Source organism: Cricetulus griseus, chromosome 5, assembly GCF_003668045.3.
Source record: "Cricetulus griseus strain 17A/GY chromosome 5, alternate assembly CriGri-PICRH-1.0, whole genome shotgun sequence".
In the NCBI taxonomy this organism is placed as follows: domain Eukaryota; kingdom Metazoa; phylum Chordata; class Mammalia; order Rodentia; family Cricetidae; genus Cricetulus; species Cricetulus griseus.
Window position 1 is genome coordinate 44,732,570 of NC_048598.1, and position 72,089 is coordinate 44,804,658.

Here is a 72,089-nt window from a genome sequence, read left to right on the forward strand (position 1 = left end):
TTGAAAAATACAACAATGCAGAATACGTGATAAATACTACACTGTTAACACCACATGTGCTGAATTGGTGTAAAAAATGTTATCTGGAACTCATTAAGATAAAATGTTCACATTGTAAAAATAATTATGGCTAAAATGAAATCTTTTTATACTAAATGTAGAACATGTATTAGTACAGTTGCTATTGATGCATGTATGAAAGGTTCTGAAATGCTTGAAAATAGGTTTACCATATAATCATACAATCCTCCTGGGCTTCACCAAAGGATTTGAAGTCAATTCAGCAGAGAAGTGCCCCCACTGCCATATTGACTATAGTGCTACTGACAAGAGTCCAGTTGTGAAATTAATCCAGATGCATAGCAATGGATGAATGGATAAGAAAATGTGGTACAAGTACTCAGTGGATTACTAGTGGGCTGGTATAGAAACACCTATTTTTATTTTCAATAAAATGTATCAAATTGCAGAACACTACCCTACATGAAATAACTGGGCACAGGGAGTCGCCCAGTACTTTTATTTGTAAGCATAACTCAAAATCCATACTAGCAGACCTGTAAGAACTGTGAAAAATGGGATGAGTATGCATGTCAGTTACAAAAGTGTCACACAGGATAGTTCTGTTTGGGATGCATATCCATTGAATAGCACAGTGAATATATTGAAGCTAGTAAAGGGTTTGATCCTAAGCATTTTCAGGCATTGAAATATTGACTAATTCAAGATAATTGAGCCCATTGTATTTATAAACCACAATATGAATCTTTGTTTCAAAAGGAATACATAAAAATACATTATTAACATGGAGTAAATATTTTAAAATACTGAATAAAGATGCTGAGATGCCATGTTTAGAAAAAGACTTCCAGAATTTTTTTCTTCATTTTTCTTTTTTTGTTTTACATCCTTGCCACAGTATCCCCTACCTCCACTCCTCTTATTCCTTTCCTAGACCTGGCCTCTGCCTTCTTCCACCCTCAATTCAGTCCCCCTCTGTTTCTGTTCAGGAAGGGCAGGCCTTTCATGGGTATCAAAAAAGCATTGGCATATCAAGTTGCGCCTCTCCTTGTATTAAGACTGGGCAAGCAATCCAGTATGAGGGATAGGTTCTCAAAGGCAGCAAAAGCATTAGGGACAGCCCTTGCTCCCACAGGTAGACTAAATTGCTCAACTGTGATATATATGAACAGGGCATGGGTTGGTCCCAGGCCAGGCTCCCTGGTTGTTTCTTGTGATGTCCTTGTCCCCTCTCATTCCTGAAGTCATTCCTCCTCTTCAGCAGGATTCCCCAAGCTTGAAGTAAAGTTTGGTTGTGATTCTCTGCATCTGTTTTCATCAGTATTTTAAGAAAATGTAAATGTCAGTGTCCATGAGGTAAAATATCAACAGAAATCAGTAGGTAGATTTATTATTTATCTTTGATATTAGTTATGACTCTCAGAGATACTGTTAGAACTTTTCATTCTATTTTTTATTAACTATCAATAGGCTTTTTGTTTAATACTTTAAGACTCATAAGAGACACATACATTGAAGTTCATGTAAAATACTATGAAATTCATGCTGAAATCACAATCTCTTGTTTGATTGGATGGTAATCTATTCTTAACAAAAGGGTTGATTTTTCTAAGCAACTAAAAGCAATTATTTTTTATGTGGCTAAGAATTTAAGGTCCCAGCATGTCTCAAAAAGGACTGGAGCTGCAGAGGTGATGGAAGCTCCAGATGTGGGAGCAGAAACATCAAGGATATCTGATCATGATCAGTGTTCACTCAGTAAGCAGCAAGGAGTGTGTAACTGGAGTTTCTGTTCTGCCTGGTCCCACAACAATTTAGGCCAAATAAACAGGCAGAAATTTATAATTATTAAACTGTTTGACCATTGGCTTGGTCTTCTTATTGGCTATCTCTCTCTTAATAATTAACCCATTTCTATTTATCAAATTACTTCCACATGGTGTTTTTTTAATTTAAATTCTTTAATTACTATTAATATTTACATATCCATCCCCCATTCCCTCACCCTCCCATCTTCCATGGTCCCCATCAACCGCCCCTAGCCATCCCCCATATCCTCCCCAAGGATAGTGAGGCTTTCCAACAGGGACCTTCAAAGCCTGTCATATCGTTTGGGGGAGGGTCTAGGCCCTCCTTGCTGTATCTGTATAGTGGGAAATTACCAATACCAAGCCAAGTGGAAATATAAGGGTATTTAATAGGGAAAAGCCTTACTTACAGAGCAACCTAGCCAGCTGGCGTGGTAGCATTCTGTATGCAAGCCCAAAAGTGAAACCGAAAGAGAAAATGCAGTCACACTACATCACCCTGACCATGTCATCGAAAACGTGGTCAGACACACCTGTAGCCAGCCCCTAAGTAGGCGTGGCTACAGCTTTCCATACAATTCCCCTTTTAGTCTAAAAGAGGATTGAAACTTAACAGTGTAAAAGATCCAAAATTCCCAATCATAAAGGTAAAATATAAGAAGATATGTCACATCCTAACTATCTATTTTAACTAAACCCTAAAGTCATCTGAAAGAGGTGTCCAAGCCTGAACACCTCCTTCCAATCCCAACCATAAACAATAGGAAGCTATCCCTAACTAGGTATATACACTATCCTAAGTGACAACAATGGGGAAAGTGGGTGTAGCATTCTCCAAGTTATTTCCTGCTAAAATGAGATGATGATAGTCATGTGGGGTCCTGTGGGAAGAAAATATTAGTGTAGCAAAAGTCTGGAATGGATTGTATCCAGTCCATGTTAGATGGGATTCTCTTGATAGAAGATTTCACTTGAAATCCTCAACTTGATTGAAGTCAGTATCTGAAGCTTTGGCCGGAGTGTCAGTTGAAATGGAGCAACTTGGATTCAGTGCAGTCGAGGAGGTGTGGCCCACTTTCTTTCCAGCATGTCCAGGGATTGCTGTCAGGCAGGTCTTCATTGGCTGTGTGGGACTCAAACATAAACAGTTACCAGAGAAATGTTTGCTTCTGTATGTACACATGCTGGGGAATGCAACCATGAGAGCATAACAATTATGAGAGGGTATACACCTTGAGAGAAAGATCCAAAAAAAGACAAAGACAGTCCCTAAATTCTTTCATTCTGTATTACATCAATTGGCTTCTTGATACAACACAGAAACACTAAAGTTTAGTTAAATAATGTGCTTGTATTTTAGAGGAGGAAAGCCAAATACACCTCTAAATCCAGCATTGATTTTATTGAATAAGGACTAGGAAATAAAGAGAAATAGAGTTTTTTGAGAGACAGCTGTAAAGTTTACAATATGGCACATTCCTTTTGTTTGATGGTTATAGCTACCTTGTCTTCTTAAGTATCTACCCATGCAGTGTCCTTTGCCTACTGAAGATGAGTTTTCCTGTGACGATAAAAGCAAAACACTTCCTTTTCCTTTGGGAGGTTTCTATTTAGTTTATGAGATATACCTTAGTAGAATACCTGTCATTTGTCCTTGTTGAGAGGTTTTTCCTTTTCCACTCAAATCTTGATCAACTTTGATGGTATCCAAAGTTTTTCTTCTCCTGTAGAAACCAATGCAAAACCCATACCCCAACTTAACACATGTCCTGGGTTCCATACAGACATTAGTACATCTTTGAAGTATACCGGCTGATTGAGTTCAGCAGATTTTTTTCCGTAGTCCCGTGTCTTTCTGCAGCTGTTTGTCCTTTTTCATTGGCATTAAGAAAGTTTAGTGTTAATAAAGCATTATGAAACCTATGTTTGGGGGGGTTTAGTCTTCCAAGCTTGTTTGTTGAGCATGTCCTTAAGTGTTCTATTAGATCTCTCAACCACTACTTGTCCTGTAGGATTGTGTGGTATACCGGTAACATGCTTTATGTTATAATATTTGAAAAATTGTTCCAGTTTTGTAGAGACATATGCTGGAGCATTGTCAGTTTTTATTTGTGCAGGTATACCCATAACTTCCATCACTTCTAGCAGGTGTGTAATAACAGAATCAGTTTTTTCAGAGTTAAGAGGAGTAGCCCATTGGAATCCTGAGAATGTGACTATAGTATGATGCACATATTTCAAATTTACAAACTCTGCAAAGTGAAAGACATCCATCTGCCAAAACTCATTTCTCTGAATGCCCTTAGGATTACAACCTGCTGGCAATGGAGTTTGGTTATAAAAGGAACAAGTAGGACAGTTTTTCACTATCTCCTTGGCTTGTTGCCAAGTGATGGAGAAGTTCTTTTTCAAACCTTTGCTATTTACATGATGTTTCTTATGAAATTCTGAGGCTTCTAGCACACTTCCAATTAATAAACGATCAATCTCATCATTGCCTTGTGCTAGTGGGCCTGGCAGACCTGTATGGGATCTGATATGTGTAATATATATATAGGATTACTTCTGTTTCTGATAGTTTCCTGTAATTGTAAAAGCAGAGAAGATAATTCTGTATTATCAGGAAAAAATTCTGCAGTCTCAATATGTAACATGACTCTCTCTGCATATTGAGAATCAGTAATTATATTAAGAGGTTCTGTAAAACCCATAAATACCATGAGAATTGCATATAATTCTGCCTTCTGTACAGATGTATATGGACTTTGAACTACTTTACTTACCTCACCTGCTTTATAACCTGCCTTACCTGATTTGTTGGCATCAGTGTAGAAGGTAAAAACTCCAGAAATGGGAGTTTGCCTTACAATACATGGAAGAATTGAGACTGTCTTTTTTTATGAATTTAATTCTGTCAGTTTTGGGATAGTTGTTGCTAATTGTTCTCATAAAGTCAGTAAGAGCTATTTGCCAATATTCATTATCCTTCCACAAGGAGGAAATTTCTTCATTAGTTAAAGGTACTATAATTTCTGCTGGATCTTTACCAGTCAGCTGACAAAGTCTTAATTTACCCTTTAAAATCAAATCAGAAATCTTTTCTATATATGTCTTTAATTTTTTATTCTGTTTATGTGGCAGAAATATTTATTCCAATATAGTGTCTTCCCTTTGCATCAGAATTCTAGAAGGGTACTCTCTGGATGGCAAGATAACCAGAATATAGTCTAAATCAAGGTTCATCCGATCTACATGTGCATCCAATATTCTGTTTTCTACCTATTGTAACTCTTTTTCTCCCTCAGCAGATAATATTCTCGGACTGTTTATGTCCTTATCACCTTTAAGGGCCATTTTTAAATGCTTTAAGTCATGTCCGTCTACACCAATAATCATCTGCAATTGAGAAATTTCCCCTAATAATTTATGAAGAGAATTAAGAGTTTGTTACTGATCTCTCCTAATTTGTACCTTTTGAGGTCTGATTCTCTGTAAGTCTATCTTGTAACCTAAATAGTTAATAGAATCTCCTCTTTGTATCTTTTCTGGGGCAATCTGTAATTCCCAAAGAGGCAGAACTTCCTTCACCATTTCAAACATACGTTCCAATGTTTCCTTATTAGAATCTGATAAAAGAAGGTTTGTCAGCATTCTCCACTTACCTGACTTCTTTTTGATAACAAATACAGGAGAATTCCAAGGACTGGTAGATTCCTCTATATGTCCAGCATCTAGCTGTTCCTGTACTAACTATTCTAAAGCCTCTAGCTTCTCAGAGGTCCTACCCAAACTGGTTCATCTGTAAGCCACTTCAATGGCAGGGTCTTTGGCTCCTCTGAAGGTCCATCATTTGTACCTAGTTTCTGTACAGCAGGGATGGTTGGTAACCATTTTCCATAGCATCTTACTAGATCTTTTCTACTATCTAAAGATTGTACATAATTTGTGACACTAGAGGAATATTAATTTCATTGCTGTAAGAGATCATGACCCCATAGATTTATAGCTATATCTGCCACATATGGTTTCAGTATCCCTTTCTGTCCTTCTGGTCCAACGCAGACCACCAAGTTAACACTCTGTCGAACTCTAGATAGAGTTCCAATTCCTAAAAATTGTACATTTGCCTCTCTAAGAGGCCATTTCTGAGGCCAAGACTTTTGAGTAATAATAGTTACATCTGCCCCAGTGTCCACTAAGCCAGAAATAACTTTATTATTAATTTTCATTTTCAACTGAGGCCGTTTATCATTAATAGAAGCTTGCCAAAATATGCGTTTCTCATTTTGTCCATTCATACTTGATTCTTCATCACTATTCAAACTACCGTCTAGAGCAGTATCATTTTTCAAAATAGGCAAAGAACTATCTATTGGTCTTGTAAGAGATTCTCTCCCACTACTACTGGGAATGACCTGACCATTCTGGATGTGGGGGGCCTTCTTGAGTCCCCCCTTGGGGTTTCCCAAACTTAATGGGTTTCCTTGTATGTGCCTGGTCGATCTACATTTATTGGCCCAGTGTCTGCCCTTACCACATCTTCTACACAATCCAGAAGGCAGTGGCCTTCCATATGAGGCATTGTTAGAATTCATTTGTGTACAATTTCTCTTAGTATGTCCCATTTTACCACAGTTGAAACATCTAGGTTCCTGGTGCCTTCGTGGTCTCCAGGGGAAGGCTCTATCTACCCAAGGTTCTGGTTCATAGTAGTAGTAACCTCTAGCCTCTTGGTACCTATGTTGTCATCTGTAAGGTGCTTCTCCTTTCCAAGCCCTTACATCCTCACCTCTAGACCTTTTAATTTCCTGTTGCCTTTTTAAACCTTTTGAAATGGCTTCTCCTACCCAAGGTCCAGTATCTTGTACGTTATAATCAATGTTGGCTGCATACAAAATCCATTCTTCTAGTGGAGCTGATCTGATCTTTAAAGGCAAAAGTATTCTTTTGCATATTGGGCTTGAATTTTCATAAGCTATTGTATATATAATTGATTGTCTTGTTTCTGGATCTGTTACCTGTAATTCTACTGCCCTAGTTAACCTTTGTAAGAAATCCTGGAACTGTTCTGTAGGTCCCTGTTCTATTCTGGTATAAGCTTCTAGGCGTTCTCCTGGCTCACAAACCTTATCCCAGGCATTTAATGCTGCTTTCCTGCATAGATAGTACATCGTCATCATATTCAGCCTGAACCTGTGGGTTAGCATAAATACCTTGATCAAGAAGCTTATATAGAGGGGCTTTGAAACCTTCCTTTATGCCCTGATGCTCAAGGAGCTTGGCTTCTTCCCTTACTAATGCCTTCCACTGGATTTGGCGTGAATTCTCAAGTACATCTGCTACCAATCGTTCCCAATCTGTGGGTGTCAACCTGTTAAATGTTGCCCAGGAATGTAATAGCTGTTTTATGTATGGGCTATGGTGACCATATGAGACAACTGATTCTTTAATATTCTTAAGATCCTTCAACTGTATAGGTTGCCATTCATAAGCCATCTGTCCATGAGAGTGTTTCTTAGAAGCTGGCTTTTCTACCATGGTAGCTGGGTACACTAATGGTGTATGAGTAACAACCTTAGAAGAATAGTCACGATACCTGGGTGGAGTAGGTGCCTGGGATTGGAGTGATTCTGCTTCTGAGGTATCCCAATGATCTTTAAGCCTAGCAATGATATCCTTTTGAAAAGTTTCAATCTCCTTAATCATAAAAGATTGCAAGCACATTAGTGAATCTGTGAATTGCTCTAACTGCTCATCTACATGTTTTTCAAGGTCTTTAATACTATCATCCTTAGGCAGCATCTGGATGGCATGGAAACTGCCTTTTAGGTATTGGAGTCTAGATTAGAGGTCATGATTTGCTGATTTTGAATCCTCAGCAATTGACCGTATGGACCTATGTAATCTGTCACCCCTGTACTGTAAATCTGTAAATTATCTTCCAAACATTCAAATCTAGACTCAAATCTGCTACTTTGGATGCTTCAATAATTGATTGAATGGCATTGTCCAATTTTTCAAACCTATCCTGGTATTTTGCACCATTGCATCTAGTTGCTGGGTAACATTGCCTATCTGAGTTTCTAGCTGGCTACAGATATTCTTGAGCTCCTCATTGTCTTCTGACAGCCTAGCCTCTAAGGCCTCAGACATGGAGGATCTCTCTGTGTTTATCTTATCATAAATAAGCTGCAATTCATCAGACAGCTCTATCTTTATCGTATTGGACACAGAGCCAAGCTTATCATCCAATTTCCGTTCCACTTGCTGCACAATTGTATCTGACCAATCTGTTCTCCAAAACCTCATTGCGTAAAGCTGTTATTTCCTGAAAGTATGTGGTGAGGTTATCCTTATCCTTATTCCTGAATCCTCTGACTAGTAATACTATTTGTACCAGCAAGCTAACTGCCATTATGACATATAGGCCAGTAATTGGCAAATTAACATCCTCCTCAAACAGTGAATTCAAGTAATAAGCAAAAATATTACCAATTTTAGCAAATGATAAATATTCTGCCATAATTTTACCTGACTTCTAATCCAGATGCAGTAACTATATTTGACCAGCAGGTAGCACAGGCATTCACTTAGTCCATGGTGTTTGGCAGCAGTGGGTCAGTGGTGTAGAGAGTCACAAAAGTGGCTGCGCTTATCTTAGAAAGTATATGTTCTTGCGGCCGCAACCACTGAAACAGATGAGGCTTTACCACATCAGCGGCCAGGGGAAGCCTCTGCTGAAAGCCGAGGCCTTTGTGACTCTAGGCAGCTAGAAACTGTCTCCATGTTGTGCAGATAGTTCTGAGCAGCTCATCAGCAGTGGGTCGGCTGCCAGCCGGGAGCACCTGTGGAGAGAGGATGCGTTCCGGGCCTAGGCCGCAGGCCCGGTGGAACCCACAGCCTGTCCCAAATGGGGTGCAGGTTTCCAATATCCCGCTTCTGACACCAGATATAGTTGCAAATTACCAATACGGAGCCAAGTGGAAATATAAGGGCATTTAATAGGGAAAAGCCTTACTTACAGAGCGACCTAGCCAGCCAGCATGGCAGCAGTCTGTATGCAAGCCCAAAAGTGAAACCGAAAGAGAAAATGCAGTCACACTACGTCACCCTGACCACTCCCTAGCAAGCGTGGATAGACACACCTGTAGCCAGCCCCTAAGTAGGTATGGCTACAGCTTCCCCTACAATAAATTGTATCCCTCCATAGGGAATGGACTCTAAATTCCGTTTGTGCTCTAGGGTTAAAGACTGACTCTACTGTTAGAGGTCCCATAGACCTTCATGGCCTCCTAGCTGACACCCACATTCAGAGGGCTTGGTTTGGTCCAATGCTATTTCCCCAGCTTTAAGACTACAGTCTCCATGCTTTCACTAGGTCAGCTCAACTATTTCTGTGGGTTTCTGCAGCACAATCTTGGCTCATTTGCTCATCCCTCCTCCCTCTCCACAATTGGATTCCGGGAGAGTGGTTCAGTGCTTAGCTGTTTGTGCCAGTTTCTTTTTCCAACAGCTACTGGATGAAGGCTCTAGGAATGGTAACCAAGGTAGATACCAATCTCATTATAGGGGAAGGGCATCAATGGCATTTTCTCTACCACTGCTTGTATTCTTAGTTGGGATCATCCCTGTGGATCCTCTAACATTTCCCCTGTGACAGATCTCTCCATACCTGTACTGTCTCCCTCTATCAAGGGATCTCCTTTCTTGTCCTCCTCTATTCCTCCCATCTCAGTCCTCATATTATCCTCCCCCTTCCAATCTTTGCTTCCCACCTCCTTTATCTACACCCATGCCCCGTGCTCCCACTTTGTTCTGGGGTTCTTGTCCCCCTCCCCTTCTTCAAGGGACTATGCAATCTTCTCTTGAGGTCCTCCTTGTTTTCTAACTCCTCTGGCAGTATGGATTGTAGACTGGTAATATTTGGCTCTATGTCTGAAAGTCATATATGAGAGAATACATACCATATTTAACTTTTTGTGACTGGGTTACATCACTCAGGATGGTTTCTTCTCATTCCATCTATTTGCCTTCGAATTTCAAGATTCCATTTTTTTTTCTGCTGAGTAGTACTCCATTGTGTAAATGTTCCACATTTTCTCTAGCCATTCTTCAGCTGAGGGGCATCTAGATTGCTTCCAGGTTCTGGCTATTACAAATAATGCTGCTATGAATATAGTTGAACACGTCCTTATTGTATGAATGTACATTCTTTGTGTATATGCCCAAGAGATGAATTTCTGGATCTTGACTAATTCCCAATTTCCTGAGAAACCACCATACTAATTTCCAAAGTGGTTGTACAAGTTTGCACTCCCACCAGCAATGAAGGAGTGTTCTTCTTTCTCCACATCCTGTCTAACATAGACTGTCATTGGTGTTATTGATTTTCGCCATTCTGATAGGAGTAAGTTGGTATCTCAGAGTGATTTTGAGCTGTACCTCCCTCATTGCTAAGAAGGTTGAGCACTAAGTGTCTTTCAGCCATTTTAGATTTCTGTTGAGAATTCTCTATTTAGTTCTGCCCTCCACTTTTTTAATTGCATTGTTTGGTGTTTTGGTGGCTAGCTTCTTGAGTGCATTGTATATATTGGTGATCAGCCCTTTCAGATATTGGGTTGGTGAATATCTTTTCCCATTCTATGGGCCTGCTTTTATCTTGCTGACTGTGTCCTTTCCTTTCAGAAGCTTCTCTGTTTCAGGAGGTCCCATTTAATACTTGTCAATCTCAATGTTTGTGCTACTGGTGTTATGTTCAGTAAGCAGTCTCCTGTACCAATTAGTTTAAGGGTACCTCCTATCTTCTTTTCTAGGAGGTTTAGTGTGGCTGAACTTATGTTGAGGTCTTTGATCCATTGTGATTTAAGTTTTGTGCATGGTGATAGATAGGGATCTATCAGTAAACTTCTACATGCCCAAATCCAGTTACACCAACACCATTTGTTGAAAGATGCTTTCTTTTTTCCATTGTATAACTTTAGCTTCTTGGTCAAAACTCAGGTGTTCATATGTGTGTGAGTTAATATTAGGGCTTTCAATTTGATTCCATTGGTCAACCTTTCTATTTTGTGCCAGTACCAAGCTTTTTTCAGGACTGTGGCTCTATAATAGAGGTTGAAGTCAGGGATGGTGATACCTCCAGAAGTTCCTTTATTGTAAAGGGTTGTTTTTGTTGTCCTCATACACGGTTGTTTGGGCTATCTTGGGTTTTTTGTTTTTCCCTATGAAGTTGAGTACTGTTATTTCAAGGTCTGTGAAGAATTGTGTTGAGATTTTGATGGGAATTGCATTGAATCTGTAGATTATTTATTGGCAAGATTGACATTTTACTATGTTGATCCTACCTAACCAAGAGAATGGGAGATCTTTCCATTTTCTGATATCTTATTTAATTTTTTCTTTAATGACTCAAAGTTGTTACTATACAGGTCTTTCTTGTTTGGTTAGTGTTACCCCAAGACATTTTATGTTGTTATTTGGTATTTTAAAGGGTGATGTTTCTCTGACTTCTTTCTCAGTGTATTTATCATCTATATATAGTAGGGCTACAGATCTCTTTTAGTTAATCTTGTATCCTGCTACTTTGCTGAAGGTGTTTATCAGCTGTAGGAGTTCCCTGGTAGAGTTTTTTGGGTCAGTCATGTAAACTATCATATCATCTGCAAATAGAGAAAGTTGACTTCTTCCTTTCCAATTTATATCCCCTTGATCTCCTTTTCTTGTCTTATTGTTCTAGATAGAACTTCAAGGACAATATTGAAGAGGTAAGGAGTGAGTGGACAGATTTGTCTTGTTCCTGATATTAGAGGAATCACCTTGAGTGAATGTGGATGTCAGCTAGGAGGCCTGGGAAAGCTATGGGACCTCTGGATGTGGATCAATATTTATCCCTAGTATACAAATGGACTTTGTGAGTCCATTCCTCATAGAAGGATACTCTCTCATCCTAGACATACAGAATTGGGGGAGGACCTAGGCCCAGCTCCAAATGATTTGACAGACTTTGAAGATCATTCATAGAAGGCTTCACCCTCCCTGGGGAACAGAATAGGTATGGGATAGGGGGGCATGGGAGGATGGGTGGAAGAGCAAACTTGGATTGAGATGTTAAACAAGCTTATTTCTAATTTAAATTTCAAAATTGTAATAAATACAATACTTCTAAGGCTTACTCAACCCAAAGCCTACCCTTGATTATCCCAAGGCTTCTGCTGTTCAGACATACTGAAATGCTACATCTCCACATCTTACTTTTACTTATTCTCCTTGTGTAATGACTCAGCTAGAATTATTTCAATAGTTGAAGAGTAGCTATATATCAGCTAGAATAGAGTGATATAATTTAAAATTCAGTGACTCACTTGGTCATTGAAAATATTCAGATTGCTGTCTGGAAGCTTAGCAGAGAATTTTTGCAAGCTTCTAGCTGACTGTTGGACTATTTGTCTCTGGGATATGGTGATTTAGGCATGATGGAATCAGCGTATTTATAATTCTTGTGTTGTTTGTTTCTAGGACTACAGAAACATGAATGGGCATAGGCCCAGAAACAACACAAAACTCAGTTAATGCAGATTATAGACCATCTATATTGGGAGAGGCAGAGTTTAAGTGTTACAAACACATAAGTACCACGAAGTCTTTCTTGAGAATCATTTCTTATCATATGCTACTCATTTGCCCTCTTTTATGCAAAATGCATACAACCTTCAGTGAAGCCATCCATAAACTCTCATCACAGAAGTGAGCTCATATTTAAAAGTCTGACATACTATGTAACTAAGGTCTCTCTTTCCACTCCTCTCTCTATTGTATTCCTTTTTATCTATCCTACATCAGTCTCTCCTTTTTCCTATCTTCTCCTACAGCCCTTTACCTTTTTCTTTCTTCTGCCTTTTTCTGCTTCTGTTCCCCCTTAGATGAGCAGCATTTGTCTTCAACATCTTTTGCTATGACCTCACCACAGATACAAGGAGAAACCAAGACTCTGTGGCTCAGAATCCTTGAATTTTACTTATATTCTGTTTTCTTCAATTATGTACAGAACCAAAATGAACTGAGAACACCCATCTTTCTTCAGACTGCAGATACATGACCCTTCCATCAGTTTGGCAGCTCAAGCTTCTCACCAGTGAGGAAACTCTCTTTTCCCAATGTAAAGTTCCATTAAAGATCTGACCAATAAATAACCTATCAGGTAAAGATCCTCAGACATGCTCCCACCAGGGCTCTCCCACTGAACACTCAAGTTGCATATATGAGGTAAGCAGAAATGCCTGGTGGAAAGCATCATTTGATATGCAAAGAAACACAAGGCTTCACCCAAACTTTCTTCACTGCTTGGATCTTTTATCCCCATTTCCCAGTGGGGTCTATATTCCTCAAGAAGTTTGACCCAGTGTGCAATCTGTCTTCTGATGAGACTTTGAATGTGAAAGTGTTTATTCTCTTCTGCCCTTTCTTCTTGCATGATATGACTTGTGATGTTCCTCCAATGTCATTTTTAAAAGTCTTACTAGAATAAAAATGCTGAGTTGTAGAGCTCACACCCAACAGGTACATCTACAAAATAATTCCCAGACCTATATCTCAAGGATTATTATGGAAGATCAGGCAGAAAGATTGTAAAAGCCAGAGGAACAATAGTTTTCTGAGAAATTGTGTCTCCTAGGAATGTCAAGAGGAGCTGTGTTCAGGTCCAGTGTCTATTGATTTGGTAAAATGGTAACTTCTGGTTTGGTGTAGCTATAGGCCACCTTCCCTTCCAAGACAAATTTGAGGATATAGATGGTGGAATACTCTATAGTCTCTGAGCTTTTGTGTAGCTGATGCTTAGAATAAACCATTGAAAAGTCCATGCTTTGTAGAAGTATAAACACACTGAATGTTAAGTCTATTTGGGCCTTAATATTAGGCTCAGAAGGAGGGCAGAAGGCTAGCAGCGAAAAATCTCAGATCATATGATTGTGGAGTTAGCTAATGATTTCTGTACTGGTCACTGTAAGCCTTGTCCCTTTTACTTTTGTTCATCTTTTCTCAAATTTTACTGCTTATCCTACAAAAATAACTTTTTTGGGGATTTTGGGAAAGATGGATGTTGATCATATTGTCTACTTTTGCTACTGTAGAAACTGTGTGTTTTGTGAAATCCTATTCATTACTTTATCAGCTTGGGAGGGAGGTGATGCTGTACAGAGAGAACATTCTTATTCTTGTAATACACAGGATATTAGTTCTTAACCTGTGGGTTGTGACTCCTACACTTGGGTCACATAACAGATATCCTGCATATCAGACATTTACATTATGACTCATCACAGCATCAAAATTACAGTTATGGTTGGGAATCACCACAACATGAGAAATTGCATTTAAGGTTCACAGCATTAGGTTGGTTAATAACACTAGGTTAGACAGACAGAGGGACAGACAGACAGATAGAGAGACATAGAGAAAGATAACAGAAGATGTTAGCTAGATTATAGATGAGAGAGAGAGAGAGAGAGAGAGAGAGAGAGAGAGAGAGAGAGGTTTCAGTTCAGTTCTGTGGTCTGCATGGTACATAAGTTTCAATTCTAAATTTTGTATTATTAGTAACTTGTTTTCATAAGATAATAGTTGTTACTGTGTGAATCTATGAAGACAAAACAGACCCTTGGGGGTCATTAGTCAAAGAATCATCTGATCTTTCTTGTTGGGTCCCAGCTCTCATTGAATGATTGCTTCAAAGAAGAGAAGAAAGAAAGTCAGAAATAATGAAAGAAAATAAGAATGGAAGGAACCTGAGGAAAACACCCAAGGTTAACTTCTGGTGTACACATGAACAAGGTCATGGACAGAGAGACAGACAGACAGACAGACAGAAAGACAGACAGATACACACTCACACACACACACACACACACACACTATTAAAATTTCAATAGTTATTGTTGTCTTTACTGGGTAGATAGAAAAGTTCAGAGAGGGGCCTGCTCTTTTATTTCACTGATTTTCGAAATGGGAATCTAGTTAGATTGTCTGCAATCAATATTCTAAATCTATTCTACAAACGAAAGTTTTAAAATCCAAGCGAAAAACTTTTACATCTATCTGCACATAAATTAATCTCTAGTTCAAGTCTACTCAACAATTTTCTGAAAAAGATAGAAATGCCTATAATTTTATACTTTTAAATATAATAATCAATAGCTCTATTTAGATATTGAACAATTAAAATGACCTGCTGTACTGAAGTATTTGCTTATTGTGAAGTAATTTGACTTGCCAAATATGCCCAGTTGTTATCTACATTAATTGTTGATGTCACAATTTCTCAGGTACAATCCATCAATCTAGAGCAGAATCTAGTTGCTAACTTTGTAGTTTAATCTGAATGGCTACACATACTTCAAGAATGTACTGAGCAAACAAAATGTCCACCAAGATAAAGGTAATATTGAAATTTATGTTTGTTTGCTTCTTCACAAAGTATCCCAAAATGAGTATATTCAAACATTACAGGTTTATTTTCTCATGGTTCAGAAGTCTAGATGTCTAGGAAAATGTATTGACAAGATTATCCATGTTCTCTGTTTTCTCACTGTAATTTTTAGATTTCATTTTCCCTGTCTTTTCAAATAGGACTTACTTTTAGTTTTTTTATGTGTATGGGTGCCTGTAGAGACCAAAAGAGAATGTTGAATCTCCTAGAGCAAGCTATGTAGGAGGTTATGAACCACTATATGTGAGTACTCAGGAATTGAACTGAGGTTCTCTGTGACATCCCCAAGCTGGATATGTTAGAAGCAGTCTTCTTCCATCCTTCTCTTAACAGGGGTGTCTCTAGATTGGAATTATTCCTTAGATTATTAAACAGTAGCATTCATGCAAGGTGTAAATCAAGAAACTTCCTAAGGCTAAGAAGCAGAACTTGTATACTTCCATGTCTGGCAATTGATCTTTGGACAATAAAAAGATAAAAATAGTTAAAGAGTAAAGTGATAGGCAATGTACTGTGTATAAGATGAGGAGACAGGATGTATATCAGTACAGAGCAAGATAAACATTTGTGACCCCTCATAACTGACTCACAAATCAAAAGGCAATTTCCCTCACCAAAAGGACATCAAAGGTAATATATACAACTGAAAACCATGCATCTCTCTGTAATAAATCCAATGATTGGTGCAAAATTAAATAGGCTATGGAACAATGTCTATGAAGTAACTAACAGAAAAGATTTACATTTACAATGCTTGCAGTGTCACAGAAGAAATATAATTAATGACTTTAGAAGGGAAAAGTGCTATTAGTTGGTTTCTGGTTTAGTTTTATCATTATTTTAAGGAAGGATAGTGCAGTAATGTTTACTGACAGATGTTTTTAGACAATTTCAGGTTTAGATTATTTTGTAAAAATGAAAGGATGAAAAGCTTTGCTATTTTACTTTAAAGAAAATACCTGCCATTGAAGTGTTTTGTAACAATGTGCATCCCTAAGCTTCATGAACTAGAGAGCAAAGAATATTTGCATAATACTATACTTAGGATTCCTCCTTATGCCTGTGTTTGTTTTTCATTAAATATGTAAGATTTTCTAAAACCACCTAAAACCCAATGTGCTGCAGGCTGAATTCCAAATTTTTATTTTTATTCCTAAGGTACAGGCAGGCAAGCATGTTCTGAGAGAAGTATTGCATGCAGGCACCAATGAATCAGAGAAATTTTTGTCTCCTATTGTTACTACTTTGCTATTGCTTAGGTATCAGCATTATTGTTTCCAAATTCAGTGATAATTACTCATTATTTTTAACATATGTTCCATTAGATTATATAAAAATATGATATTGTGATTCTGTGAATTTTGTGAATTTCATTGTATCAATTATCCCAGTGTCTATGTAATTCCATGCCTATAAATATTATTTTGATATGCATGGATTTTTGCCATTATTCCTATAACCTTATTTTCCTTTCCTACTGATGGGAGAGATTATCTTTTCATTTGATTGTGCCCAATGTACACACTATGTACTCTTTGTGTCAATCAGAAGAGGGGTCCAATTTGTTGTCTTACTCTTGACCCAGGGTTAGGTTTGTAAGAATCTCAAAAAAATTTATAGAAAAAAAAACTGTGGTTTTAAGAGTAATTTCTCAATTTTTAAAATAAGTATATTTTCTTTATTTTTGTATTCCTGTCTCTCCCTGTTTCTCTGCATCTCTTTCTCTATATCTCTCTTTTTTCTGTCTCTCTGTCTTTAACATGTTTGTGTGTGCATCTGTGTGTGTTCACACACAAACATGTGCCTATGTTATCCATAATGATTAGTAATTCACCATTATCTGCCAAAGCTTCACATGGCAAGGTGTGCTTTTTTAACTTTAAAAAAAAGTAGGATTGACTTCATATTTACCTTAACACTCCATGTGGATAATGTCATGGCTGAATACTGTCCTCAGGAGGCTCAGTTTATTGACTATTTTCACCAAGAACATCTTTGGGTACCAATTTGGGTGATCACCTCCTTAAGATTCTTTGGACTTTCACCATGGGTGCTCAGGAGACTATAGTATTTGACTGAGCCCATGTCACTGTGACATCCAGTGCCACTGTAGCATCCCTTCCTGGCAGAAAGATGTCTGCCTTACTTCTTTTACAGAATGGCTTAATGAATGCTCAGTTATTGCAGCAACTGCTGTTCTACTAGTTCTGCCATGCAGCTTCCTCTGTTGCCACCAGGCTCTGTATATCTGTTGCATTTTTTGATGTTTTTTGAACAGCTGGCACTATTGCAAGTATGCAAGGCAAGATCCCTCCAGAGAAGACTTCTGTTGAGACACAACATTGGATCACCGAGGGAGACAGCACTGGTAGTGTCTCCCAGCTGATTCATTAAATGAGCCTGGGCATCTGCTTATACAGTATGGAGTTTGAATACTAACAGCCATTTATCTGAAGCAGTCCCAGCCTTGCTGCTTCACAACAGTCATTGTAAGCCCCTTCCCAGATCACCAGAGAAAGTGTTTTCCCTCTTGCCCCAATGGTAATGGTTTCAGAACCATCTGTATCTCACCCACACTTGATAGCAGAATATTTGCAACAACAGCTTTCAGGCATCTTAGGTTGAGGTTCTACCTTCTCAAGCCAGGCAACCAGATTTAATCTTTGTGTGGTTGACTTAAGGTATCTATAGAGTGTCAAAGATGGCTAGGGCTGGCAAAATTGTAGTGCACTGTGGCACAAGACTGATGGTACTTTTGCTCAAGGAAGCCTAGGTAGCAAGGGGAAATCCAATGGTCAAATATGGAACTATAATTGCCCATTTCCAACTTATTAGCTCAATTAAAGGCAAGGGAGAGTCAAAAGAAGACTTACTGTATGAATTTAAAGAACTCAGCATTAATACCAATTGATATTTTAACAAATCTTAACTCCATAAACACTAGGTATTATCAAGTGGTTCTGTTTGGGTCTTGGTTACTTGAACTTAAAAATGAAAGTAGTTAACCTGCTAGTTTGTAGGAATATTTTTTTAAAAAAAGATGCTATGATATATGACATAAGATGGCAGTAAATCTAGGTGTAATATCTAAAGAACAAATGAATAATTACACAGTAAATGGAAGTTGAAGCTGTGAAGCCTTGAAATAACAGAAAATGGATACTGTTGACCATTGGGGGGGTAATGGAGGAGGAGGAGGGGGATGAGAAAGAGTACTGTAGAAAAGTGAAAGAAAAAGAGGAACTCAAAAAGGAGAAGTATAGGACATACTGGAAAAGCCAGAAAAGAGAGAGGGAGGAAGACAGAGGATTTAGGTAACATAAGTATATACTGAGTCAACTGTTGTGGTGACACAGTAAGACATTCTTGTGTCTGATACTTTGGCCTCATGGTTGTAATAGATTATTCAACCACTTTAACATTTGCTGCTGCTAAAAGAAGAAACTGAATGACAGTATGTCTGTCAGGGCACAAACTCAAGTACCCTGAAAGGATGTATATTGAATGATGTATGAAGTCAAGACAGAGTATGACTTAATTATGAATTGTTCTCTATTGCTATTATTTGGGTCTGTAGCACATATTACCAAAATTATAAAGTAAGTGTATGCTGAACAAGGATAACATCAATGGACATGCCAAAGTGTATCACAAAAAGCCAACAAGTCTTCAAACATAAATGAATAGCTGTATGTAACTGAGAATATCTAGGAATGGGAAAAGTGGTTTTCATCAGGGCATAATACATCCAATTGTTTTCCAGTGGCATATAACCCTGAAAGCATACATATAAGTAAAATTATAAGGACTGAACACTTTATATTTAAAAATATATTAAAATTTATGTTTGGTAATATATACATATATGCATGCAATAACAATTACTGAAGAAAAAGTCTATGATTTTGAAAGAGATCAGGAAGGACTATATGGTTGGATGAAAGTGAAGGAGAACTGTGGAAATTATAATATCTAAAAAGGAACGGAAGAGAATTCAGAAAATCAAACACAGAGCTATTAAAAATCATTATACAAAACAAATCAGTGATATTTATATTATTACTTATACTGTAAATATGTATGTTTGTTTTAAGAAGCCAAAAGATGATGGTAGATATTCTAATACTCCCACATTTAAAACCTGAGAAATTGTGTCTCATGATTGAACCTGCATCTACAATATCAGTCAATAGGCCGAGGTACCCTACCGTCTCTTTGAACCACAGGATTGAGATTACAAGTGTACTTGAACAATTCACAAGAATTTATGTGGTTATGGAAAAATGGACTCAGGTCCTTTTTTTCCCATTTATTTATTTATTTATTTATTTATTTATTTATTTATTTATTTATATATTTGAGACAGGGTTTCTCTCTAAGCATCCCTGGCTGTCCTGCAACTTGATTTGTTCACCAAGTTGGCCTTGAACTCAGAGATTTGCCTGTCTCTGCTTCTCGAGTGCTGTGATTAAAGACATGTGCCATCACTGACTTGTTTACATAGTAAGTGCTCTTATAATTAAGCCGTTTCTCTGTACCTAATCATTACACTTTCAAAGTCTTTTTTCATTGATGTCATTAAGATGTAGTCAAAAAATCAGATGATAAGGACAGGTAGGGATTCAGAGCAAATGAAACCCTTTGTACTGTGACTGAAAAATGTAACAGAGTAGAGTCTTATGGAAACAAGGATGATAGCCTCATCTTATATTAAACATAGATAGTCCCTATAATCAGGTTGTCAAAATGGATCAGCTGGCAATCACAGCTGCCTTATGAACCTGATAAACTGACTTCAGTTCTGAAAACAACAGTGCACGGAGAAAACAAGCATCTGAAGATACCTCTGAACTCCACAAGGCCCAATTGCATATAAATGTATAAAAGCCATATACATATTATATTACATATACATCTATATGTGTATTACAAACACATACATATACGCATATATGCATATTCTCATTCATATTAAAAATAAAAAAAATATATAATTCAGGAATTCCCTGTGTTCATACCTTAATTTACTAAAAACAGGGACTTGAAGAGGTAATTGTATACCTATGTTTATAGCATCATTATTACTAAGCTTTGAGTAGTAGAACCAACACATTTGTGTACTAGCTTATGAATAGCTAATCATAACAAGATTGATGTTTATAATAGAAAGTTATTCTACTTTAAAAAGGATATTCAGACATATCTTATAAAATTGATGAATCTTGACAACACTGTGGTAACTTATAGAAGACTTTCATAAAATGTACATTTTATGCTACTTATGTGCTATGTGCACTCTGAGCCCAAATTCATATAGCCAACAGGGAAAAATAACAGAAAAATGACTGTCAGGGACTATAAAGTTGAAATAATTGATACAATTGCTCTAGTATTTTCAAGATCATGGGACTGCAGAGATGACTCAAGTGTTTGATAATTTTATACAGAACCCAAATTCAGTTGCCAGCACCCACTAGAACAAACTGTTTGGGACTCTAGTTCCAGGGATTCTGATACACTTTTATAGACTCCGAAGACATCTGCACTCATGCACACACACACACACACACACACACACACACACACACTAAAAACAAATAAAAAAGATCAAAGTGCTTCTAGAGATGACAGAAATATTTGTGGAAAACTAAAATGAACTCTGTCACCTCACTGATTTCTTCACCAAATAATGTGGTAAATATAATAGATGAATTTTCCACAATTTCCTTTTAAAATATATGATTCAGAAGCTTCTTTTTGCATATTTTAGTGAATAATTCAACATGCACTGAATGAAGTTCTTAGAATAAGCAACAGTGAATGCTTGGCCATAGATGGAACATTTTTATCAACGTCCCCCTGCCAAGGCTCAAAGAAGATCCAGGAATAGGAGATGGGAAGAGGGAAAGAGGTGAAAGTTGGCGAAGAATGCTGTCCTCTGGACTTGACATGACAGTTTCACACAGAACTCACAGCATCTGAAGTTACATGCAAAACATTAATTCAGCTAAAATTTTCATCATGGAACTGGGAATTGGGTGGAGCTCCTGAGATCCAACCAATGGATAAGCAGCTTTTGGTCATTGACGGCTGCTTAAGGAAAGGGAATCACTTTACATTAACTGTATGGCCTCTGGAAGGTCTCCTTGACACAGTGGCTGATACCACACACTTTTGTAAATGAATGTCATATTGTACCTAGTGTGGGCAAATATAATTTATTAATTAGATAATTAATTAATCATGGAAAGAGGACATGGAATTTGGAAGGAATTATAATGAGAGGTCTGGTGGGGAGTAGGAAACTAAAACTCAGAGAGTGAATATAAGTGAGATACATTTTATACATTAATGACATTATCAAAGAATATTTTAATCGTGTAGAAATAAGCCAAAAATCTACAAAAATCCTATATTATAGGCTCAACAGTTTCTGTACTTCTAATTGATAGGTACCTATAAGATCAATGTAGCAATTATTTGCCCTATTTTTCAGAGTGACATGTTATATAACTACAAGAAGTGCTTCAGTGGTAGAGGAATGTGTTGCCCATTTTGCAACACATATTGTTAGTAAATATTGTCCCTAAGAAGAGCCAAAGCTAATTTTGGACAATAGTTAGCAATACACTGAAATGTCTATTTGTGGGCATGCCTTTTAGGATTAATAATGTATAGATGTTAAAGATCAGGTGTTTAGATCATCGTCTGGGCACAGTCTGCAAAGCCAGATGAAAGCACACATGTGTCCCTTTGATCTTAACAGAGGGAGAAATATCACACTGTTCAGAATCCAGCCAGTCATTGGCTAAAATGTCACTTTCTCTGAGTAGGCAATCTATTTATTACATTTATAATCTATAGAAATATGGAACCCACAATCTCATCAAGACATTACGAAGATTTTAGTTGGAAAAACATTGTACAAACAAGATGATAATATCTATCACATTTTCAACATGCACCAGGAAATCAGAAGTTATTTCTTCAGAAATTATTGAAGGAATTTCCAGGTTGTATTTAATTTAAAAAATGTTGCTATTTTCAAGTATAACCATTGCTAAGGAAGTAGAGGAATGAGCTCTTAGTGCTTTATTCCATTTAATGTAAATTTTACTTAACAAGATCATATTAACAACATATTAAATACAGTTCAGGATAGTGTTGAAATATTTTATTTTATAATGTATACATGTTCCTGTGTTTGTTTATGTTGCTTATGTTCATATGTGTACACATATGCACCTGTGTCCCAATAGACCACCCAGTATGTTGTCCTCAATGATCTCGCATTATTGTTTGATACTGGAGCTCTTTACTCAGCAATTTGGATAGAGCAAGACCTCTGAGTCTCCCTGCTTCTGCCTATGTTCTTACAGTATTATACACATGTGCGAACATATATATATATATATATATATATATATATATATATATATATATAGAGGGAAAGTAAGATGAGCTTATAGCTTCTTATTTGCACATTGAGTATTTCATCTAGAAATCCATCTATCCCAAACAAGTGAAATATTTTGAATGCCATTTGACTATTAGATTTGCAAAGAAAAACCACAGCTACAAGACATTGAATTTTAGTTATTTATTAGATTAAAGATCTTCCTAAAAAATGGACTTAGAATACTGTGCTGTGGTTTCGGGAAGAATATGTATATAGTAAAAAATTCTTTGTTATTTCTATGTATTCTTTCCTTCCCACTTCAACACTGACTTTGATCATTTCATAGCCCCAGGCCTGAATTCATTTTAAAACTAATCATTACACTCTCATTTCTTTTGTCGTTTTGAGAACTTTCCCAGCCTGCTTTGCAAGCACAGATGTCCAGCTGTGGTTGTTCTAACCACTGGCTTGTAAAATTGAAATTCCTATGTGTTCCAAGTGTTAAAAAGCTCTGAAAAGTGGGGAGGAGTAATTTAAAAGCAGTTGGAACCGAGGAACAACTTGTATCCCAGTAGCTGTGTTTTTGCTCTCGAAAACTTGTTAGTAAGAGGCAATGGGTTAGAGTACTCAAAAAAGAGTCTTTCTTGGATACTGGATTCCAGAGTGAATGACTATGCTGTGTTTGGTCAAAGAAAAATTGGATGGAAATTAATCATATGATGCTCACAAGATTTGTATTTAAGTAACATATTTTATCTAGTTTCATCATCCGTGTTTAATGAACCCCAAGGAAAAATTTTGTTAGCAAAAAGTCTAGTGAACCTATCAGTATGTGATTAAAAACACATGAATTAACATTTTATTAAATTAATTCTAATTCTTGTGGAAGATAATGAAAATATCTTGTTGATACTTTGATTTGAAACATGCATAATTTAAACTGGATATATTTGTAGAGGAAAATATAATATAGTTTCAGTAGCCATACCAAAGTTGTCCAAGCACTATAACTAAGAAAATATGATTTTTAATGGATTCTAACATGGTTTTAAAAGCAAAATTAACAAAAATCATAAATGGAGAAAGGATGATTACTCAGTTAGTAAAGAGTTTGGCTTATAACCAGAGGTCTGGAATTCCCTACTCAGCAGCAATGTAAAAAGCCAGCTGTGGAATCATGTGTTGTTATTCTAGCTATGTGGAGGTGAGTCACCAAGGAAACACAGTTGAGCTCCTTCTCTGATGCCCACACATATGCTTACTCATGTACATTAGCACCCGTACACATATAAATGGCCATGAACACACATATATACATACATTTTCTCTCTCTCTTCTCTCTCTCTCTCTCTCTCACTCTCTCTCTCTCTCTCTCTCTCTCTCCCACACACACACACACACACACACACACACACACACACACACACACAAAATCTGAAACAAATCCAAATCATTTGTTACCAAGACAGGTTAAGGACAGCAAGAATTCCCTTGCTTCCCTTTCCTCACATTTGGAAGCCTTTAATTGCTTTCTTGTCCTTCTACATCTCAGAAATGTGTTGTCCTGCAATGAAAGTCTTCAAAAATCCAAAGCTATAAAACAGTGTCTTGGGATAATTTATTTTCTTTTACATTTGAGATTTTAATGTAATTAAATTATTTACAACAGTAGGAAGATGGCTGGGAATTTCAGAGACCTGAAGCAGTCTGTGTCTCCCATCCATGACACTGTATACACTTTTCATTTTTCACTAAATTAATGGATACAAGGTATGAGGTAGGTTTTTGCCCATTTCTGTAATTAAATACTGTTTTTATTGTAATTTCTATTTTAAGTACCACTCTACTGCATCATTTGAATTCCAAGATGAAATCACAGTTGCTCTCAAAACAATAAGGTAGGCCTTCAAATCATCTCCCCACCCTGTGGAACAGGGATCAGTTATATAATGCTCACCATTGAATGTCTGACAATCTTGGAAAACCATCTGTGAAAAGAGCAAAGCCAGACATTAAAAACATTTGACAGAGGAAACTGTTACATGGTTTAGAATGCAGAATAGTCAGAAACCATAGGGTTGTTGGGTGCCATATTCCTATAAGTAATACCACAGCTGAGATTCCCTAAATATTCCCAACAAACTCATTGACTGACAAAGGTAGACTTCAATGAAACCATTTCCTTTGTCTGTCACCAGTGCTCTTAGTGATGTGAGTAGATATTTGTTCACATTGGTCTAGTGGGGGGGAATTCAACAAAGGTGGTTGCCTGTACTTTGTAAATTAGCAGTTCCTCCTCATCCTAACAGGTCTTTAGCCTCCTTTGTGCAAGGAAAATAACCTTCTCTCTCCACAACAAAAGTGACATCAACTTCTGAAAATGCAGTTTGTAAAAAGGTTACAAAACAAACCATTTGTTACAGAGGATGTCAGTGTTTAGGCATTTGTGTTACAAACTGATTCACTGAGACAGGGGCCACCCAACACTCTGCCAGCCACCTATTACTCGATTCACTTGTTCCAGAGGTCAGTCATATAGATATTTACATGTCCCCAAAAGTACCTTGGAAAGCAGAAGACTAAAAATGGCCCTGTTTATTCCATTCTCCCTATGTAGCATTGAGTATCCTTACAATTAGGAAAAGCAATGACTCTGAGAAATCTGTGAGAATTTTCTTATATTGTCACATGTTTTATCCTCCATCTTACAACTAGTTTAAGTTTAAAATATTAAAAGGAGAAATGGTGAATCTCTCTTTGCCTCTGTGGGTGTGTGTATGCATGTGCACCCATGCACAAATGTTTTGTAATATATATATATATATATATTATTTAGCTCATATATATATATATATATATATATATATATATATTATATATATGAGCTAAAGTGTAGGTTTTGGAAATTTAACAAGAATAATTATTTTAGAAATTAAAGGCAATCCACTTTTGGAAATTTAACAAAAGTAATTATTTTAGAAATTAAAGGTAATACACTTGAAGGTATTGTGACAAAAATGAATTAAAACTCCATTTTAAAGTCAGGGTATAGAAACTTGCTGCAACAAATTAGACAGTATTCAGGGTATAAAGCTAAACACTACTCAGCCCACTCATTCTTCTTTCGTATGTGTTTCCTTCAAATCACATTTTACTTCTCATGTCATGTGTGTATAAAATTTATAAAAGGGACGAAAACTAATTCATGAATAAATTCTACAGATTATCTTACATCTTAGAATAGCTTTTATCATTCATTTTAAAGGCAATTATCTGCAAAGATAATTACAGAGTCACACTCTTGTCTCAAAACTTTTGTTTTCTCTAAATGAAATAATTGGGCTTATTTATACATTTGTATGTTTGGGAGATGTTTGTTTCTTTTTGTTTTTCATGTCTTTTTTCCTAAACATTGCTGTTGTCTTGGTGATACACATATCAGCTCTAAATTTTTATATATCAGTTATTTTGGCAAGAAATTAAGCCAAATGTGTTATAACTATTGGAAGTGACTTAAGTCACATATTTTTAAAAAGATAGGATTATTATTTTTTGAATTCTAAAACGGTTAAATTCAGTATGAGTGTGGAACTATTAATATCATACTTTGTGGAAGGAACATAAGAATAATAAATTTTCTAAAATGATAAAGCAACTTTCAAATCTGGATATTTGTATATGAAATGCAAAGTATGTGCTAGTCACAATCAATGAGGTTCTTCACGCCTTGCTATTAATTTTATATACTCTTCAATGTATCCCACCTACTAATAAAGTTCAGTTCTCTCAATCTGTATTATTTTTTTTAATAACAACTTGCTAATCTCCTAGAGAGACACAGTAGGGATAGTGACTACAGGTGACAATAATAGACCATTGCCCGAAATCTTACCTTGACCTTGGCATTTATGTTTTCAATAGTAACAGAGGCAGTCAGTCATGTCAACATCATTCACCTGGGTATGGAGTGATTTAATGGAAAGTAACAAATTCATTAAAAGTCTTGATGGCTGTTCTAGAAGCTTTTTTTCTGAAATAGGTTTGATAAAAGCCTTTTAACAATAAACTCAAAAAGTAAGTAAGACATGTGAGAGGAAAGAAAACATGCTGTAGTGGAATGATTGATGAGGTGGCTGTGAACATTATCCTTGGGAAACTAGGTATAGAATGGACAAATCATTAGACCCTGAAGATCACCAACTAAAGTAGCTAAAGCTTTTGTCTCTGAAAATTGGAGATTACATGTTACATAAATCATATAATGCTGCAAAATTCAGCTTTCTTTGGATCAACAGTAGAGTTTACTGGACTTCCAGATTTTCCCTTTGACAAGATAGTTGAAAAATAACTTTATTCAGACTTCCATAGTAGAGGTACAATAAAAATCTAAACATATTATTTGCCTTAATGTTTATTTTTTGTTTTAAAGAATTCCTAAAATAAACAGAAGTGAGTGTACCTTCTGCTCCTGCCCTACTCCTGCCCAATGTGCTCATCACCCCCCATCTCTCTGGGCCTGTGCCTGCATAGAGCTGACCTGTCCAGACAGGTCAGACCTCTCTGAGTCTGGAAACACCTCACTCCTCCTTCCTCCTTGGCTGGACCAACCTCTCCTGAGGTGAGTGTAACCTCTGCTCGTGCCCTACTCCTACCCAGCACCCCAACACATCCCAACCCTATCTCTCTGGGCCTGTGCCTGCCATAGATTGGACCCGTCCAGACAGGGAGGACATCCTTGAGTCTGGAAACACCTCACTCTTCCTTCCCCCTCTGCTGCCACAAGTCCTGTTGAGTGAGGAGACTACCAAGAGAGGCAAGATCATCCAGAGCTGCAGACCTTGAAATATTGGCACACACACACAACCGGGTGGCAAGAAGAGATAGAGACCCCACCTGCACCCACTGGAAGAAGAGACGGGAAGAAGACAGAATAAGAACACACTCAACAACAGAAAGACTAATATGATACCATGAGAATCTAGGGAATCCATAACAGCGAGATCTGAAGAGCATAATGCAGAGGACAAAGAAGAGGTAGACCTTAAAAATTATCTTAGGAATATGATAGAGACGATTAAAGAGGAAACAAGAAAATCCCTTAAAGAAATAAAAGAAAAAAACAAGCAAAATTTACATGAAATAGAGGAAAATACAAACAAAAAAATTCAAGAAATAAACAAATCTCTTAAATAGTCTAAAGAAAGCAAAGAAAAAAAAAATAACCAAACAAGTTTAGGAAGCACTCGAAACAGTTCAAAGAATGAAAGGTGAAATAGAATCAATAGAGACATTTTTGGTTTACAGAGAAATCAGGCACTAGGGAAATGTCTGGAGATCTACAAAGATGATGCCAGCTATCTCAGCAATGGAGGAGAGGCTACCTTAAATGTCCTTCCCTGATTATGAGATTGATGACTGTCTTATATGCCTTAATCCAGCAGCTGGTAGAAGTAGAAGCAGACACCCATAACTAATCACCGATCTGAACTAGAACCCAGATTCAGAGAAGGACCAGTGAAGAGCATGGAAATCAAGACCACACTGGTGAAACACACAGAAACAGCTGACCTGAACATTCTGGAACTCTTGTTTCCCAGTCTCATAGCTGGAACACCAGCATGGGACTGATCCAGACCCAAAGAATATGGGTTTCTGTGAGGAAACCTCAGAAATCTATGAGACCTCCTATAGAAGCCCAGTATTTATCCCTAGAATAGGTGTGGAATTTGGGAGCCCAGTCCATATAGAGGAAAACTCCCTGAGCCAAGACACATGGGGGTGGGCCAAAACTTTATCCCAAAGGAAACGAAAGACTCTGATGACACCCTATGGAAGGCCTCACCATCCAGGGGGAACAGAAAAGATATGTGACAGATAAGGTTTTAGTTGGGGGGGCAGGTAGGGGATGATATGCAGGAGAAGGGAAATGGGATTGTCATGTAAAACAATCCTGTTTCTAATTCAAATAAAAAAAGTTGGGAAGAAAAAAGAAAACAGAGACTGAGGTGATGCCAGAAATAGAAAGGCTGGATAAATGATCAGGAACTAAGGATGTGAATATAATCAATAGAATACAAGAGGTGGAAGAGAGAATCTCAGTTGTTGAATACTTGCTATAGGATATACAGTCATGGAACAAAGAAAATCTCAAGTCCAAGAAATCCTTAACACAAAATATCCAGGAAATATGGGACACCATGAAAGACCAAAGCTAAGGAAAATTGGTATAGAAGAAGGTGAAGAAACCCAACTCAAAAGTGCAGAAAACATATTCAACAAAATCATAGATGAAAATGTTCCCAACCTACAGAAGGATATGCCTATGAAAGTACAAGAAGCTTACAGAACAACAGACTAGAACACAAAAAAGTCCCCTCACCACATAATGATCAAAATGCCAAAATTGCAGAATAAAGAGAAAATATTAAGAGCAGCAAAGGAAAAAGGCCAAGTAACATATAAAAGCAGACCTATCAGAATTACACTTAACTTCTCAACAGAAACTTTGAAAACCAAAAGTTCCTGGATAGATATGCTACAAACACTAAGGGAACATGGATCCCAACCCAGAATACTATACCCAGCAAAGTTTTCAATCACTATATATGGAGAAAACAAGATATTCCATGACAAACCCAGATTTAAACAATACATATCCATAAATCCAGCACTACAGAAAGTACTGGAAGGAAAACTCCAAACCAATGGAGATAACTACACTCACAAAAACATAGGAAATAGATAATGAAACATTACCAAACATGTAAACAAGCAGGAGGACGAAATCCACACACAATGACACCACCAACATTAATCCAAAATAAACAACAACCAACAATCAATGTACATTAATACCCTTCTATGCCAATGGTATTAACCTTCCTATAAAAAGATACAGCCTAACAGAATAGATATGAAGATAGAATCCATCCTTCTGCCAAATACAAGAAAGACACCTCAACTTCAAAGACAGGCTTTACCTCAGAGTAAGGAATTGGGAAAGGATATTCCAATCAAATGGACCCAAGAAACAAGATGGTACAGCAATCCTAATATCTAAAAAATTGTATTTCAAACTAAAATCAATCAAAAGAGATGAAGAAATGCTTTTTATACTCATCTCTTTAAAAGTCCATCAAGATGAAGTATCAATCCTGAACATCTAAGTCCCAAATACAAAGGCACCCACATTTGTAAAAGAAACATTACTAAAGCTCAAACCACACATAAAACTCCACACACATATAGTAGGAGACTTCAACACCATGCTTTGACCTAAGAGGAACACCTGACAGAAGCTTGACAAAGAAACAAAGGAACTAACAGAAGTTACAGCCCAATTGGGATTAACGGACATCTATAGAACATTCCATCCAAACACAAAAGAATATAACTTTTTCTCAGTGCCACATAGAACCTTCCCTAAAATTGACTACATACTTGGCAACAAAGCAAACCTCCACAGATACTAAAAAATTGAAATAATGTCCTGTATCTTTTTTTTTTTTTTTTTTTGGTTTTTTGAGACAGGGTTTCTCTGTGGCTTTGGAGGCTGTCCTGGAACTAGCTCTTGTAGACCAGGCTGGTCTCAAACTCACAGGGATCTTCCTGCTGCTGCCTCCCTAGTGCTGGTATTAAAGACATGAGCCACCACTGCCTGGCAATCTGCTGTATCTTATCAGATTGCAATACTTTAAAGTAAGAATTCAACAGCAACACAAATTGCAGAAAAGCTACAAACTCATGGAAATTGAATAACACACAATTGCATCATTCCTGGGTTGAAGAAGAAATAAAAAACTAAATTAAAGACTTCCTAGAGTTTAATGAGAATGTAGACACAACATACACAAACTAGGGGACACCCTGAAAACAGTGCTAAGAGAAAAGTTCATAGGACTAAGTGCTCACATGAGGAAACTGGAGAATAGTCACACTAGAGAATTGACAAAACAACTGAAAGCTCTAGAACAAAAGGAAGCAAACTCACCAGGCAGGAGTAGATGCCAGGAAATAATCAAACTGAGGGCTGAAATTAATAAAGTGGAAACTAGGAAAAATTATAATGAATCAATGAAACAAAAATTTAATTCTTTTCGAAGATAAACTACATAGACAAACCTCTATCTAAACTAACCAAAAAGGCAAAGAGAAAGCACTCTAACAAAATCATAAATGAAGAGGGGAATATAACTCCAGACATGGAGGAATTCCAGAGAATCATCACGTCATACTTTGAAAACCTGTACTCCACAAACTTGGAAAATCTAAAGGAAATGGACAATTTTTGGGATAGATATCACTTACCAAAATTAAACCAAGAACAGATAAGCAGTTTAAATGAACCTATAACCCCTAATGAAATAGAAGCAGTCATCAAAAGACTCCCAACCAAAAACAGCAAAGGGCCAGATGGCTTCACTGCAGAATTCTGCTAGAAATTCAAAGAAGAGCTATTACCAGTACTGGTCAAATTGTTCCACACAACAGAAGCAGAAGGGACATTGCCAAACTCTTTTTAGGAATCTACAATTACTTTGATACCCATGCAACACAAAGATAAAACTAAAAAAGAGAACTACAGACCAATATCCCTCATGAACATCGATGCAAAAATACTCAACAAAATATTGGTGAATTGAATCCAAGAATACATCAGAAAAATCATCCACCATGACCATGTAGATTTCATACCTGGGACACAAGGATGGTTCAACATACAAAAACCCATCAATGTAATCCACCATATAAACAAACTGAAGAAGAAAAACCACATGGTCATCTCACTAGATGCTGAAACGTCCTGTCCCTTCATGATAAATATCTTGGAGAGACCAGGAATAACAAGAACACAGCTAAACATGATAAAAGCAATATACAGCAAACCAACAGCCAACATAAAACTAAATGTAGAGAAACTCACAAGGATTCCTCTAAAATCAGGAACAAGACAAAGCTGTCCACTCTCTCCACATCTCTTCAATATTGTACGTTAAGTTCTAACTAGAGCAATAAGACATGAAAAGGAGATCAAGGGGATACAAACTGGAAAGGAAGAAGTTAAACTTTCACTATTTGCAGATGATATGATTGTCTACATAAGTGACCCTAAAAATTCTACCAGGGTATGACTACAGCTGATAAACACCTTCAGCAAAGTAGCAGGATACAAAATTAACTCAAAAAATTAGTAGCCTTACTATATACAGATGGTAAATGCAATGAGAAAGAAGTCAGCAAAACAGCACCCTTCACAATATCCACAAGCAACATAAAACATCTTGGCATAATGCTAACCAAAAGAGTAAAAGACCTGTACAGTAAGAACTTTAAGTCTTTAATGAAGGAAATTAAAGAAAATACCAGAAAGTAGAGAGATCTCCCATGCTCTTAGATAGGTAGAATCACCATAGTAAAAATGGCAATCTTGCCAAAAGAAATCTACAGATTCAATGCAGTACCCATCAAAATCCCAACACAGTTCTTCAATGACCTTGAAAGAACAATACGCAACTTTATATGGAAAAAAAAAAAAAAAACCTAGGATAGCAAAAACAACCTGTACAATAAAGGAACTTCTGCAGGTATCACCATCCTTGACTTCAAGCTCTATTATAGAGCCATAGTCCTGAAAACAGCTTGGTATTATTCCCAAAATAGACAGACTGATGAGTCCCACAGAAACAGCTGGTCTGAACAAGGGGGAGTTCATGGGGCCCAGTCTGCTTTCTGGGAGGCCAGCACGGGACTGATCCAGACCCCTGAATGTGGATGTCAGTTAGGAGGCCTTGGCACTCTGTGTGGCCCCTGGTGGTGGATCAGTATTTTTCCCAAGTGTAAGAAGGGACTTTGAGAGCCAATCCCATGTGAAGGGATGCCCTATCAGCCTAGATACAATGGGGAAGGCCTAGGCCCAGCCCAGGATGTTTTTTGTGGTCTTTGGGGAGGCCCTGTGTTGAGCCTTACCCTCCCTGGGGAGCAGAGGGGAGAGGGAGTGGGGGCTGGTGGGGGGTTGGGTGTGAGGTGAGGGAGAGTGAGAAGGGATTGACATGTGAAGCATGCTTGTTCCTAATTTAACTAATAAAAAGTAAAAAAAAAAACAAAAAAGAATTCCCCAAATATAGATTCTTATGAGAGAATAATATACTATTTTTTGTTATTTAATTTTGCAATAAAGGGGTTTTTCAAAGTGTGTATTAGGATTTTAAAAGTAAATACAATATATTCAATATTGTACATGAGAATTCAGGACATTACTAAGTGCTTAGGCATATGTTCATAGTTATTGAATGTCCCACTCTATAATTCAAACACATATTTATTCAGTGTGAGAGCAATGAAAAAAAGGGTCATTACAGTTTAATTAGCACACTAAGATTAAGTTGTGTTTTTAAGTGTGTGTATGTGTATACATGTCTACAGATGTACATATATTGTGTATTTAAGTGTATGTGCTCATGAGTGCACGCATCAGAGAACACATATGGGTGGGTCTGCCTATGCATGTGTATGAGCACACTTGTGTGTGTGTGTGTGTGTGTGTGTGTGTGTGTGTGTGTGTGTGTGTGTGTTTGTGTGTAGTATTTGGCTGCTTTGCTACTATAGGATAACATGATAGTCAAAATGGTTATGTCTTTGTAATGAGCAATAACTCAGTTTTGTCAACTATTGATTTGGTAGTCTTTATGAATCAGAAATTAAGAGAAGTTTAAATGAATGCCATGAATATCAAATATATAATCATGATGTCAATAAATATTCATTATTTTTCATTTTGAAAACAATGTAATACACTCAAATGTTGTATTTATAGAAATTGCCAATGCTGTTTGTGAATGCATGTTAATTACAAATTGGTAAATTCAAATAAGGCTATTCAAAGAGGATGTCATATATTATATTTTGTTTCTGTTCATCTTCCTGTCCCAACTTCTCGACTTAATCCCCACCCAAATTTGCATCCTCATTTTTGTTAAACCCATTGAGTAAAACTATTGCGGGCTAAATACTCTTGCTTGAGTCTGCATCCAATCACTGGAGCATAGTCAAAATATAAACAAAGAATGTAAAAAATGAAATATTTTTCAAATAATGTAATAAGTTTGTAACAGAAACATTAAAAAAAAAATCCAGGCATGACGGGCGGTGGTGGCACACACCTTTAATCCCAGCACTTGGGAGGCAGAGGCAGGCAGATCTCTGTGAGTTCGAGGCCAGCCTGGTCTCCAGAGCAAGTGCCAGGATAGGCTCCAAAGCCACAGAGAAACCCTGTCTCGTTAAACAAAAACAAACAAACAAACAAATCCAGTCACTCTCTTATCTCAAAGGTGATCTCTAATGTTTAATTTTTCTGTAAAGCTCTTGGAATATTTTTAGATAAATGAATCATTAGAATAAGTCTAAGACAAAGTGTGTTATTATTTCATCATTTTATGAAGTATATTTAAAAGTGGTTAACATGAATAGATTTTAATACATGAATTCATATGTAACATAATTTTGACTGTAATTTTAGTTCTAGTTCTGCAATGCATCTTATGTATATCGCAGCATACTGCAATAATAGTTAGAATATACATTAAGTGATTACTTCCCTGAGATGGCTATGATACTTACTAATTCAGATTCAGTAATGATTACTCAGTCTGAACTCATGAGTATTTACAGCTGCTCAATCGTATAAACCTAATTTGTTCCTGGCCTTTACATTTTGTTAAAACAATTACACATACTTTAAATATCAACTTCAACTTAATCAGAATAGTGTCACATCTTTCCTCATTGGGATTATGTTTCCTATTACTCTACACATAAAATATTCCTCTGTAGTCGTATGTAACATTGTTCAAAGGATATAATTTAAATCTCTCTGTTTTGGTGAACAAAATCAGTAGCTAAAAATATTTTCTCTAACAGGCTTCCTTTTCAAGTATTGGGTAATAGTTCAATTGTGAAAATTAAGAATTAACTCATAAGAAGTCCTGAGTTGTTAAGAAACATTTCCATATCCCCCTCTTTGGTTTCTTTCAAATTCATAGTCTCTTCTTTTCATTAACTGTTACATGTCCATATAGATAGGACAAAGGTCTCAATGGGCCTCAGACCTGACAACCTCTTTATTGGTGGCAAGTTTTCAAGGTGCCTGTGGAGGACATGGAATGTTCAAAGAAAGGAACCAACCAACAGTCATACCCAAGTATCAAACCTAAACCCATATCAAAAACTGCCACTGTATAATAAAACTAAGGGTACAGCAGTGCCACACATATTTTGGTGGCAAGCAATAGTTCTGTATTTGAACTTAGGATTTGTTCAATAAGAGGGAAATCAGACCTGGTACTGGAAATCTAGCCTGTTACCCAAGCCTAGTGAAGTCATGGATGTTGGAGGAAAACCTCCAACTGACATTTTACTAAATAAGCATACTACATTCTAAATGTTTGGCTTTATATTCACAAATAAGTGGATGTCGTGATGACTAATTTTGGTTGTCAATTTGTCTACTTGTGAAATAAAATAAAACTCAAATAGATTGGACACTTAGTGAAAGATTTTTCTCAATTGGATGGCTTGAGCTGTGACGATAAGCCTTAATTCTGGGGTGTTGATCTTAGAAGACCCATCTCAAATGTGAGTCGGAACACCTGGTGACAGCTTTCATAAAAGGACATGTAAGAAGAAAGTTTTTGCTTTTTTCTGCTTTCTCTCACCTGCTTGCCTTTATTCTCATCAGCTTGTCTTCTGTCTTGATACAGAGGCATCGTTTCTGTATATAATTATTTTGTGTGGTTTATCATAGGATGGATACCAGGTGAGACATCCAGATGTGTGGATTGAGTATCTACTGGGTTCTTCACCTTTCTACCAGAAGACTGTAGCCTCTAATCCATCCTGATAAGTCCTATTTATAAAATGGCAAAATGGCATTATGTATATATGGTAAATTAAATACACATGTGCTCGAGCGCGCACACACACACACACACACACACACACACACACACACACACACACACACACACAGTTTTCTCTAAGTTACGTCATCTAGATCAACCTGACCAATACAGAACTCCAATTCATTGTCCCAACTAGTAAATCTCATGCTGTGACATAATTTTGGAAGACAGAAGGAAGAGAGGCCAATATGAAAACAAGATAGTAAAATTGTAGGCTCAAGCTACCTAATAATCATCGGTAAAGAATTTATGAATTTGTGATCTAAAGAAAGTAATCTTAATATATTAATGATTTTCAAACTTCAATTTTGAGACCACTTTCCTATATTCATTTCCGTATTTTTCATGTTTGTCCATTAGCTGGCAGACCTTATACCAATTTAGTTATTTGAGCTTTTGATAAGATTGTGTGTATAACAGGCATCATAAATTTAGAATGAAATAAAGAGCATTACTTACATTATCATTCACTTAAATGATAACCTTATATTTCTAGTTGTTCAATATACAATTTTAGCCTTATCTGTGATTCTTCTCTTTTATCACACTGAAAATATTTTGGCTCAGCTTGTAAAGCATATGCCAAGTAGGACTTGTATGCTATTATTGTCCTTCACTTTTTTGTTTCATATGATAATGTCAGAACTTTCTTTTTTTATATTCTGTCCTTTGATAGATAGTGTTCTCTTCAAATGAAAGTTGACCACCTCAGTGTTCTAAAATTATACTGTATTGGCATTCCATCTACATGGAAGTTAAGAAGTTTCAGGGTCAATTTTAATGCTTAAAGATGCTAAAAAAATACTTCACAACTTATATTTCTGAGTGAAAAATAAAAAAAAAACTGAAGAAATAGGAATTTCAATAAATCTTAGTGGATTCACCAGATGAATAAAGTTGCAAGCAAATCACCCCCTTTATTTAGAGAGACTGCAAAATAGTTTCCCGAGTTAATATTGAATGAGGAGTAATGTAATCATCAATATTACTCCAATGCACATGGAAAAGTTAAAGTAAACAAGGAACATTTCTGCATTACCTTACTATAACTTTAATTCAATATCAATAGTAGAAACAAATTTATGGATTTTCCTATGAAAACATTCAAGGTAAATATGGTTGCAGATTTGAATACTTCTCAGATATCCTTCTTTCAATTACAGTCTCCTATGTGCAATTCCTGCAAAGGTCTTTACTTCCAGAAAGCTTTTTTCTAATTTTTCAAAATGAATTGCCTTACATGTATGTGACAAGGTTAGGGAAAGTTTTTACCATAGCATATGGTTAGAGGGCCTTTTCAGGGAGTTGGTTTTTTTCCTTCCAACATGTGAGTCCCAGGCATAGAACTAAGGTTTTCAGGATTTGTGGCAAGTACTTTACCACTAAATTGTCTCACCAGTCCTGAGATACCATTATTAGTATATGTATATGTTAATATTTATTCTTTAAGCATACCAGAAACAGTTGATTAAGATTCACCTTTAAATATGTAATCTTAACCATATTTATAGGGCTCATTTCCATTCTGAGTCCTAGGGCTTAGAATCTATAGCATATCCAGTTAGGTGATGTTGTACTGCTCATTAGGAAAAATTAGTTTCTATTTCCACTAATTCAACAATTCAGAAATAATGGAATTATTCTTCAAAAGAGATAAAGTAGTAAAAGTCACACAAGCAAAGTTAAACTCACTAAATATACTTTAAATACAAAACAATGCAACAATGACTATATTAATAATAAATAATAGTAGATTATCTAATTATTTTCACTGTCAAATTCTAGGTACATACATTTTATGAAAGAAAACTATAGACATAGTTTATTTTCTTTTGCTTTAATAAACACCATGATGAAAAATGACTTGGGAAGGAATGCATTTATATATATCCATCATGAAAGGATGTCAAATCAGGGACTTTAAGGCAGGAAGTGAAACAGAGTTAATGGAATTAATTTCTTCCCAAGGCTTGCTCAGCCTCCATTTCCATAGAGTTTAGGACCTCCTGCGCAAAGATGGTACTAACTACAGTGGAATGAGCACTTCCACATCAGTCATTAATGAAGAAAATGCCAGACAGCTTTGTCTTGAAGTCAATAGGTGGGAATTTTCTCAATCAAAATTCCTTCTCAGATGAACTTAGCTTTTGTCCATCTGACAAGAAAAAATAAGACAAATCCTATCTTTTAAGAAAAAATGAAAAATTTCACAAAATATAAATGAATTAAATGGAGTAAGCATTGCCACAGAGAACCATGTCTCGAAAAACCAAAAAATAAAAAATAAAAAGAATAACATATAATAATAAAGTGAGAAAAGAATAACATATAATAATAAAGTGAGATTAATTTAAAGAATCCATGATTGTTTTTACATGAGAAGTCTGTTAATCCCCTTATTTAGAGGCTGTAAGCAAATATACTCTCTGTAACATATTCATACCAAAAGTTCTCATTAGCCCAGTTAGACAAAGATGGAAGGACACCTATCACTTAGAATCTTCTAAAGAAGTAAAACTGTCTGTATTTCCAGTTTGCATAATGTTGCAAGTATCAAATCCAAAATAATCATAAGAAACCTACAACCAAGGAGGTCCCAAGATAAAAGATTAGTGTATAGAGACTGATTTCTGTCTTCAATGAGCAATTGTTATTTGAAATATGAAAATAATACTTACGCTGATAAAATATAAAACATTAAAATATGAATTTAGTAAAATGAAGAAAAGTTTATTGGTTAAAAATACAAAGCAGGATTTATGAAATCAAGGAATAAGAATGTTAAGTTAACTACCTAAATCAAAATATCTTCCAAATTAAACTTCTGTGTAACACAATAGTCTTACAATTTTATCTATAGCAAAATCAATCAAAATAATTTACCATATCTCTTTTTCATATGTTGGGAAATTAACTAAAAACTTTAAAAGGAACTTCAAAAGACCTATGATAGCTTACATATTGAAAGCTGATGTAATCAAAACAGTTTACCAATAACCTACTGTATAAATCATAATATGGGTATATATTTTAAAAATTCATACAGATTGATGAAACAAAATTGAAAAATTAGATATGATATGAAAGTAATTGTTATCATGGTGTGACTTTGATGTAATCATACCAGCCAGCAGCAGATGTGAGAGTACCAGAGCCAGTGTAACCTACTTTGCAAGTGTGCTGAAAGGGATAGAGAATTAAACCCCATATGGAATTAAAGTGAACACCTTTATATTGTGTTGTTCTTATCAATGAATTCACAGAAAAACATACGGACATGGAGAAAGTATTTAAATATTGCTTATTTAATGAAAGATAAGTAAATATGTATAAATGTCTTTCCAACCATTTTAATGCAGAAGTGAGCAACCAATCTCATTTTAAAAGTAGACAAATGTTGTGCCTACATTCTCATTGAATTCTAGGAAATCTTTAATTTCTTTTATTTCTTCCTCAACCCAGGAATAGTGCAATTGGGCGTTATTCACTTTCCATGAATTTGTAGGTTTTCTGCAATTTGTGTTGTTGTTGAATTCTAACTTTAAGGCATGGTGGTCTGAAAAGATACAGGGGGTTATTTTGAATTTTTTGTATCTGTTCAGGTTTGCTATGTTGCCAAGTATGTGGTCAATTTTAGAGAAGGTTCCATGTGGTGCTGAGAAGAAGGTATATTCTTTTGTGTTTGGATGGAATGTTCTATAGATGTCTGTTAATCCCAATTGGGCTGTAACTTCTGTTAGATACTTTGTTTCTTTGTTAAGTTTCTGTCTGGTGTTTCTGTCTAGTGGTGAGAGTGGGGTGTTGAAGTCTCCCACAATAAGTGTGTGAGGTTTTTGTGTGATTTGAGTTTTAGTAATGTTTCTTTTATGAACTTGGATTCCTTTGTGTTTAGGACATAAATGTTCAGAACTGAGACTTTATTCTACTGGATTTCTCCTGTGATGAGTAGGAAGTGACCTCATTCATCTCTTTTGATTGATTTTAGTTTAAAGTCATATTTTTTGGATATTAGGGTTGCTACCCCCATTTGTTTCTTGGCTCCATTTTATTGGAAAATCTTTTCCCAAACCTCACCCTTAACTCTTAGGTACCATCTGTCTTTGAAGTTGAGGTGTGTTTCATGTATACAGCAGAAAGATGGATTCTGTCTTCCTTTCCATTCGGCTAGGCTGTGTCTATTTCATAGGTGACTTAAGTCCATTAATATTGAGGGATATTAATGACCATTAATTGTTCATTCTTGTTTATTTTGGATTTGATGGTGGTGGTGGAGTTGTTTGTGGATTTCCACCCCATTTTTCTTTTGGCTGTTGGTAAAGTGGGATTATCTATAGTCTATTTTTTTTTTTTTTTGGTTGTAGTTAACTTCCTTGGGGTGCAGTTTTATTTCCAGAGTTTTCTGTAGTGCTGGATTGGTATATATGTATTGTGTAAATCTGGTTTTGTCACCGAATATCTTGTTTTCTTCATCTATATTGATTGAAAGCTATGTTGGGTATAGTAGTGTGGGCTGGTATCTATGGTCTCTTAGTGTACATAGAATATCTATCCAGGACCTTCTGGTTTTCAGGTATAATTCTGATAGTCTTGCCTTTATATGTTACTTGACATTTTTGCTTTGCTGCTCTTAATATTCTTTATTTTGTATGTTTGGGTTCTGATTATTATGTGGCAATGAGACCTTTTTTGTTGTCCACTCTATTTGGTGTTCTGTAGGCTTCTTGGACTTTTTTGGCATGTCTTTCTTTAGGTTGGGAAAGTTTTCTTCTATGGTTTTGTTGAATATGTTTTCTGTACCTTTGAGTTGGGTTTCTTTACCTTCTTCTATACCTATTATTCTTAGGTTTAGTCTTTTCACTGTGTCCCATATTTCCTGGATACTGTGTTTTAGGGATTTGTTGGATTTAAGCTTTTCTTTGGTTGATGAGTCTATTTCTCCTAGTGTATCCTCAACTCCTGAGAGTCTCTCTTCCATCTCTTGTATTCTGTTGGTTATGTTTTTGTCTGTAGTTCCTGATTGTTTACCCAGCTTTTCTATTTTCAGCATTCCCTCAGATTGTGTTTTCTTTATTGTTTCTACTTCAGTTTTAAGTCTTGAACTGTTTCCTTGAGAGATTTGTTGATTTCTTGTAATTTTTGGTTTGTGCTTTCTTCCATTTCTTCAAGGGAGTTTCTCATATCCTCTTTTAGGCTTTCTATCATTTTCCTGAAAATGTTTTTAAGGTCATTTCCTTCTACTTCATCTGTGTCGCTATGATCGGGTTTGCTGGTGTAGGGTCCATATTAACTGGTGGTTTCATACTGATTTTTCTGTTGTTGAATGTGTTTTTATATTGTCTTCTTTCCATCCTTTCTTCTGGTGGGTGTAGAAGGAGTCTGTTCCTCTCTTGGTGGGTACAGGACCAAGGTTCCCTTTTGTAGATTGAAACCGATCAACACTCTGCTCTCTTTCCTCTTCTCTTGAATGGAAGCAGGACTGATACTGGGGCGTTGGCAGCCTCTGGGTGTGTTGCATCCCACCAAAATGGGATCCTGTGAGCAGTCCTCCAGCCTCAGGTGTCCCCAAGCAGGGCAGAGGAAAAAAATCCTAGAGTAATGTACATTTGAATAAAGTTTGAAGCATCAGTAAGAAGCATCAATCTGTAATGGTATATAGTTAAGCCATAGATTATGATCTCCATATAAGCTGTGTAATTATCCAAAATCTATAATCTTACCACTTTGGAGAATGGCACAGTATTAGCATGAGTTTGATTTCAGTCTGTCTACATAGTTACTCTGAGGTCAACCCGGCTTGTGTAACAAAATCTTTTTTCAAGAAAGAAATGTAAATGAAAGAATAAATAAATATTTCAAAATGAAAAAAAAAAGACTTTTACAGAAAAAAAAACATGGTATTTGTACTTCATCAATTTCTATGGAGAAAAAGAAAAAAGAAAGAAAGAAAGGAAAGAAAGAAAGAAAGAAAGAAAGAAAGAAGAAAGAAGAACTTGCAATCATTTTTTGATGAAATAATTTGAGCAAGAAAGTATTAGGTTCATAGACCCCTGAATGTGCTTGTCAGTGAGACGGCCTCAGCAATGTATGGGGCCTCTGGTAATATATCAGTCCTAGCATACTTTGGACTTTGGGAGCCTATTCCACATAGAGGAATACTCTCTCAGCCTAGAAACACGGAGGAGGGCTTAGGCCCTGCTGCAAATGTTATGACAGACATTGAAGATTTCCCCCATGGAAGGCCTCATCCTCCCTGGGGAGCAAAAGGGGATAGGATAGGGGGTTAGTGGGGAGCATGGTAGGAGGGGAGGAAGAGGGAACTGGGATCAATATGTTAAACAAATTTGTTTCTAATTTAAATAAAAACTAGAAAAAATAAAAAAGAAAGTATTAAGTGATAATCAAAACTATATATATATATATATATATATATATATATATATATATATATATATATCCATGTCTGTAATGTCTTCTACAGTTTGGAAAAATGTCACCAAAATATTCACTTTTTACAATCTCAATGTGAAGCCTGTGGCAACATTGTGAAGTGGTACAGTTTTAAAGAGATAGGGACTAGCTTCAAGTTTCCAGTAATATGAAGGTGAGCTTTAGTAATTATGTTAGAGAACTAGTCAGTCTTCCCTCTCTATTTCCCAGACACCATGAGGTAATCAGCTTTCTCTGCCATGTATTCCTTCAATGATTACTACTTCACTATACAGCTAATGGCCATGGAGCTAGCAATTGTGAGCTGATATTTCTGAAACCAAGAGTAAAAAAATCCTACTATTTCAAAATTGATAATTTCATATACTTTGTCATAGGGAAAGAAAGCTGCTTTCCTCATGGACAAAAACAACCTTCTAAACAAATAAGAAAGAAAAAAATTATCTGTAGTTGAGAATCCGAATGGTGTGTACAACTTACCCATCAATCAGTCAAGGAGAAGAACAGTCTCTACTTCATGTGAGTAAAATTTAAGGAATTCCATTCAGAATTCAATATGAAAAGTGGAGAGTTAAATAGTAACTACACTGGAGAAACCTACATGGCTCCTCAGCTCCAGCTGCCAGGGAAATATGAATGGTTACTACTTTGTTGATGGCATGTTTTCTCTTCTATGGTGTGTTGAAATATTTTCCCCTGAACAAAGTCTCAGTTTAATCATGAAAATATGAATAAGATAAAGCTTACAAAAGACATGATCAATGGACCTGAAAATACAGCATAATCAAAATCTGAGACCTTGAAGTGGCTTATCAAGACCCTAAAGAAACATGGTGATTGAATGTATTGTGCTATTCTGGGTGGATTTCTGAAACAAAATAACATTAGGTTATAGAATGAGATGTGAGGAACTGTGCATTAATTATAAGATTTAATTAAAATACACAATTACCTGGTTAATTATTTTCACCAATGGGCTGTACTGATTATGCATTTTATGAGTAGAGTGTATATATTAGGCATGTCGAAGTTTTCTCTTATCCATTACACTGTTCAAGTTTCAAACTTTTCTAAACAAATGTCCTTGTAATTATTCACAATGTTCTACATGACACATACACAAGTCTATCTTTATATTTTACTACCCATCATTTTCTCAGTCTTTTCTAGTCAATCTGACTCACAGTAGTCCTTATATATACATAGCTGCTCAGCTCACAGGGGTTTCACAACAATTTTTGCTTGACTAATGTCATTGGTTCCACTGTATCTTTGTCAACAATAACAAAATATATTTACTTTCTAGGATAAAATTCCTGATTATTACATACAAAATAATATTCTCCTCCATTCCACCTTAGATATACCCACATTTCTTGCTCAGTTTTACTATGCTGAATGGAATTTTTCAGAATTTGACATGTTATACATTTGTGTGCTTAGTTGAGAGTATCTGCTTCTGCTATATAATAAGTAACATGGAGAAAGAATGACTGCTTATTCATCACTGTACAGATTCCAAACTTAAATATGACCTTGCCAATAGATGACATTCTCCAGTCACAAAGGGAGAAGGAAATTGATGAGTTTCTATGGAATTTGTGTAGATGTCTATTACCATAATATACCTAATATGTATGTAGAGAGTGTTTCTTAGGCAAGATTTTTCTTTTTTCCCCTTTGTTTCAACTTTTAGTCTTTTTTCATATATTACAATCCTGACTAGTTTCTTTCCTTTCCACTCCTCCCAGTTCTTCCCTGTGCCTCTGTACTCTCCCCACACCCAATAATAGCCACTGAACATGGCTTAACAGGACCCATTAAGCCTGGGTACAAACTCTCATATCATGGCTGGATGTAGCAACCAAGAAGGAGGAAAAGAGTTACAATCACAGGCAAAAAATATAAATGATCTCTCACATCCCCATTGTTGGGAGTCCCATACAAAAACACATAGCTACACAACCGTAAGATATATGCAATGGACCTCACTTAGACACATATAGGGTCTGTACCATTTCAGTTTCTATGAGCTCCTATAAGCCCTTCCAAATTTTTTCCTAACATTTGTGGGAAAATAATTTTTATTCCCAGGTTTATCTTCCCAACTCAGGAAGCATTTTATTTTTTTGTTTTGGAAATGCTGGAAGTTGAGTCCAGGACTGTCAGTGTGCTTGTGCATGCTGTCTGAAAAGAGTACATATAGAAAGGCTTCTAATGCTAATCTTCTCTTTGATTATCTTTAACTTCCATGACTTTTTAATAGTTTAAGTTCGCATTTCCTATCTCTGCAGCACTTTATAATACTTCCATTATGAAATCTGCATGAGGGTTAATACCACTTGCAGAACATTGTGGATCACAATCTGGAATATGTAATGTTTAAGCCTGTAACTGAACTGGAATATTCAGTTTAGCAAAATGTAGTAAAAATGTTCATGAGCTTGACAATAAAATCACAATAAAATATTATTGTCAACCAGACTTTTAGGATCCATCTCAGTGGCATCTTGGGTGTATGCTAGAAAAGAAATGCTTTAGTAATACCCGGTTCATGAACTTTACCATGCACATACACACAAAAAAGACAATTGGGTTACATAATGTCATGGCAATTTAGATATAATATAAAAATCCTGGAGGATATGAGAGATAAGAAAGAAAATAGTATGTTTCCTACTGAGTATTTAAGTCTGTTTTAAACACCAAATTAACCCATAAAATTTTATTAAATTTTTTTCTAACTGTATAGAGATGGAGAAAAGTTTTGTTGCAGATCTATTGCTTTTAAATTCATCATTGAACAGAATGAGATATAAAACAAATGTCCGCAAAACATGTGTTATTGGGATTCAGACCTGGGAGATACCTTGAACAGTCTCTTACACACTCATTCCTTGTAACTAAAACTGTCACTATTAACAAACAAATCTCTCACAACTTTGAACTGTCATTCATATGCTTTTTAAAGTTCAAAATTACCTTATATGACCTGAATATCTGATAGTGGTGAGGTTTCTAAAGAAATCCACAATTCCAGTTTAGAGCCATCCAGGTGCTCATTATTACTTATTAATCTGAAGCCATTTACTCTTTTATGGTTAAACAGAGACAGAGAATATCTGAGTAACAGTCCTGGCTGTACTGGAACTCATTTTGTAAACCAGACTGTCCTCAAAGTCAATGAGATTCCCCTGCCTTTGCCTCCCAAGTGCTGGGATTAAAGGCATGCACCACAAATTTTTAAAGAAATACCATCAGTCAAATATAAAGTATTACTCTATGAATGGAAATCTCTCAGAAGCTATTTGTGATGTTATGAGATATATGAGTTTAATTTAAAATATTAAGTGCTAACATACCCTTTGTGGTGGTGTGAGTAGGTTTGCACCGGCACCATTGACTCATGCATTTGAATACTTTGCTTATAGGGAGTGGCACTATTAGGAGGTGTGGCCTTCTTGGAGATAGTGTGATGTTGTTGGAGAAAGTGAGTCACTGTGGAGACAGGCTTTGAGGTCTCATATGCTCAAGGTATAGCCAGTGTGACACACACAGTCTCCTGCTACCTGTGGGTCAAGATGTAGAACTCTCAGCTGCTTCTCCAGTACCATGTTACCTACATGTTACCCACCATGATGATAATAGACTAAACCTCTGAAATGTAATATAGCCCAAATTAAGTTGCTTTACAGCAATAAATCCCTAACTAAGACAACCTTTCAATACACATAAGAAAAAAGGTCTGTCATTCCATAGAAGATAGATAATAAATACAGATATTTAGTAGCTATTACCCTACCAATATTTAGGAATATTTTCAAAAGGAGAAGGTATTATCTAAGTTAACCAGTACTTCACATCAGTAAAAAAGTTTGGACTATATTACATTTCAGCCTGATATAGGGGTAAGAGCTAGTGGGCAGCTGCTTTGCTTTTCTCATCTTCAATCTGAAGCTTGAACCCCAATATCCATCTCTGGGGTTTTTGTATTTTTGTGTTACAAATCTCTTAAAAGAAAAAAAGTTTCAGTTTTATGTATTCTAAGACAAAGTAAATTCTTAACTATTTAATTATTCCATGATTCTACACAATAACTATAGACTCAATTCAAGAAGCCTGTCAGAGAAACCATATTACTTTAGAATTCTTGTATCAAATTTTGTCAATTCCATACAGTCATGTATTTACCCCCACCCCATTATAATTAATTTTCATTGATCTAGAATAGAGAAAGGAAACCAATACCTTTCCTCATCTTAGGTTCTGATATTCACAATTCAATTTATTAAAGGTTACCTGAAAAATCACTGGGTAAGATATTTTGATCATGTCAGGGTAGAATATCTATAAATGACAGAATGAACACAATCCAAATGTTAAAGGACTGAACTCTTGACTCCCTTCATCTTTTACTCCAGTTTTTATAGATTCTGAGGAAAATGGATTTCTTTGTGAGGGCTAATTGGTGAGATGAGATAAGGATAAGATCCAGAGTTTGTGCTTCATGAATCTGTTCAAACCACTCACATTTGAATCCACACAACCTGGGGCATCACATTGCTTCATTCATAGGTTTGAGGGTCTTGAGTTCATTTGGCCAGTGGAAGCCTAGGCAGCTCAGAACATGGAGTTCAATACACAGGAGAATCTTTCTGGAGAAAAAGTAGAGAAAATCTCAGCTTTTGATATTAACTGTATATGTGAGAAGCTTGGAGTAGGCACCAGTCACACTACAATATATGAAAGACCATAGTGAAAAATAAAATGTCACTATGCTTTAAAAAAAATTATAAAATCAGGAAGAGGAAGAGACAAAATATGCAGATAACGTGACCTAAATTCAATGTTATAGACCATAGACCCAAACTACTGCAGTGTCAGTTACATATTCTTTGTAAAGATTTTATTTTTGAAAGACAGTTTTTCTTTCTTGTATTTTTTTCTCTTTATGGATATCAACATAAAATTCTTGGGAATTCATCAAGTTCTAAACTACAGTTTTCTTATATACCAGATCTATTTTTATTATTTCAACTCTGAAGCTGTTAACAAAAGCTTGTCTTGAAGTGACTTTTCCCACTATCCAGGATTCCAAAGACCCATAAATTTATACAGTAAGGGTTTATTATCTGGGTAAAAAGAAAACCATTTTATATTAGATATCAGCTATTTTAAAGTCTATTATCTTGTTGTTTTGCTTGGTTTGCGTTTCTGTGAAGTGCTTTTCTTTTTTTTTTTCTTTTCTTTTTTCCCCTTTACTTTATGTGGTACTTAAAACATATTTAGAAATGGGGCCATACATGCTTGTTCCTACCAGTACTCAGCCCAACTTCCATATCTGAGCCACATCACTGGAAAGGACCCTTACTGTTCCTACAGTCCTATAGGTGTATTCCCAAAGGCCAAACTTTCAAGTGTGCTCCTTGGAAAATAAAAAGAATCTCTTGCCAGGTCAAAGAGTTGAATTTCTGAACTACCCCATCTGGCATCTTAAACTTGTAAACTCCCTTCAATATTGGAACAGTACCAATAAAGAATCATTATTTGTTAGTAATAAATGTGTATCTACTATTCAGTTGATGTTGACTGTTAGCAAGATTTTTATACACTGCCCTTATTTCTCTTTCTGCTTGTAAAACTGGTAATTGGCAGAATAGGACATTCAGGCAATATAGTCCTTTTCCATAACCAGGATCCCTCACCCAAAACTTTTACTGTAACATCAATACAACTCAAGCTACTATTGAGATGTAAAGTGTCACCAACTGGCCAATGTATTGGAACAGTTCAGCATCGGACACTGGTACTGTTTTATAAAGTTATGCACCTTATATTTCATGGTTCAATGTGAGTCAGGACTTTTATTTATAGTCCAAACCTACCTCCTTCCCTATGAGCTTTCTGTCCATTGAGATGTAAGCAACTGGGTGCCTGACCCTTCAGCTGAATTAGAATTGTAAATTACCAAGTCTTCTTTGCTACGGTACATCCTAAAACACCCATCACTGAATTGTTTTTTGATAGGTATTTTTCTAAAAAGAATAACACTTTTAGCTAATACATTGTTAAGACCAGCTTGGGAGACCTTTTGTTTTCCCTAAAAATCCCCATTAAGTAGATGATGAGCCTTTTGAAATCTGCATCTCTATCTCTCTGTATGTGTGATGTGCAGTCTCAAAATCTCACCACAATTCTGGAAGGAGATCCATTCTGTCACTACAATGTGGTTCCAATAACAGATTTTAAGGTTTATTCCTTGTGTTTATTTTCTTTAATGTTCATGATTTTTGCCTATATGTGTGTATGTATACCCTGTGCATGCCTGCTATTCATGGAGGCAGAGGAATGCATTGGCTACCATGGAGCTGAAGTTACAGATGATAGCATATGAATACTAGGGACCAGACTTAAATCTTCTGCAAAAACAATTGTTTGTAATTACTGAAATAACTCTCCAGGAACCAAAATATAAGTTTATTTTCTAATTGAAGAAGGTTATCTTTCCAAATCTCACCATAAATGACTCTTAAGTGATGCTTCTAGTTTTTTACATTTATTTTATTTTTGAGAATATAATTTAATGACAATAATTAAACCTTAACTTTCCTCCCTCCAAATCCTCTTATAGATCCCTCACGACCATCATTCAAATTCATGGGTAATTTTTCCCACTAATTATATATATGAATTCCTAATACAGCCTGTGTTGTCCATATAATGCTACTGGTAAGCATGATTTTGGATCTGATCTTTTGGCATTGGACTATCAGAGTCTGTGCTCTTCCAGGAACTACTTCTGACCCTAGGTTTCTTCAGTTGGGTACAGTTCTTTCAGTATTGTTGTGTCCTCATGGGCTTTTCTCCCCATCTAGTTTTGTTTGCCCATTGTTGTCATCCTTGTTCAACTGATATTGAGGCTTCTAATTTTTAAGCAAATGGTTTCAGCATTTAGAAGTTTGATGTGAAAACATCTAACTATTAACATGTACAATATTACATCTAATGTTGTCTAATATTCCAGTGAGTGAGCGTCAAAAGTTTAGGTAAAGAATCCCCCAGGATTCATCATTGTCTAAGCAATTGCAAGTTTATTTATTTTTTCTCAGTATTATCGATTTGGAGCAGGTACCAATTACTTCATTTGTATGAATAATTCTATGCATACATATTCATATAAGTATTTAGTGTTCTTCAGCTTTTGAATTGTTACTAGTCCAGCAAGAATAAAATATTAATTTGGTATTAAATTGATTTTCAGATTTCTCTATTGATACCAATGATTTTCATTATTTCAGTAAGTACATTAACATTTTGTTTTTATCTAATGTACATTTTTATTTTTGATGAGTGCTCCCCTACTAAGTTTAGACAACAGACATAGATGAATATGTTCATAAAGAAATAAATAAGGTGCATTACCTAAAATTTAGTGGTTGTAGTATTTAACAATATTCTCACATATTTTTGAAAGTTACAAAATGTCTCATAAGATGGAAGGTCTTCTCTGTTTTCCTCCCAGAACAGATTCTAACCTTTAAATGGCAAAATTTCAGTTGTCAAAATACACAGTGCAATGGTGCCCTATTAACCTAGAGGGAAAATAATTGCCATTGGCTGAAAAGCAACAGCAGGAGTGTGGCCGCCCTTCCAACACCTTTGATTTAGACCAGCACAAAGCCTATGTGGATGTCCATGTGAAATGACTACCTTATTGATGTTTCACTTTTTAAGGGTACAGGAAAGACTTTAAAGTGCATTTTAAAATAGGTTTTTAGACACTGTAATGGTATTGAATTAATACTTTTCCTCACATTTAAAATTCCATTACTAACTTTAGGAGCATATTCCCGAATGAAATAGGTCACAAAGGTTATTAGAAATCACATGTACAATGGACAGAATGAAAATATTTTTCCTTTACATGTCAATCATGCATATTTAGATCTAATTAATACAACATTAGTTCTTTACTTAATTAGCTAATTGAATTTCGATGGTTTTCTAGAGGAGTAAACAAGAGAAGGAGTTTTGATATACTAAGGAAAGGACTTAGTAAATCCTTGCACACTTCAGAGGCTGAGAACCTGGAAGTTGCTCAATTCACGAGTTTGGGACCCTCAACAGTCCCAATTTGATACTGAAGGCCAAGGTGATTTCTGGAGAACAGCTTTCCCTCATCTAAGTTGGAAGCCTGGAAAAGTTGACATTGATATCTTTGAAGGAGGAAGCAGCTACAGTGACAGGTAGTGATCTGGGCAGCAACAGTTTGGAAAATTGAGGATGCAGCAAATTTTTTCCTTTGCTGCGTTCTTCTTAATCTGACCTGCTAAAATATGCTATATAAAAGTAGTCACCACATTTAGGGTGGATCTTCCCATTCAATTAAGGTCATCAAGACAGTTCCCCACAGATGTACCTAGAGACCAACCTGATGTAGACAATTCATCAATTAAGGCTCTCTGCTTGGGTAATTTTACTTTATGAAGTTTTGATGCAAGTATATATTATAAAATGATCAAGTTTATATGTTCCCTCAATTACTTATTATTTCTTTAGAGTAAAAGCATTCAACATGTTGTTATCATTTTGAAATAAAATGAGTTGATTATCATTACCTGTAGATAATTAGCAGAATTACTTTGTGTTATTTCTGAATTCATAAGCAAGTAATATATCACTAAGGACCTATAAACATTGCAGTCTTCCCTTTTTTTATTTACACAACAGATCGGCGATTTAATTGACTTGGTGTGTACTATAACCAGGTCAGTGATTTTAAAGCATAAATGTTAACTCATTTTCTTCTACCAGCTAAAACCTTGCTATTATCAAATGGATCTGGTTTTAAAGCACAAAGAAGGTATCCTCATATCTGAAAGGGCTTCTGTCAATCCTGGACAATGTCTGGTTTATGTTATTACATCCAAATTTTAATAGATATATTAATTTTTGTTAAAATTGAAAAACAAATGAATGGTTTGATTTTCATACAACTGTATACTAACTTATTCTTTGTTTAAATTAAAATCATTTTTCACAAAGATGGACTGTTGTTACAAGTAATGAGATTTGTGTATTTCTGGAACATAAAATAACACCAAAAAATGTAGATTTCAATGTCAAAGTTTCTGGCTCATCTGCTAAGTGAATAAATATCAAATAAAGATGGTAATGATTGTATTTTTCACCAATTTCTTCTCAGTACAGGAGAACCCAACTCAAAACTAATTTACATTGTTAACATAAATGACCCCTTTAGATACTGGAATTATATTAATCTGTGGGGAGTAGTAATGAGTTACTTCCAGAGGTAGCCATGGCCACTGTGAAGCAGGCTGTTATAATCTTTTGATTCAGTTTAGTAAAGGTTTAATTCTGTTACATATTAGTGGATAAAAACCAAACAAATAACATGTTTACATGGATAAGGGAGAAAGAAGGAAAGAGATCCTGGTGTTTGAAAACAAAAATAAGATACATCAAACTCTCTCTCTCTCTCTCTCTCTCTCTCTCTCTCTCTCTCTGTCTGTCTCTCTCTCTCTGTATGGAAAATAAATGAGGATTTCATCTTAGATATTCCTTAGTTTTTAAACCATATTAACTGAATATTTTCACTGTGTTTCTTGTAAACAATAAGTTTTATGGTCATCAGACGCATAAAGAAAGTCATCAATTGATATTTTACATATGAGAAGCCTCAGGTTCACATAGCAGTTAGGACTTGCTTAATAATATATAAAGAGCAGAGGTAGAACCAAAGTCCCAGGCTCTTAAATTTCTATATTCTGAGTGGAGATCCTTTGCAATGGTAAACACCTCTATCCAGGAAGCAATGTCCACCAAATCTTCCCACAATTTCAGTAATCATGTATGTTTGTTTATTAAATTGATTTTGTTATTGTATTGTGGTTACTATAACCCTTTTCTCCAATCATCTTCCCCATCTACAGCACACTCTTTCTCCCTACAAGTCCTGTTTCCACATTCATTAATATTTGTTATTGTTATTTTGGTTTCATTCTCTTTTTTGTCATTATTAGTATGTTATATTTATTACCAAAGACTTGATACATAATACTGATTAAAATGGTAGTATTTAAATTGATGTATTTTATATGATATTTTTGTCTCCAAAATTGTATCTTTGTATTTTTAAATTAAAAAATATTTATTTACTTTCTCTACATCAAGTCCACTCCCCATCAGTCCTTTCTCCATCCTCCTACTATTAACCTTCCATATTTCACATGATCTTTTCCCCCCTATTGAATACACTCAAGACAACCTGTATATGTATCCATTACAGGGCCATTGACTGGAATACTGGTAGTCTCTCAAGGGCCAAATTCCTGAAGACAACTGACTCTCTCCCTGGAGCCATCAATTGCCAATAGCTCCTCAGTTAGGGAGAATCTTCATGTCCACTCCATTGTCCACATTGGGATAGTCTATGGGGCCTCTGGCAGTGGAACCAGGATGCATCCCTAGTACACAAATGGAATTTGGGAGCCCATTCCCCATGGAGGGATACTCTCTTAGCCTAGATACACAGGGGAGGCCCTGCCCCAAATGCCTTGAGAGATTTTGGTGATCCCTTGTGCAAGGCCTCACCCTCTCTGGCAAGTGGATTGGGGATGGGATGGGGAGCCGTTGGAGGACATGGGAGGATGGGAGGGAAAAGGAACTGGGATTGATATGTAAAATAAAATTGTTTCTAATTTCAATAAAATTTATTTAAAAAAAGAGATATGCAAGAGGGCCTAGGCCCTCCCCCAAATAATATGACAGAATTTGATGATTCCCATGGAAGGGGGAGTGAGTGGGGTTGGGTTGCAAGGGTTGGTGTGGTGCTTCGTGGGAGAATGGGAGGTCAAAGAAGTGGGGGAACTGACAAGCAAAATAAGATTGTTTATAAAATACAATAAAAAGTCTTAAAAAGTTTAAAGAAAGAGAAAGTCATGTGGAAACTTGCTACTTGAGAAGCTTCCTAAAATATATCAGACACATATGTAAAAAGAGTTTAAACAACCCTATAATGAGCAAACAATGTTCCTCCTAGTCATTATCAGCTATCAAATAGTGAAGTGCTGGAAATGGACTACCTCTTTTGGAGTTGTCAGGCTATGGTATCCCATAGACCACCAACATTTCACTCTGTTGCTTTTGGCTACTCTCTAGAACTTGATGGCAGACACTGCTGCTGGAGACACCACATAATTAAAGCAATCAGCATGGGGAAATCAGGCTAGTACTGAGCTGGACACTTTGCCCATTCTATTTGAAATAATGCTGGAAGGTGCTACACACACTACTGTAGAAGAAAATTTGTCATCAGTACTACCCATATAATCTATGACTGCAGTAGTGACCAATCTCATGGGATATGCCTACATCTTAGATATTCTTGTATAAGATTTAGAAATTAAACAGGGCAAAAAATAAATTTTTTAGTTTACAAATGCCAGTGTGCAGAACAATTGAATGAATGTAGACTCTGAGAATGACAGCAGAGGAAAGTGACCTGAGTTATGTAAATCTCTCTCTCTCTCCTTCTCTCTCTCTCTCTCTTGCTGAATCCAGTAACTCATTAAAGAAAATTCTGAGTGCTTAACAAATGCCTTTAAAACTCTATGACGCAGTGCTTTCTTACAAGGTTGTTGAGCTGATCACTCTGATATATATGATTAGCAGCTAGTTAATGGGATTGTGTTTCAAAATTTAAAAAATTTAAAATTCACCCCCCTCTGCCCTGACTTCTCCTGAGCCCTGTCCTCTGCTGAGGTGCGTGTCCCTTCTGCTCCTGACTGGCTTCAGCTATCACATCCTCCTCTGATCTTTGTGGATCTGCCCAAACAGGGGGGATCTCCCTGAGTCTGGAAACACCTCACTTTTGGTACCCTCCTCCCTGACCTCTGCTAAGGTGAGTGTCCCTTGTGATCCCACCCAACTCCCACCATCACTCCTCCCTTGGATCTCTCTGGGCCAGTTCCTGGCATAGATTAGAATCCCCTCAGATAGGGAGGCCCTCCCTGGGTCTGGAGAAACCACAAGCTTGGTTCTCCTTCTCCCTGATCTCTGTTGAGCGAGGAGAATACCAGGAGAGCAAGACCATCCAGAGCTGAGACACTGACATCTTGGCCCACATACACCACCAGGTGACAAGAGGAGATGTACAGACCCCCACTAGAAGAAGAGATGGGAAGAAAACAGAATAAGAACCCACTCAACAACAGAAAGACCAAAATGACACCACCAGAATCTAGGGACTCCACATAAGCAAGATCTGAAAAGCACAACACAGAGGAAGAAGAAGGGCTGGAACATAAAAACTATTTTATGGAGATGATAGAGTCCCTTAAAGAGGACAAGAAACTCTCTTAAAGAAATAGAACAAAAAACAAACAAAAATTCAAGAATTAAATAATTCTTTTAAAGAATGTAAAGAAAGACAAAAATAAAACAACCAAACAAGTGAAGGAAAAATTTGAAACAGTTAAAGGCATAAAAGCTGAAATAGAAACAAAAAAGAAAACACAGAATGAGGGGATGCTTGAAATAGAAAGGATAGATAAACAATCAGAAACTAAGGATGAAAGGATAACCAATAAAATATCAGAGATGGAAGAGAGAAACTCAGTTGTTGAAGACTCGCTAGAGGATATAAAGTCATCAACCAAAGAAAGTCCAACAAATCCCTAACACAAAATATCCAGGAAATAAGGGATGCCATGAAAAGGCCAAACCTAAGAATAATAGGTATAGAAGAAAGTGAAGAAATATAGCTTAAAGATACAGAAAACATATTCAACAAATTCATAGATGACAACTTCCCCAACCTACAAAAGGATATGCCTATGAAAGTACAAAAAACTTACAGAAGTCCACTGGCCACATAATAATCAAAACACCAAACTTACAGGATAAAGAGAAAATATTAAGAACATCAAAGGAAAAAGGCCAAGTAACATATAAAGGCATACATATCAGAATTACACCTGATTTCTCAATGGAAACATTGAAAGCCAGAAGTGCCCTACAACCACTAAGGGAACATGGATGCCACCCCAGACTACTGATTTGCAGCAAAGCTTTCAATCACTGTAGATGGAGAAAAAAGTTATTCCACAACAAAACCATATTTAAACAATACATGTCCACAAACCCAGCCCTACAGAAAGTTCTGGAAAGAAAACTCTAACCCACCAAAGATTACTACACTCACAAAACCATAGGCAATAAATAATCCCACTTTACCGAACACGAAAAGAAAAAAGAGGGAGAAATCCACACCGACAATAAATCTAAAACAAACAAGAACCAACAATCAATGGACACTAGTATCCCTCAATATCAATGGTTTTAACCTTCCTATAAAAAGAAAACAGGTGAAGAGAATGGATACAAAGACATAATCCATCCTTCTGCTGTATACAAGAAACACAACTCAATTTCAATTTGCTATAGCTTATAAACACCTTCAGCAAAGTAGCAGGATAAAAAAATAACAAAATTATCAGTAGCCCTACTATACACAAATGATAAAGAGAATGAGAAAGAAATCAGAGAAACAAAACCCTTCACAATATCCACAAATAACATAAAATATGTGGGGTAACTCTAACCAAAAAAGTGAAAGACCTGTACAGTAAGAACTTTGAGCCTTTTAAGAAAGAAATTACAGAAGATACCAGAAAATGGAAACATCTCCTGATGGGGGAAGTACTTCTGTGTAAATGTTTGCATATATAAAGCGATTGGTTGATGTATAAAGCGCTGTTGGCCAATAGGGAGCAACTTAGGCAGGGGTAGGAAAGAACAAGAATTCTGGGAAACATAGGAGAAAATGAGTTGCCATGTGATCCCGGGAAGAGTAGGCATTCTGCCAGTGTCCTCGATAAAACAAGTCTTTACAAAATATATAGATTAGTAGTTATAGTTAATAATTAAGACTGAGCTAGCATATAAACAATCCTCATCATTGGCCAGGAGCATTGCACCTAATATTAATATCTGTGTGTTATTTTGTGTGCGTACATGGCGATGGGGCTCAGGTGGGTGGAAGAAAGATTTGTCATTACAATCTCCCATGCTCTTGGATAGATAGGATCAACATAGTAAAAATGGCAATCTTGCCAAAAGCAATCTACAATTTCAATACGATCCCCCATCAAAATCCCAACATAGTTCTTCAAAGACCTTGAAAGAACAACACTCAACTTTATATGAAAAAACAAAAACCCAGGAGAGCCAAAACTACCCTGCACAAAAAAGGAACTTATAGGGGCATCACCATCCCTGACTTCAAGCTCCATTATAGAGCCATAGTCCTGAAAACAGCTTGGTATTGGCACAAAATTACACAGATAGACCAATGTAATGGAATTGAAACCCTGATATTAACCCATGATCTTATGAACACCTGATTTTTGACAAAAAGCTAAGTTACACAATGGAAAATAGAAAGCATTTTCAACAAATGGTGCTGGTACAACTGGATTCGGACATGCAGACAATTGCAGTTAGATCCATATCTATCACCATTCACAAAACTTAAGTTCAAATGGATCAAAGACCTCAACATAAATCTAGCCACACTAAACCTCCTATAAGTGAAAGTGTTAGATACCCTTGAGTGAATTGGTACAGGAGATTGCCTCCTGAACATAACACCAGTAGCACAGACATTGATGCCTACAATGAATAAATGGGACCTCCTGAAACTGAGAAGCTTCTGTAAGGAAAAGGACACAGTCAGTAAGACAAAACAAACAAACAAACAAACAAACAAACAAACAAAAACAGCCAACAGAATGGGAAAAGATCTTCACCAACCCCACATCTGACAGAGGGCTGATCTCCAAAATAAACAATGAACTCAATAAGCTTGCCACCAAACACCAAACAATGAAATTACAAAGTGGGGTGAAGAACAAAATAGAGAATTCTCAACAGAGGCTATTCAAAATGGATGAAAGACAAAAGAATGTGCTCAAAATCCTTAGCCATCAGGGAAATGCAAATCCAAACAACTCTGAGATACCATCTTACACTGGCCAGAATGGCTAAAATCAAAATCAACAATGACAGTCTATGCTGGATAGGATATGGAGAAAAAAAGAACACTCCTCCATTGCTGGTGGGAGTGCAACCTTGAAAGACCACTTTGGAAATCAGTATGGAGGTTTCTCAGGAAAATTGTAATCAGTCTACCTCAAGATCCAGTAATTCATCTCTTGGGCATATACCCAAAGAGTGCACATTCATACAACAAGGACATATTTTCAACTATGTCCATAGCAGCCTTGTTTGTAATAGCCAGAACATTGAAGCACCATAGATGCTCCTCCTCTCAAGAATGGATAGAGAAAATCTGGTACATTTACATAAAGGAGTATTACTCAGTGAAAAAAGCAATGAAATCTTAAAATTCAAAGCCAAATGGATGGAACTAGAAGAAACCATCCTGAGTGAGGTAACTCAGTCACAAAAAGACAAACACGGTATGTACTCACTCATATATGAATTTCAGACATAGAGCAGCCTACAATCCTCATCAACAAAGAAAATAAGAAGGACTCCAAGTCAAGAATGAATTGATCATGGAGAAAGGAAGGGATAGGATCTCCTGAGCTAAATGGAAGAATGAGGGTAGGGGAGAGAGAGCTGGGAAAAGGAAAGGAAAAGAGGAGGAGAGAGGAGGAAATGGAGGTGCAGGAAGGTTGAGTCAGGGGAATAATAGAGGAGAGCAGGATGAGAGATACCATAACACAGGGAGCCATTATATTTTCGAGGAGATATCTGGCATTAGGGAGATTTCCAGAGATCTACAAGGTTGACACTAACTGACAATCTAGGCAATTATGGAGAGGCTACCCTAAATGCCCTTCCCCTATAATGAGACTGATGACTGCCTTATATGCCATCCTAGAGCCCTCATCCAGTGTTTGATGGAAGCAGAGGCAGACATCCACGGTGAAACATTGACCTGAACTCAGAAACCCAGTTGCAGAGAGGGAGGAGTGAAGAGCAAAGAGGTGGGACCAAGCTGGTACAACACACAGAAACATCTGACTTGAACAAGGGGGAGCACATTGACCCAAGTCTGATGTCTGGGAGGCCAGTAAGGGACTGATCCAGATCCTTGAACATGGATGTTAATGAGGAGGCCTCAGCATTCTATGGGGCCCCTGGTAGTGGACTTTCCCTGGTCTAAGAAGGGACTTTGGGAGCCCATCCCACAAGGAGGGATGCTCTTTCAGTGTGGACCCATCAGAAAGGGCCTAGGCCCTGACCAGGATGATATGACAGACTTTTGGGAACCCCCATGGGTTACCCTCCCAGGCCTTACCCTCCCTGGGGAGCAGAGGGAGAATGAGGTGGGGGGGTGGAAGATTGGGTGGAGAGGAGGGAGATGGAGAGGGATTGACATGTGCAGTAGATTTGTTTCTAATTTGAACTAAAAAATATCTCTTGGGTAAAAAAAAATTAAAATCATTAGTCATTTAATGATTAGAGGTTTTATTCTGGCAAAATCCCATAACCTAGGGTGGAATTCTGTGATGCTTTGAATGACAAATGTCCTCTACTGTCTCAGGCATTTGAATACTTGATTCTAGATAATCGTGCTCTTGGACTCTTAATTTGACAAAATATTGTGTGAGAAAATATGTTACTAGGATTGATTCTATGAGTTATAAGCCGTGGAAAACTTCCATATTTCTTTCTCTGCTTCATTTTTGAGGTAAATATTTAAGCTCTCTCCTTCCTGCTCTTATTGTCATGGTTTGCTGCCATGTTTCCTCAACATGATGGACCCTTATTACTTCTGGAACTATAATCCAATATATAGTCTCTCTTACTTAAGTTACCTTAGTCTTAATATTTTGCCATAGCTACAAAATGCAACCAATGTATTTACACACAAGAAAGCATCAAAGATGTGGGACAAACTGAAAATTTAGTAACACAAAAGAATAAAACAAATTCACAATTGGGGATACAGAAAGTATTCAAGGTCTAAATCGAACAAAATATTTGTGAAAATCATTGATTGAGGCTGTTCAATGATGAGTTTCTATTTTCATGTGCACATAGTCACATAAAGTTAAGTATTGTAACCTGCATCTGTAACCTTGGTACTGGCAGAAGGGAGCGACGAGGGTCCTGGAAACTCACTGGCCAATTAGGATAACTAAAATGGTAAGCCCTAGGTTCAGTGAGAGAATCCATACCCATAACTAATGTGGAAAATTATTGAATGAGTAACCTCTATATACACAGGCACAGGCAAGAGCACATGGACACAGATATGGACACTCACATACACAGCACACATTGTAAACACACACAGAGTCCCCACACACACCTATACCCACAATACTTGAATTACTTTCCTAAAAATGAAAATAAGAAAATATCTGCTGTAAAAAAAATATGTTTCCAATTCTGCTGCACAAGAATTTGACTTAGAGGAACAGGAGAGAATATGATTTCCAAATATATATGATTCAAGTTTGGTCCTCATGCTAGAGCTTGAAGTTGTCTTTAAGTAACTGTAGCTGCACAGACTGAATGCAATTCCAAAGTATCACTGTGCAGTAAAAATTACATGCCTGTAGGACTATGGCCATTGAATTCAGGAAGTAAGGAATAGTACATGCAGAAGTGTCACATAAAACCAAAACTAAATTAAAATGAACAAAACTTCCTTGGTATTACTCTGGTTTCAAATAACAAATGCTGATTTTCATAGTTAGGATTTACACTACTGTGATAAAGAACCATGGCAAAAGCAACATGGAGAGGGAAAAGTTTGCTTTAGTTTAAAGCTCCACACCACAGTCCATCATCAAAGGAAGTCAGGGTATAAACTCAAGGTTGGAACCTGCATGCAGAAACTATAGCAGAAGCCATGGTAGGGTGCTTATTTCTTGGCCTGCACAGTCTGCTTTCTTATAACCAACCTGCACCTGTCCAGGAGGGGCAATACCCACAATGGGCTGGAAAATCCCTCATCAATCACTAAGAAAATGCCACACATATGGAGGGATTTTTCTCAATTATGGTTCCCTTCTCTGAGATAATTCTAGCTTGTGTCAAGTTAATCAACAACAACAAGACAGCTGAATCCTTAATTTGACACACGAAGCATCCTTCTTCTACAACAGCATTTCCTTTCTTTACATCCCTAAACTTCCATATTAATAGTAATATCTCAATATAAAAGGACTCTAATCTATAAAAGTCCCTCAGACTGTATAATTTCAAAGACTTTAAAATTTCATTTTTTGAAATATCCAGTGCCTCTCTAAAATATCCAGTTTTTATAACATTCAAATTTTCTATGAAATTCCAAATTCTCTAAAATGTATGCTCCAATAAATTAAAAATTAGGTTACCTAACCCTTATTTTGCAAAGGAAGAGCCAGGGCACAGTTACAGATAGATTAAAGGAAGAAGAGTCTAATCATGTAAAAACAGTGAAGGATGTTTGGATTCATTCACAATCTTCTGAACTCCTCTGATGTCCTCCATTCTTTCAGCTCTGCCCTTGGCAGACACAGCTTGTCTCTTAGGTTCTGGTTAGTTCCTCTCTAATTCTTCTGTCTTTCCTGGCCATCCCATGATACTGACATCTCTAAAATACTGGTTTCTTTGCGGCAACTGGGCAACACCTTCACCGATTGCCTCTCCTGGGTTCGCTTTTGGGATGGTAACCCTACCACGAGGTTCATAGCTTCACCGGCTCACCATGACACTATTAATCCTGGGGCCTCTGCTGCAAATGAGGCTGTAACTTCACCATTGTCCTGCTCCTTATGATCCCAAAATATCTTCAACAGCAGTATAGCCCTGGAAACTTTTACACATTACTCAGTTACAGTGTTAGCACAAGGTACAGCTTTGGACCTCTCTGTGGCACAGCTCGTGTGTGCTGACCCTGGGTAAGCATTAATCAGATTTTGCCACAGTGAGGCTTGCATATTCATAATCAATCTCTGTCTTAGTTCTGGTTGCTTTTGCTGTGCTAAAACAGCATGATCAAAGGTAAACTGGGGAGGAAAGGATATGTTTCAGATTAGAGTGCCACATCACATATCAAGAGAGACAGGGCAGGGGATCAAGGCAGCAACTAAGCTGTAGGAATTGAAGAAGTGGCATTGCAGGCATGATAATACTTACTGACTTACTCCCCATAGCTTTCTCAGTCTGGTGTCTTACAAGATTTAGGTACAGAACAAATTACCCTGGAGAAGCATCACCCATGATGGGCTGGGCCCTCCAACATCAGTCATTAAATAAGAAAATGTTACACAGGCTTGTTAACAGGCCCAACATATGGAGGCATTTTCTCAATTATTATTCGTTCTTCTCAGATAAGGGTAGTTCGTGTAAATTTGGAAACAAACAAAAGAAGAAACAGCAATGAAAGAGAACCAGGATATTGATTTTCCTGAAAAAAAATCATAAATATTAGGCTCTTTTTCATATTGTTAACAATAATGTAAATTAGTAAAACTATTATGTAAATCTGTATAAATGTTAACAGAAGAAATTAAAAATAGAATTATGTTATGCAATAACAAATCTGCAAATAAATAAATGACTCAAACAAATGAAATGATCATATCAGGTACTACAGAACTCCTGTATTGTTTTCTATAATATTGATCACAATTGCCAATAAATAGGAACAATTTAAATATCTACTAATTGAGAAGTGGATAAAGAAAAGTAATGAACATATGAAGTAGGATACTATTTGAACATATAAAGAATAATTTCTGTTATTTGTGATGATATTGAAATGACCAGGAAATCATCATGCTATAAAAGGCCAGGTACACAAAGAAAAATGTCAACATATATATATATATATATATATATATATATATATATATATATGATCAAATATAAATTGAGGCTATGAGTATCTGGGATGGGGAGGAGGAAAGATAAGATCAAAAGGGCCTTTGTAAAGGTATTAAAATAGAAATAATTTCTAGAATGCTACTGTACCATAAAGTGATCATAGATTGCATGTACTTTAATTTTATAAAGGATGGAAAAAGGGATTTTGAAAAAAATTAATCACAAAGATACTATAAACACTTGAGGAAATAGCTATTTTAAGCTCATTTAAATATTGTACAGTATATTCACATATCACACATAGCATGCACAGATAACTGTCTTATGACTACCCAGTCTCCTACTCTGTAAGCAATTCAAGTGTATTCCTTTACATGCATATATTATATTGGTTCTGTTTCTCAAGATAATCCAGTAATATGCTACCTTATCTTGTGTTAAAAAGTCAAATCTAAATTAATTTAAGATAGGATGAATGTTAAAATGGGAGATATCAGAGAACTCCACATTGTTTTATGTATGGACTTTTCTCAAGGAAACACCACCCAAAATCTCAACTATGAGTTGATGAACCCATTAATTGAATAATGATTTTGGATTAAATTTTACTAAACAATGAAAGGAAAGATATATGACGTGGAGTGAAAGCTTTATTGTGTGAAACAACAAAGACTATTTTCTAGAATATATTCTTTGTAGAACCCAAAGAGTAAAGTCAACATTGAGTGTGAGAGAAAAGGCAGCTCTACTATTAATCACAAGGCAGGAGCACACACAGATAAAGCCTACTGCAATTGAATTCTGTTTGTCTCAATGCTACACAACAGCTGTTAATTGTCGCTTTCTTTAATGATTATTGTTTTTTTTTGTCAGTGACACCCTAGAGACATTTTGCTAATTTATCTATTACTAGTGATGCCTAATCTGTAAGCTGCTTTTGCCTAGGAACAGAGTCTTGTTTCTTATTACTCTCTCTTCTGAATCCACTTTTGAGACAGAGACTAATCACAATTGACTCAAAAGCCCCTTACCATCACCTTGGAAGTATGCCAGCAGATGCTCAACCTTATTGAAGATGGTTACCTAATTGTTTGTATAGAGTGGTATTTTATGCTACCTATGGAATACATTCTCTTTCATTATCAATTCAATAGATCTGTCTTTGTCCAACTATGTGTTTCTATACAGTAGCATTTGATTCATTAGGTTCTTGAAAATATGAAGCACTAAAGTTTAGTTATAAATGTATACCCAAGAAAAAATATTAACTAAGAAATTGTAGCTGGTATTGGATAACCAATTATGAGGGTCATCACTGAGAAAGGCTTATTTCTCCTATCACGGCAGTTTTTATGTGTCTATAGTTTTTCATCAAGGTTTGAGAACTTCATGAAAATTTTTTCTAGTCCATGCTGACCTTGGTAACATGCTAACATAACAACGTGAACATCCATGTTGACACTGATAACAGTATTGTCATTGTTCAGGTCTTATTTAGACAAATATGTTGTTAGAATCTTACATGCATAATGAGGTAAACATCTGTATTTCACTGAGTCCATTTATTATTTTTCACATATACATGTATTACCAACTACTAGGATTGTAGGAGAATAATAATTACACAGGAAGAGACCATGAATTTGACAGGGAATCTGTGGGAAGGGCACATGTGTAAATACAACATTCATCCAAGTAAGTATTCCCAACAGGAATAAGATAGGTATACAATACCCTAATACCTAATATTTAAAAATGTCTGTGAAGATATGTAAAATAAGCAAGTTTTTCTCCTGACCAGAGGAAGTCTGAATGGTTGCAACCATTTTTTCATAATGTCATTTACCATTATATTCAAATGTAACCTTTACTTAGTCATATAACTCTTACTTGGCAAGATCAAAATTTTACAACTACCTTGCCAATCCCAAAGGTAGAGATAGCATGTGTCATAACCCTGGGCAGGGCTAGGTGGGTCTTCTAGGGAATGACTGAGGCAGAATCCTGGTTTTGCCTTGTTCTCATCCTACACAAATATGCCTATACTGAAATGTGTTCCTTCAGGTATTTTGAGAGCACAAGTGAAGTTTATTTATATTAGAAGAAAGAAAGTCTAGATCTCTGGATCCATGTTGAGTGCATAACACCCAGGTCATGAACATGCACAAGAGTAATATAATTAAATCCTATTAGAATGTTGACAATGTATATTAGAAAAAGAAAATAGAATCTAAAGTTGAATGACCTTACAAATAGATTAGTAGACTTCCAAATAATGCTTTATTTTCTCAGTGGAAGTTACATATGCCGATATGAATGATGTGATAGAAAAAATTTAAAAAAAGGTCACTAGATGATGCAGATAGTTTTACTCATACTCTGAGGTCATTTTCAAATTCAATATCACAAAACCCAGTATGAATAAAAAAATTACAAAGATGCTGACAGATGCAAATCATATAGCCTCCATTCTTAAGTGCACACCGTAGAAAAATAAAAATGACTAAAATGTAGCTTGTATTAATCTGATTCCCTTCTTTGCCGTGGGCTCTGCCTTGAAACTAAAATCACCAGTTTCTCATTTGAAAGGTAAGGATAAGTCCTAACAGGAAAGATGAGCAACAGAGACAATGTGTTGTTTAGCTGATTAGACCTGGTTAGATCATGGTGAATACATGTAACTGGTCTAAGTGACTGTTATCATAAATCTGCCATTACTATGTGAATAAATTTGAGAAAATGAGTAAAAACATGAGAATTCCAAGCAGTACAGATTTCAAATAAAAAGCGTTTCTAAAATAGATGAGGACATTTTGATTACTGGCCTCATCATATAATCCTTTGTAAAAGTTTTCTTCTCAGTTATAACAAGATATTTCAGGTAATAGACTAAAATACCTAATTTTAGTTTCAAGTATCATCTACAATAATGCATGTGACATATTATCAAATTAATAGGTTTTAAAATTGAGTGCTAGCTCACCTTGTACAATTCATCTTACATAAGTGATCAATAAATATGCTTCTCATCTTGGTATTTGTTTTGAAATTAGCAATAATCACTGGCAGCACTAATTCCCTCAGGCATGTAAGTTATGTTGGATAGCATTATAATTTATTATTACGGCAGTTATTAAGGTCTTTATCATTCCTCAAATTTAGAAAATATGCTATTGTGTTATTTCTTTAAAATAATGACATGTGGAAAGCTTAGGAAACATTTTCTTTTTGCTTTGCTTTCAATTTAAAAGACACAAATGGGACTGGATAAAAGACTCAGCATTTAACAGCATTTGTTCTGGAATTGTACCCAAAGTTAGTTCTTAGCACAAATATGCAACTCACAACTTCCTGTAATTCCAGTTACTAGGGCTCCAAAACCTTCCCCTGACACCTTTGGGAACCAGATATGTATTATCTTAATGAGACACAGAGAAGGAATGGAGTCAAGTGAAGAGAATTCTGAGTGTGTTTGAGCACACTCCATAAAACCAAGACAAGAGTCTTGTGACCTCAGCTTCTTTAAAACACAAAATTGTTTGGAAACTCGTTTTCATGCTCCACCCAGGTATAGCAAATAGGAGTGTGATTACGTCAGATTAGTCATTATGACATGGTGCTGTCATTTAATTAAATGTATAAACTATACTTTGTATGTCCTGGGATTGCACAGAGCTTGAACTCATGAGAACTTCACTCACATAATCTTTCTTAACACCCAGAGTATAAGTTGTCTGAGGCTAGGAGGTAAGCTGTCTATTGAATCAAACTTTAGTCTGAATCATTTATCAGCTCCAATTTCTGAGGTCCCACTGCCTCTAAAGTAGGGATAATAAACTTTCTCAGATGACATAGACCCTCAAATTTTAAAATATATTTAATATAGAAAGTTCTTTATTGCAGGGGTGAAATCATCTAGCTAATATAATAAGGAAGCTGACAGAATACTTTGTTGTCTGTTATTGCTGAACTATTCATCCTAGCTAAGAATATGTAGTTTGCTGGGCTGTAGTTGCACATGCCTTTAATCCTAGCACTCCAGAGGCAGAAGCAGACAGATCTCTTTGAGTTTGAGGCCAGCCTTGGCTTCAAAGAGAATTACAGGACAATATCAAAAACCTACAGAGAAACCCTGTCTCAAAAAAAAACTAAACAAAACAACAAACAACAACAACAAAAGAATATGTAAATTGGTGTCCAGAGAACACAATCCAGTAAAAAACTTTATTACATACTTTCAACCTCGCCCTTAGATTTTGCCACATGAACTATTTTAATAAAATTTTCATGATTCAGATTTGTATTTCAAAATCCTGACTGAAAATATCACTCTGTGACTTAAATTACAAGAAATATGGAGATACTAGAGGAAGTCATTAGTATTTATAACACCCTCAGCTTTATTTCCTTTTATAAATATTTGCTTGACTGATATGGCTTTTGCTTTTATCCAGTGCCTCTGGTACTGGATCCTCTGTCATCTGACCTTTATCTCCAAGAACACAGAGAAACTGTTCTGAGCAGCAGGAAATAAAGCCACCTTTCACTCAGATAAACATTACTTTCTAGTGTGCTCTCTGGGTAAAATTTGGGGCAGCCTTAAAACTAAGAGATGTGTGTAGGTGACCTCTTCACTCCCAGGGTGCTTTGTTAAGGTGGGGTTTGGGGCTAAAACCTCCAGGCACATTGACATTTCACCTTGGTAATTCCAAGCTTCTTTTATAACAAGTATTTCTCTAAGTACCAATTATCTCACAGATAACCACTCAGGTATAATAAAGTAATAATTTGTGACCTAAATTAATGATAATATAATGCAATAGATCACTGTCAAGATTCTAATAGATCACTAAAGTTTTTGAAGGATTTGCATGCAAAATCTGTAATATACCTAAGAAAAAAATACCTTTTTGTCTTAAAGGAAATTTTATGGAACTAATTCATTTTCTCTTTAAAGTTAAAGTTAGAATCCTCTGGCGTTGGCTACTGAAGCTTTCTTTCTGCAGTTGTCAGTAGTTGATATGAAGATCTAAACCTCCTCAAAATGCTGAGAAGAAGCTATCAATGACTGACCCTACATGTATGATTATATGGACTATATATATATATATATATATATATATATATATATATATATTCTTGTACCTGTAAGGCATTGAGTTGCCTAGCAATTTTTAAAAATCAAGCCAAATTTTCAACTTATTGTATCAACTTAATTGAAACTTAAATCATGTTCCTGCTACTTTATTTATCAGAAAGTTTCTACAGCTATTCAATATCATTTCAATAAAACTTTTAACATTTTACCAACACAAGACATCTCCTATTATTTGACATAAGAAATTATTTATAGCTTTTTATACTACAAACACAATATTCATGAAATTATTGTCTTACTACCACTAATATTGTATTTGTCCAATGTGCAAGCATAATGTAATGTCCTATGTTTGAGTTGATTTATGATTAAAACAGAATAAATTCCTGGAAAAACAGCATAAATTTAATCAATAATGTAAATTTGAGAAGTGTGAATATAATTACTTTGTAAGAGATATAATTATGTATTTTCTTTGTATTTACCTTTCTCCAAATATTTAATAGTATATAGGTAACCAAAATGTCTAAGTATGTAACAAAGAGGAATTTCACTGCCCCTGCCTTCAGGGGGCTTGGATTAAAGGTGTGTGCCACCACTGTGAAGCTTATAATACAATGTTTACACACTAAGACAAAACAGAAATACAGAGAGAAACACACACACACACACACACACACACACACACACACACACACACACACACACACACATGCCTGTTCATATTCATGAATAGGAACTATTAAAACACAGAAACTGCTAGAATTCCTATTGTGAAAATACCTGCATATAGCAAAGAATTCTGTTTCAATATATTTGAAAACAAAAATTTCATACTTTACATGGTGATAAGAAAACAATTTAAAATTTATTCAGAAGCAAAAAAGGTCCTGAATAGCTACAGAAATCTTAGCAAAACAAACAAAGCTGGAAGCATCAGAAAATAGTATTTATCTTTTTAAATGAGGGGATGGAGCTTTACAGCTCAGTGGTAAAGCACTGGCTTAGAATGTGAAGAATTGCAAGCTTGACCCTACACAATAGAATAAAAAAGAAATATGTAAATGTGCAATCAATACCATTTCTTTCTGTTTTTTAATTGAATAGAAGAATGAAAACACAATTTAAAGCTGAAATACTTTGCAAATTATGAAGGAAACATTAAATACAACATGGTTTTGTGTTTCATCAGTTAAATAGGGATGGCGTATAAAAATACACATTAATGTACATGTTGCAATTAAAATAGGCACACATGAGTAAATACATAATAATAAATTTGAATGTCTAAATAATAGAATTGATTTTGTGGGAATTCTATCTTAGCCAAATTACTAAGCAATAGCTGGAGAGAAGTATCTAGGGATAAGATCACTTTCTTACAAGAGTTCATATCTCAACACACATATAGTAAGTCAGGAAGATCTGATAATATCTGACAGTCTAGCTCTGGACCAGGCAGAGGCAGAAGAATCCCTGGGGCTTGATTTCCAGGCAAGCTATAATGTGAGTTTCAGATTTAAGGGAAAAATGTCTAGGAAGAATATATGGAGAGTAAAGGATGTGAATGCCAGACAGTCTCCTCAGAAGGCAGAAAAGTACACACACACACACATACACACAAACCCACAAACACACACACACACACACACACACACACACACACACACACACACACACAGACACACAGACACACACACACACACAAACACATGTAAATAAATAAATATTTAGAAATTACAGAAAATTACCATAGCTAGAACATAAATGGTTTATTATACTGAATTTAATCAGAAATCTCTGTGCCTACCACCCCCAAAAAAATACAAGTTACTTTTCTTTATTTCACAAGTGGTATCTCATAGGAAACAAAAACACAAAATTTCAGGGTCAATGAAACTTTATTCCCAAATCATGGAACTACAGTGATGCTCAGTCATACATATAGGTATGTGAAAACTTACATAAACTACATAATAGCTGAATTCAGAAAAACAAGCATGTTTTATTTTTTCAGAAAATGATTTAGATAGCATTTATGGTTTGAAATTATATAATGAGAAAAATATGTGGGGAATCCAGTCTTTCTGTAGAAACAGGGAGAGCTACACAATGGAATTTTAAATATTGTTAGTCTGAGTATTGTTCAGCTGTACAATTCCAAAGTGATTTGGGGTGATTTTTCCCCCTTTCTGTATTCTCATCGTAAGTTTCCTTCCACTATGCTCACATTCACAGGTACTGAAGAGAAGTAAATCTTTTTATCCTCACAACTTAGGCTCTCACCACACCTCAAAAGATAATTTATGCTTTATCTCTGTTTGTTCCATTATATTGACTTTTGTTTAATGTACAATTAGCATGTGGCACTAGGCTATAGAGTGTGGTGTTTTGAGGGGTGAGTGTGTTTTGTTTGCTCAGGTTTTGTTTCAGCTTTTGACATTCATCCTGGTTAATGTTCTCTGAGCTTTGCAAGTCTATGTTTTGATTTCTGATAATAAGTTGAAGAAACTAGACATCACTATTGCTTCTAGTATTGCTTTTGACTGTTATCGTCTTTTATTACTGTTATGAACACATTCTATCTTATATAGTTGAGTACCAGATTGCAGTTTCATTCTTGATTTTGACCATAACCATGTGTTTCTTAAAAGTCTGATATTGGTGTCTGTGCTACTGGTTTTATGCTCAAGAAGCAGTCTCCAGTATCAGTTCACTCAAAGGTACCTCCCACTTTCTCTTGAGATTGACAATTAATCAAAGTATCTTCTGAAAGGGAGAAGCTTTGGTAAGACACAGGACACAGTCAACAAGACAAAACATTAGCCCACAGAATGGGAAAAGATCTTCAATAACCCTACATCTTACAGAGGGCTGATTTCCAAAATTTACAAAGAACTCAAGAAGCTGGTCACCAAAACACCAATGAATCCAATTGGGAAGTGTTGTACAGAAATAGAGAATTCTCAATAGAACTGTCAATATTCTAAAATGTCTGAAAGCCACTTAAGAAAGTGCTAAATATCCTTAGCCATCAGCAAAATGGAAATCAAAACAATTCTGAGATACCATCTTGCTCCTGTTAGATTGGCTAAAATCAATAGCACCAATGACAGTTTATGCTGGAGATGATGTGGAGAAAGGGGAACACTCCTCCACTGTTGGTGGGAGTGCAAACTCGTACACCCACTTTGGAAATCAGTATTGCAGTTCCTCAGGAAAATTGGGAATCAGTCTATCTCAAGTTCTAGCAATTCCACTCTTAGGTATATACTCAAAGGATGCACATACATACAAAAAAGAGCTGTTCAATTGTGTTCATTGCAGCATTATTTTTAATAGCCAAAACCTAGATGCCCCTAAACCAAAGAATTGATACAGAAAATTTGTTACATTTAAACAAGGAATACCACTAATCAGAAAAACAAAAACAAACAAAGAAAAAATAAAAAGAAAACAATGGAATTTGGCATTCACAGGCAAATGGATAGAATTAGAAGAAACCATCCTGAGTGAGGTAACCTGGTCACAAAAAGACAAACATGGTGTGTACTCACTCATATATGGATGTTAGACATAGAGCACAGGATTGCCAGACTACTGCCAAATCCATACTGCCAAAAGGTGCACATTCATACAACAGGACATCTGTCCAACCATGTTCATAGCAGCATAATTTGTAACAGCCAGAACCTGGAAGCAACTTAGGTGTCTCTGAACTGAAGAATGGATAAAGAAAATGTGGTACATTTACACACTGGAGTTCTACTCAGGGGAAAAAAACAATGGAAACTTGGAATGTGCAGGCAAATGGATGGATCTAGAAGAAACCATCCTGAGTGAGGAAACCCAGTCACAAAAAGACAAACATGGTATATACTCCCTCATATATAGATTTTAGATATAGAGCAAAGGATTAGCAGCCTATAATCCACACTGCCAGAGAAGCTAGGAAACAAGGAGGACCCTAAGAGAGACATACATAGTCCCCCAGAGAAGTGAAAAGGGACAAGATTTCCTGAACAAAATGGGAGCATGAGGGGAGGGGAAAGGGAATTAGGAGAAAGAGAAGGGGCGAGCAGAACATGAAGGAGCAGGAAGATTGAGTAAATAAAAGAATAGAGGAGAGCAAGAAAAGAGATACCATAATTGAGGGGGACATTATAGATGTAAAGAGAAATCTGGCTTTAGGGAAATGTCCAGAGATCTACAAGGATGACCCCAAATAAGGATCTGAGCAATAGTGGAGAGGATACCTTAAATGCCCTACTCCTATAATGAGATTGATGACTACATTATGTGTCATCCTACAGCCTTCATCCAGTAGCTGATGGAAGCAGAAGCAGGAGACTCACAGCTAAGCACTGAGCAGAACTCCTGGAATCCATTTGCAAGGAGTGAGGCATGATGGGCAAAGGGGTCAAGGCCAGGCTGGGGAAACCCAGAGAAACTCCTACCCTCAACAAGGGGGAGCTCATGGTCCCCAGCCGTGAAACCAGCATAGGACTGAACCAGGCCCCCTGAATGTGGATGTCAGTTAGGAGGCCTGGGCCCTTGTTAGTAGATCAGTATTTATCCCTAGTGTATGAATGGACTTTGGAAGCCCACTCTCCATATAGGCATACTCTCTCAGACTAGACACAAGGGGAATGGTCTAGGTTCTGCTCCAAATGATGTGACAGACTTTAATGATTCCTCATGGATGGCCTCACCCTCCCTGTGGAGCAGAAAGCGAATGGGATGGGGCATTGGTGGGAGTCATGAGAGGATGGGAGGGAGAGCGAACTAGGAATGATATGTAAATAAGATAGTTTGTGATCTAAATAAAAAGAAAGCAATTTTGTCATAAAATTAAAAAACACATTTTTGATCTTCTGCTTCTAGTGTTATATACCATGGAAACCATAGGAGTTGGGGACAGAGGATAAGGTTATTGGAGAGTGTGACTTGAAGAGGTTATTAGGGTTCAAACACTATTTTCCTCCTTATTTTAACTACTAGT

General features: G+C 36.2%; 1 long non-coding RNA gene across 1 annotated transcript; it reads right to left on the reverse strand.

Moving 5' to 3' along the window:
- Positions 1-24,517: 24,517 nt before the first annotated feature.
- Positions 24,518-46,771, reverse strand: LOC118238836. The gene is made up of 3 exons (XR_004770082.1): positions 46,645-46,771; positions 35,422-35,612; positions 24,518-24,699 (listed from the first exon to the last, which is right to left on the reverse strand). It is a non-coding gene; the product is annotated as an uncharacterized LOC118238836 (long non-coding RNA).
- Between the last annotated feature and the right edge of the window lie 25,318 nt (positions 46,772-72,089).